The 72,089-nt window shown below is 36.0% G+C and overlaps 1 long non-coding RNA gene across 1 annotated transcript; it reads right to left on the reverse strand.

The window, feature by feature from the left end:
• Positions 1-33,256: 33,256 nt before the first annotated feature.
• On the reverse strand, positions 33,257-36,873 carry LOC118500293. The gene is made up of 2 exons (XR_004902868.1): positions 36,778-36,873; positions 33,257-33,345 (listed from the first exon to the last, which is right to left on the reverse strand). It is a non-coding gene; the product is annotated as an uncharacterized LOC118500293 (long non-coding RNA).
• Positions 36,874-72,089: the final 35,216 nt, after the last annotated feature.

Raw genomic sequence — 72,089 nt, forward strand, 5'->3', positions numbered from 1 at the left:
GCCCCTGCTGGCATAGCTCAGTGGATTGAGTAGCGGGCTGAGAACCAAATCATTGCAGGTTCGATTCCCAGTCAGGACACATGCCTGGGTTGCAGGCCAAGTCCCCAGTGGGGGCCACATGAGAGGCAACCACACATTGATGTTTCTCTCTCTCTCTTTCTCCCTGCCTTCCCCTCTTTAAAAATAAATAAATAAAAATAAAATCTTTAAAAAACATAAAAAATGAATCCACCCAAAATTGTGCAGTTTACTAAATGTGAAGCATTTCCTAACACATACACACATATGTATGCATGTATATATAGATATATATATATAGATATAGATAGATATAGATATAGATATGTATATACACGCACACAAAATTTGGTTAAGAATTGGACAAAATTCAAATAAACTGTGAGGGTAGTTATGAGAAGAAAGATAAAGATAGTGGATGCCTTAAAGTGGTGGCTTTTCTGCTAGTTTATTCAGATTATAAAAAATTTTTGAGCCCTGGCTGGTGTAGCTCAGTGGATTGAGCGTGGGCTGGGAACCAAAGTGTCCCAGGTTCGATTCCCAGCCAGGGTACATGCCTGGGTTGCAGGCCATAACCCCCAGGAACCGCACATTGATGTCTCTCTCTCTCTCTCTCTCTCTCTCTCTCTCTGTCTCTCTCTATCTCCCTCCCTTCCCTCTCTAGAAATAAATAAATAAAATCTTAAAAAAAAAAATTTGACCTCAGATAATGTGGGGAAAGTTATTTCATTAAGATGGATGCTCATGTGTCAATGAAGACATAGCAGCATTAGTGAGCAACAATTAAATCTTTTTAGCTAAGAGGGAAAGGGAGATCTAGCCAGACTGTTGAGCAAATTGAATGCCAAGGAATAATATTGTATTTTATTGTGTGGCTAATCAAAGGACACAAATATTTTTGCACAGATGAGTAAAATGATAGACCTAGTCTTTTGAAAATATAGTATTGATGACAATATATATAGATAAGAGAAGGAATTGCAAGTCTACTGAAATATTCCATCTGGATAAAATGTATAGAGTTGCATTGGGAATAGAAAGGAGAGATCAAATCAAAATCCAAATACCTCTGGGTGTAAATCAGAAAAATAAAGTGTATCTTGCATCTAAACAGCAAAGAAAGAATTATAGGAATAAATATTGATGATTAATTTTCAAGTTGTAGTTGCCCAGGAAGATGCTGTCAACAGAAATAGGAATTTTTTCATCTATGTCTAAATTTATCCCCAGTAGCAAATTTTTTAATTATTTAATTTTAGAGTATAAAATGGTTCATTTTTATCATGCTTAAACACATTAAAACTGTGTCTGGAGTTTTAACTAAGACTAGGTTTGTTTAGTCAATGGCTTTCATAGTCTCCTTATTAGAAAGGAAACATTTAAATGGCACACTCCTCTTTCACTCCAGTCAAATATTTCTGCTGTACCATTTTCTCTTTTTTTCTTTAATCTTTTACTCCATTAAAAATAAAAATATGCCCTAGAAAGTGTCACATAAAAATCCATTACTACTTTAGTGTGAATAAGCATATCAAAAATAAGTTTATGGTTATTTGTAATACCACAGAGTAAGGAAAAAGAAATGAGGTAAATTTCAAAGCAGAAGAGAAAGAATCACTCTGTGTTCCCTGAAGTGGGGAGGCCAGGATAAACTGCCATCATGTGAACATAGGCTCTTACTAAATTTCAATGAAAGAAAGGGAGAATAAGCAGAGGGAAGCAAGAATGTAGGAGAATCATTCTACCTATCATTGTAAGATCAAATGATGCTACAAGGCAAACATCAAAAACTCCACTAGCTGTAGAAGGGGCAAGTACATTCAGTAGTGAACAACTAGAGGAAATCAAATGAGAAATGGACTTTCTGCTTAGAATTATCTGTTCCATTCAGGGACCTGTGAAATAGAGGACACGATATATGTTGTACTCATTGGTATCTTCAGGTTTCTGTTTTTTTCTCTTTGTCAAAATTTGTATTTCTTTGTTATATATTTTTCTTAACTTTTATTGTGAAATAACTATAGAGAACTACAGTAACTTGCAAAAATAGCACATAGACCCCTATGAGCCCTTCACCCTGCCACCCTTAGTGGTGCCATAACATAGAACTTTAGCATGATATCCAAGCCAGGAAGTTGACATTGGTAAAATAGTGTTTTTTTCCAGAAACCTTTTATTTGTTTGTTTGTTTGTTTGTTTATTCTTACTGTTATTTATTATAGCTGTCCCAATTTCCTCCATTGCTTTCCCTTCCCTTGCCTACTCCCTGCTTTCACAGTCAATCCCTGCCCTGTTGTCCATGTCTATAGGTTATCCATATATGTACTTTTACTAGACCCTTCCCCTTCCTTTCCCTCCTTGAATGAAAAATACCATATGGTCTCACCTGTAACAGGAATTTAATGAACAAAACAAACAAAGAAGCAAAATAGAACCAGAAGCATGGATATAAAGATCATACTGACAGTGATCAGTGGGGTGCCTCAGGTTTCTTCTTCCATTGTTCACCATCAAAACTCAGGTAGAGATAAATGACTAACACCTGAAAATGGTGTATCCTTTCTGTATAATATATAGTAGTGTAGAACAATGTCTTTCAACTTCTTGGTCTAAAATAAAACATGTTTTACAACCTCTTCATAAGTACATGTATGTTAAACAGAAACAAACTGATTACCTCTGCTATGTTATGCTATGCTAAGCCATGTCATGTTACTCCACCCCCTTCCATTCCATTCCATTCCATTCCATTCCATTCCAGTTAATCTATTCCATTCCTTTTCATTTTATTGATTTTTAATTTGTTCTACTTTATTTTATTTTAAAAAAATTGGTCTTCCCCAATCTATTAATGTAATGGCTTACTAAAATATCAAAATCAACAGTTTAAAAAGCACAGGCATGTTGTTTCAGTGTTCAGCCTGTGTTTATGCGTGAGAATGTGTGTGTGCCTTAATACTTAAGGTGTAAAATTTCTCCAGATATGCTATAGATTTCACTATCCTCAGTCATGTCAGATTCAAGATCTTTTTTGATAAGGAATATTTTGAAATACCCCCTTACTCTATTGAAATAAAATCAATTGATAATCTACTATTCATATAATGTACATTTATAATGTAAATTTAAATACATTACATAATGTAAATAATTAATATAATGTCCTCATGTAAAACAAAGCATAAATAAATATATATAAATTATTACAGAAGTATATATGTTATGCCCAAGCACACTAGAATGTATTATAACATGGTCCCTTTTATACCTACACCACAGATTCACCATGTAATTGACATAAATTCATATAGTAAATTTAAATGGCTACAGAGGTATTGTATTGGAGACTCACATATTACAGTAGTGATGCCAAAAATGACCCAGTTTTCTAAAATGTGAAACAACTCAATACATTCCTGAACCAAAAAAAAGGCTGCATTCCAGCTAAGTTTAATTTATGGAAACTTTTGAACTGTTAGAAAATTCAGTGCATATTAAAATACTGCAAAAGTTGTTTGAATTTATATTTTAAAAGATTAATTTAGTTTTTAGATTTAGAATATTAGAAAATTGCTTATATTGTGAAGTTGTGTGGGCTTTCTCACTCAATGCAAAATATTTAATATGTTCTGGCCCTAGCTTCAAAATGTATCCCCTATTCATTTGCATGAAAATCAAAGTGGACCTATAATTTCCTAACTACACCACTTGTTTGAAATATAGCTACCAGAGTAAGAATTTGTCAACTCTCTTCCAGTTCACAACTGCTGGTCTTCACCAAGCATAGCATTCTGCAAAAATCCATGTCATAAAATTTGTCTGCAATAACATGGTGAGGGACTGACAAGGAAAATAAAAATATTGCAAAGTACAACAATCTAATTTGCTTTACAATTTTACTTTTTAAAATTATGTATACAATCACATAATAATAACAACATCATTTGAAGTTTGTGGGAAACCAACACCTTAAATTTACATATTTAATGAGTTTATTGAGAGCAGAGGTTAAATATTAAATGATCATATGAAAGAAACAATTATAAATAATTGCTTAAGAGCCATTTTTAAGTACGTTTATGGAAGACTTTAAGTTTTATTTATATACAATCGTGCCAGAAATAAGTGTTTCTTTGTAAGCTAAGTCTTGTTCTATTTGACCTCCAAACTCCTGAGGTTCATATTTGAAAATTGGAAAGGAGATTTCAATAGGCCAAAGATTTTTATAAATATGTAATATTGAATCTGGGCTATTTCTAAATAAAATGTGTTATTTTTGGTTTGTCAGTACATAAGATAACTTATTTTAAAAATCTATTTAAAGACATAAAAACTGAGCTCTTGAGTCATTTGCTAACCTTATGTAAAATTATATAATTACAGAGTGACTTTAAATATTATTGAATTGAACTAATGCTACCAATTAAAGTTGAAAGCATGAGAATTGGTAAATAATTTGGGTCTTATTTTAGTTTCCTTTAAAAAAAAATCCTGGGGCATGTTACCTGTCAATGAAATAAGCATTATTTTATTTATGTGTCTGGTTGACCTTTTGAACTAACAAGAAAGATATTTTATTTCTTAAGTTATTCCTTCCATTTTACAAAATGCATTTCTGTAGTTTAAACAGTAATTGGCCATTTGTCTGAGAAATTCCTAGTTAAAAGTTTTTCCATTTAATTCCAAAGTATAGTTTGATTTCTCAAGAATGATTAAATGAGGATTCAGCTCTAGTTTAGTATCATAGAAGCCCATCTGCACTCCTCTGTTGTATACTCATGGTTTGAGCATGCTGCAGGAAGACTCAGACTTAGATTTTATTGAATCAGGTCCTCCTAGACAAACTGAAAATAACCTCCAACACTGATTTTAAAAATAACATAATGAATAAAATATATTTTTTAAAAAATTGACTCTTGCAGGTGGAAGATGGTGGCAATGTAGGTGACAGCTGAACTCACTTGCTCATACACCCAACTGGGACACCCAGAATATCTGAAGAACAGAGTGAACAGACAATGGAATCCCAGCTTATATGAAACTTGGAAGCCAATGATTGCAGAAGGCATTTAAAAACAGACGGTAAGGGGATTGCATAGGCCAAAGGGAAGGTCCCTGGGATCTGTGTGTGGACCAAAACTGCTGCAGTCTTTGAGCCAGGTGCAAGGGACCACCATAGCTGCTGTAGGAGCTTTGGCGGAGAGTCATATCAGTGACTGTAACTTTGTAGCTCCCTCCCCTCCAACAGTAGGAAACCCAGTCCTGTACCAGAAAGGACCTGGATGCTTGAAGTTTCTGGGGGGATAAAGATGAAGTGGGAGATCCACAAAGGTGGTATTCCCTGATTGAGTCTGTCCTCACTGGCTGGGACAGTACAGAGAAATTGGGGAACCAGGAGACACCTGGAAAAGGGAAAAGAATTGGGCCACAACTGATCCTGACCCAGATAGTCTCAGGACTGGTCAGAGTTGCATTATGTGAAAAGCTGGGCATTTGTTAAGAATTGCTACTGCAACTAAGGGGAATTCACTAAAAAAGAAAGGGTCTTAGCAGCTATGAAAAAAAAAATCTCATGTGCAATGGCCTGGCTAGCAAAAAGAAAGGAGGAGGAGCACAATTTTTTTGAATCAGGGCACCTTACAGACTGATAAAAGTGGGACACCAGGGGCTCAGAGGGCTAGCAGTCTCCAGAAAGACTCAATTTAATAAGGGAACTAAACTTCCCCAAAGGGACTTTGTGCATGCACAGCACCCAGGCCACCAAAGAGAAAGGAGGAATGAGAATTGCTTCCACTGAGTTCATCTCAGGGACTAATCAAAGGGTGGCACCACAAGGTGGATTAAAGGCACTGGCCTGCTACATATGGACAATGGGGACAACGCAGTGCTCTGAGGGCTTCATCTTCAGGCTGGACACATTTGAATATTGTAGCCCAGACCAAGACTCCAACAAAGAACCACAGGAAAGGGAAATAAACAGAGCCCAGCCCTCCTCTGCCTGCAGCATCTAGGAAGACCAGCAGAACCCTCTTTGGCTTGTTTAAAGTCAGCATGAAGCTTTATTTTTTCAAGTTTAAGACAATAAGACCTGGAACTGTGAAAGGACCAAAGTAGATCCAGAGAGAGAGATCAGAAGGCTAACACCAACAAATGAGACAAAATTCACTTTGCTATGATACAAAACCTACATTTTAGTTTTTAGTTTTAATTTAAATTTTTGTTATTAGTATTCTTATTATTCATTTATTTTTTATTTCTATTCTTTCCATTTAGTTTTCTTTGTTTTGTTTATTTTATCTCATTGTTTGACTGGTTTTCTTTTTTCTCCCTTTTATATTTTATTTTAATTTCTCTTCTTTCACATCACTCATATGCTAATAACACAGTGCACTTAGTTTTTTATTTGTTATTCTTTTTATTCAGCTCATATATTTCTTGTCATATTATTGTTGTTCCAATTCCCACATAGCGTCTTTCCTTGGTGTTGATCCACTTCACTATTTTCCTCAATGTTATTACTGTTGAGGTTAACTTTATTGTCTCACACACTATGCCAAGTTTCTTTTTTTTTAAGATTTATTTATTTTAGAGGGAGGAGAAGGGAAAGAGAAAGAGAAGGAGAGAAACATCAAAGTGTGGTTGCCTCTCATGCATCCCCCATTGGGGACCTGGCCCACAACCCAGGCATGTGCCCTGACTGGGAATCGAACCAGCGATCCATTGGTTCACAACCCACACTCAATCCACTGAGCTACATCAGCCAGGCTATGCCAACTTTCTATCCCTTATGGTCACTATATCTCACCATCTAACCTAACATAAGCACTCTGCTTTCTTGAGTCAACTCAAATTCTTTTTACCTTCTAATGAGTCTTATTTCTTTTTTACATTTCTTAAAAAGAGACTAGTTGGGTGAAATATCATGATTATTGCTTCACTTCCCCAAAGGATCTCCTGTCTGTCTGTTTTCTACTTGTTGGTACTTTAAATCACATAATATAATATCTTGCTGTCTTAACCAGTTTTGTCTTCACCCAGGCCCTGATGACATATAAGAGAGGGTGGGTTTGTGAATACCAGTAAACTCACTGGAGGAGAGAAACCACCACCAAAGGAACCACCACCAACAGGTAAAACCCAAGTACAATAAGAGAGCTGACACAAACAGAAGAAAGTACAAACCTAGAGCATCCAGACATGGAGATCAAAGAGACCACACCACTGAATCCCATAGAATTCCTACCCCAGAACTTCAGGTTTTAAATACAGCTGGTGAAGCAGAGCATTGGCAATCTCAGAAAGAAACAAGAAGACTCAGCTAAAACTGGGAGAATAATAAAGAATCTTCAATTGAAAGTAATGGAAGATCCCTCTCTATAAGAACTAAATGACTTGGAGGCAAGCAAGCCATCAGATATAGAATTCAAAAGAATGATTTTAAAGATACTCAAGGAACTCACAGACAACTACAAAAAACTGAGAGCTATAACAGTATGAAAAAGGAAATAGAAACTATGAACAAGAAAAAAAATGAAGAATACAATTTCTAAAATAGAAAAACACATTAGAAGGAATTACAAACCCCTGGATGAAACAGAGGACTGAATTATTGAGCTGGAAGACAAGGTAGAAAGAAATACTCAGGTATTTCTACATGAAAATAAACTAAAAAAAATATAACAATAGTTTAAGGGAACTGGAAGACAGAATGAAATGCAACAACCTCTTAATCATAAGGATATCAGAAAGAGAAGAAAAGGAGCAAGGGATAGAAACCCTGTTTGAAAAAATAATGACAAAAAAAATCCAAATTTGGAGAAAAATGACACAAGTACAGCAAGCACAGTAGTTACCAATCAAGATGAACTCAAATAGGCTTACTCCAAGATACATAATAATTAAAATGGCAAAACTCAAAGACAGAGAGAGAATCTTAAAGGCAAGAAAGGAGAAATAAGAAGCAACATACAAAGGAGCTGTGCTAAGTCTAGCAACTGATTTCTTAACAGAAATACTACAAGCCAGGAGAGAATGGCAAGAAATATTCCAAGTAATGAAAAGCAAAGACCTACCTACAACCAAGACTATGCTATTCAGTGAGGCCCTAATTAAAAATTAAAGGCAAAATAAGGAGTTTCCCAGGCAAAACAAGGCTGAAAGAATACAGCTCCACCAAAACAGCACTGCAAGATGTGGTAAAGAGACTGCTATAAGAGGCAGGAAATGAGTGAGACAGAGGAACACAGGTACAAAAGGGGGGAAAATGAGTAAGTACCTATGAATAATAACCTTAAATGATAATGGATTAAATATTCCATTCAAAAGACATAAGACAGCTGAATGGGTAAGAAAACATGACCTGTACATATGATGCCTACAAGAGACACACCTCAGAAAAAAAGGACTACATGGACTGAAAGAGAAGAGTTGGGAAAAAACATCCCAAGCAAATGAACAGGAAAAAGAAAAGGCTAAGGTAGCAAAACTTATATCAGAGAAAATAGATTTAAAAACAAAAGCTATAAAAAGGGACAATGAAGGACACTTCATAACTCAAGGGAAGAATTCATCAAGTTTATAATAAATTGTAAACATATGCACCCTAAATAGGATCAACCAAATATATAAGGAAAATCTTGGAGGAATTTAAGAAAAACATAGACAGGAACACACTTATACTAGGGGATTTTAACACACAACTGTCAACAAAGAATAGATCATTGAAACAAAATATCAACAAGGATATTACGTCATTGAACAATGCCCTAGATCAAATCAACTTAACATCTTGAACTTCCACCTTTCATCTCAAAGAAGCAAAATATTCATTCTTTTCAAATGCACATGGAATTTTTTCAACAATAGACCACATAATATGACATAAAACAAGCCTCAACAAGTTCAAGAAAATTGAAACCATATCAAGAACCTTCTCAGACCACAAGGGTCTGAAACTAGAAACCAGCCTCAGGGGAAAAATTCAAAAACACTCAAATTTGTGGAGATTGAATAGCACACTATTAAAAATGAATGGGTTAATAATGATATCAAGAAGGAAATAAAAAAGTTTCTGAAAAAACTATGAAAATGAATACACAATCATCCAAACTTATGGAACACAGCAAAGGTGGTCCTGAGAGGGAAGTTTGTAGCAATACAGGTCTACCTAAACAAGATAGAAACATTTCAAATAAGCAAACTAACCCAACATCTACAGAAGTGGAGGAACAACAACAAACACAGCTCAGAGTAAGTAAAATGAAGAAAATGACATCAAAACAGAATTAAATGACATAGAGACTAAAATAATAATCCAAAGGATCAATAAATTCATTTTGAAAAGATAAGCAAAACTGACAAGGCTTTAAACAGATACATGAAGGATAAAAGAGATAGAAGCCAAATAAACAGCAACAATAACAATGAAAGAGTAGCAATTACAGATGATACTACAGAAATAAAATTAAATGTAAGAAATTATTATGAACTACTATATGCCAAGAAATTTGAAAACCAGGGTGAAATGGACAAATTTCTAGAAAAATATAATCTCCCAAAACTGAGTGAAGAAGCAGAAAGGTTGAACAGAGCAATAACAGTTGTTGAAATTGAAACAGTAGTCAAAACCCTCCTGGCACACCAAAGCCCTGGACAGAATGGTTTCACAGGATAGTTTTACAACACATGTAAGGAACAGCTAATGCCTATCCTTATCAAAATATTCCAAAACTCCAAGAAGAAGGAAGACTCTGAAACTCTTTTAATGAAGAGTTATCATCCTAAAGACAAAAACAGAAAAAGACACAACAGAGAAAGAAAACCAGGGCAGGTTGGTGTGGTGAAGTGGAGTCAGCAGTGGCCTATAAACCAAAGGGTTCTGGTTCAATTACCAGTTGGGGCACACGCCTGAGTTGTGGGCCAGTTCCTCAGTGGGGGGTGTGTGAGAGGCAACTATACACTGATGTTTCTCTCCTTCTCTCCCTCCCTTCCCTTCTCTAAAAATCAATCAAGTCTTAAAAAAAAAAAGAAAGCTAGGGTCAATAACATTTTCAACAGAATATTGGCAAACCACATCCAGCAACAGATTAAAAAGATCATATACCATTATCAAGTGGAATTCACTCCAGGGATGCAAAGATGATAAGATATTCTCAAAGCAATAAACATAATAGCTCACATAAACAAAAGAATATAAATTAATCACCTGATCATATAAATAGATGAGTAAAAAACATTTGATAAGGTACAGCGCCCATTTATGATAAAAACTGTAATCTGTCACTTTAAGCTTTTAATGTCATTTATTGTTTCACTCTGATGATTTGCAAATATGTTTTGTCTTAAAGATCTATGAAGAACTCTGACTTATTCTAAAATACAGAATTCTGAGAAGAAATGATCAGATTATTACTTTAAACTCGATAAACATGTATAGAACTCTAAGGAATATCTGCATTTCTGAAATTCTTTTGAATAATCAGGACAAACAAGATTTTACTACATGGGACTAAGTAAACTAAGGACGATTATAATTTTGATAATTTTTTGTTAAAATATTACTTATTGTTTAATCTAATTGTTTTCCAGATTTTTTTAAAAATTCTTGTTTTCCTTAGAGCAGTTAAGTAAACTGTACCTTTGTAAGCAGTAAGTATCAAAACATTTATATTTTTATCCCTACCTGATCTCTCCAAAATTTGTAGACTTTAATAAGTATTATTTTTTTCTTGGCAATATGTTTGTTTGCATAAATGTAATGAGAATCTGTTGTCTTTATAACAGGAAACAACTGAAAACTGGTTTTATTACCAAGGGTTTGGCTACAATGTCATATTTGAAAGAAACATATGTAGACCTTGATATGACCAGAAAGCTTTATGGAATTAAGATGAATCGGAAGCCAAAAGAAGTCCTTTAGAAAAATAGCCTGGTGTCATTTTTACATGGCTTACAGCATCCTTTCATGTAAAGAAAAATGTTGGTTTCTTTAGAGACAACATAGAAAACATCACAACATTTTGGGGGACCTTGGGAACCTCAGAAATTCACACAAATTTAATTAGCCTTGACAGGCTAATTAAAGTCCAATCAGGAGATATCTTATGAAAATTCTAGCAAAACAGATTTAAAGATGCTCATATGAGCAGTTGATATTCTTGCTGTATTTATACAAATAACCAGGCTAAATTTATGAAACTAGATTTATGCAATATCTAAATTATTCTCAATTGGGTTCTCTTTGATAAAATTCAGGGTGATTTCAGAGAATAAAGTCCTGTTTTAAGAGAAATTATAATGGACACTTGTGGATATTAGATTCTAATTCAGTTAATTGTTTTTGAAGTTATTTTTCTACGTGTAAACTAGAGTGGATTATGAATTCTTTAAAAAATATGGCTATAACTCTCCAAACTAACATTCTATTTTTCTCCCATCCTTGACTTGGAACTATAAAAATAAAGGTGCTCTTTTTTCAAGCTTGCAATTAAAAACTGAAGCCAGATGACATGATATAAATTTTAGAGAAATTTACATAAAAGCTCATGCTTAAGCAATCTCAACAACGAATGCTGTGCAAACCTCATGGAAAGTTTACTTGTGTACTCAATGCAAACTAAATCTTGTTGAATTTAACCCTTATATTCAGTCATTGGACTATTCTACTACTCAAGGCTTAGGATGCCAAAAGACCACCTTAAAGTCCTTGGTCTGTGGGTCCTTAGACAATAGATTGCTTTAGATAACTTGTTAGGTGAACAAGGGAGTGTTTGTATAGTGACCAGCTCATTATGGTTTGGGTCATGGGGCATATAAGAAAAGTTACTCTTTATTCTTTGTCTCATATAAAGGTACAGATATGCTGGCCTGCTATTGCTTTTACCATATCTGGGATTTGAAATTATAAATTAAACACCCAGGAAGCCCCATTCTAAGACTCAGAGAACATTGCAGAAGAGGTGGGTGTGTGATATTTAAGAGCCAAGTAAGAAAGGCAAGATAGGAAGACAAACCAGAGTTCATTTTAAAAGCTAACCCTCCCTCTTAATTGAACTTGGACCCAGTTGCCTTATTTCCCCTAAGACTGAGGATTGAACAAAAAAAGGAGAGAATTGTATCAGAGTAAAACGCTCGGTCTCTCTTTGATTCCATCTTGTTCATACCTGCTTTGTTTCTATGGCCTTCAGACTAATAAATCCTGCTTTGCCTTGCATATATGTTACAGAATACAGGGGGCCAAGGGCAGTATACTATAACTGAAAGGACCCCCTACTGGGCTTGTCCACTGCCTTGTAGGAAAGACATCTCTCAATGCCAGAGATTTGTGAAAAGGAAAGGAAATGTTTATTTAATGCTATACAGACTTAAAGTAGTGGCCTAATGTCTTCATTAAAATATCAAAGTTCTTTAGGATACCCACAGCCACACACAGTACTTCCTTCTCCCCTTGCCCTAATTCAGGTACCATATCTCAGGAAAAGAAGCAAACATCTGGGATCCAGGCTCCTGACCCTGTCATCTGTGTGGCTGTCCAGGCAGGATCTCCAATTAATCTAAAGCCATGTGGCACCTTCTCATGGCCTACTGGCAAGAGTTTTGTGGGGGTTTTTTCACCCTTCTTTCAGGCAAAGTCTCTCCTGCTTCCCAAGCCATGTGGTCAAAGGGAGCACCCCAAAGCCACATGGTCCTCTTCTACCAGAGCTGCAGGGTTCCCCGCTCTGGCCAAAACCACATGGTTCTTCTCTCCACCAAAGCTGTAGGAGTCTGCACTCTGGCAAAACCATGTGGATCTCTCTGCAAAGCTGCAGGGAAGTGGGGGCCACCACTTTGCCAAAGCCGAGTGGTGATTTTCTGCTAAAGCCACTAGTGGTTCCCCCTACTAAAGCTTCAAGGGTCCCTACTCTGCCAGAAGCACATGGCTCTCTCTCTCTCTCTCTCACATGGCTGCAGGGGTGGGGGTTTAAATCCCCACACCAATCTTCCTCTGTACCTCCATTTTTGACTCCTTCTACAGTCAGTTACACCTGTCAGCATTCCTGTATTCTGAGTTTACTGGGCTGCCATCGTGAGTCAGGGCAGGGGGCCCCACATCCTGGAGCCAATCTTGTCCAAGCTCTCATGCAGGTGCTGCCACCTGGGGGACCTCTCTCCCAGTTACATCTTGGGTGGAAGTCACTTCCATCCCCCTGGCTCAGAGCATGGCCACAGCTATTTAACATATCTAAGTGATCAGCCAAAGGCTATAGATATGTTAAATGGCCATGCCATGGATTAGCTGCAAAGCTGTTGCTATACAAAACAGCTCTGCATGTTCCTGCTCCATGTGCCCCTTCTCTCAACTCACACCTGAGGGGGAAGGGGTGAGGACATTTTATATGTATTTCTAATATTTCCTAGACACCTTGAGTTCTGGACCCCATTCCAAATCCCCTTTTGGGGCCCCCCTCTTGGATGCACCCTATAACATATAGACATACTAATTTTAGAGGAATTCTGCTTGGGTCTTGTGTTTTACAAAAAATCACCCCCTCCCATTTCCCTTTACCTTTTCATAAAATAAGCCTGAACTTTGTACTTTCTTAAGATGGATTTGAGGTACTCTTAGGATCTCATCTTTTCAGTTGGTGCTTTTTAAAAAAAAAATCTTTCCTTACAAAAAAAGTTTGATTTTTGTGTTTTGGCCTTTTGATATATCTGGCACATAGACTTTGGACAGGTACCATTAAATTTATTAAAATATTTGGTTTTAAAAAATATGTTTTAACTTGATATCTTAAAATAAAAAAATAAACAATACAACATAAGCAAAAATCTTTTGATAAGTCTCAAGGATATAAATAATTGATATTTTTGTATAGCTTAATAAATATAGCAAATCCTCAGTGCTTTTACTGCCTAGCAACCCACTGCTTAAATAAAGCTAGTTTTATATTTTTAAAAAAATGAATGAATCATTTTATTCCAATCACTATATTGTAACATTTGCCAATTTGTATTAAATCCCTGTTGATATTACAGCTAATTTTTTGCATGGTTTAGTTACTTAAATTTTTAAAATTACATTTCAGAGTAGATGATTATTTTATGATCATTCAACAAATAAGAAAGTTTGCTATCTAGAGTAAGTTAGCTAAACTGGTAAATAATGGAACTATGATTAAGACTTGGGTGGTTTAACTCTAGAGTTTATCCTCTTAAATACTGAAATTTGTATATCCCTTAAATAAAATGTTCTGCCCTGATGTCATCACCATGGTGGGGCAGTTCATTTACTGTTGGAAAAAGTATTAGGTCTTCAGAAATTTATATCTTAATTATGAACCCAACTTATCTTGGACAGTATATTGAACCAAAATAAACAAATAAGCCTACATGCCATATTAGAGATGTTTTCTACTTTGAATCCTTTAAAGAAATATAATTTTGAATGTGAGCTGTAGAGACAGTCTACCTCCTTTCATTTTTTCCCCTCTTTTTCTGTCTTTCCGTTCTTCATTCTTCCATTTCTTCATCTTCACACTTTCAATATGTATTTGTTAGGTGTCATCTATCACCAGGGCATGACTTCAGGATATAATTAAAGTACAAAACATCAAAAAAATATATTACATTTAAATTCAAGGAAAGCATTAACTGTTATCTATTATTGTGGTACAGAACTATGAAAAGTAAGTTTAGAAAGCATATAGGTGTGATAAATATATGGGAAGCAAACAAGACAGTGGCTTTCAGTCAATTCTTTTGAGTTGGCAGAGAGCAAGGCCATGAAAGACTGTATTAGGAAGAAACATCCCTGGTAATGCTGGAAAAAAAAGAAAAGGTATTTATCTATAGAAAAGAAAGAACATTCTCAGCAGGGGAAACAAAATAAGCAGAGGTAAAGGACTGAATGGCATAACTACAGAAAGGCAACTGGCTTTGTGAGGCAGAACAGAAAGAGAAACAGCATAGAGAAAAGACACCAGAAAAGTAGGAATGTTACATTTAAAATGGTCTTGATTTTATAAGGATAAGAAGTTTAGACTTTTTCCTTTTGGCAAAAAAATCATTGGAATATTTTAATTAAGACAATACAATAATTAATTTTTTTGTTTTAGAACTCACATAATGGCAGCAGCTTTAGAGATTTTTTGGGAGCAATTCAGGACTGGAGGAAGAAAACAAATAACAGATAATTGCAATGATTAAAGAAGTCAAGTTGAGGGGCTGCAAGCTTATAGCAACTAAGATAGCAAAGAGGCCATGATAGACCAGTTCATGGACTGGATGCGGACAGTAACGAAGTAGTAGAGGTCAATCATTATGACATAAAAAACATTGGGCTTTCCAGTCTTGTCTTTTTGACTTATAAAATAAGAATACTGAAAGTTAATTAAGTTCTTGGTGAAAAGAAGGCCTTTGAGTGTTCATGTAAGATGTTTTAATAAATGTTTACAATGTGTGCCCTCTGATTTGTGCTGAAGATACAAAAAATAAATTAGACATGATTATGGTCATCAAGAGACTCATACTATGTGAAATATGTACAATAAGACTTTGGATATATTTGTGTAGGCCTCAGGACAAGATTTCAGTCTGTGGTACCAGAGTCTGTATAAGTTAAATAGAGGCACTCAGGAGAAAACTGGAGAGTGGGGAAAAAACAGAAACAATAATAACAACTTGTGAAACTAAAATATTCAGTGTCTATATAACAAATGGGAAAAAAGAAACAGAGATCAGCAAGCACAGGAGAGTACAGTCAATATAAACATGGGAAGAAGTATTGGTAAGTAGGTTCCTACACTTAAGAGTGTTCAAGCAAACTGAAATAACCCAAGTCTAGTGATAATGTAGTCGGGATGTCAATCTATGACTTTAAGTAAGAGCAGCTTTAGGGAAATTGTGAAGGGAGATTATTTCATGCACAAGGCCTGAAAGACTAAAATGTTGGGCTCTTGCATATAGATTACTGAACTAATCTTTGCCTGGCATGGGACATACCATGAAATATACTGGAATGGATGCAGTTGCATTTTTTTCTACTGGGGTCACAAACATACAAACAAAAACCTCCACACAAATATATGACCTAAATAATATTTAAGACTAGTATCTGAGAATAAAAATCATTTACCAATACTGTGTAACCTAGCCCTAAATTTATTTCACTATAAAACTATCTTTAATGTTATTCTTAGAGAAGATGAACATGATCAAGAGAATACCACAAATCACAAAAAGATGTATTAAAAAACAAATGTAGGCCCAATATTAATGCAAAACACTATTAATGAAAAATTTTCTGATGAGTAAAATGATGAATAAATTTATATTACTATATAAATAGTATATATTTTAGTGATGTAAATACTCTTATTTGATCAGTAAAAACTCATTAAGACTTCTGGTCAAAATGACAAATTAGGTAATGTTGTGCTCACTTCCTCCCATGACCATATAACAATTACAACAGAATTAAAGAAAAACTACCCTTGAAATTGACCTAAAAACTAGTTCAACAGACTCTTGTAACTAAGGATATGAAGAAGAAACCATATGGAGATTGGTAGGAGGAGCATGGGTACCACACACATCTGTAGTAATTGAGAATCAGAAAGGATACCATGGCTGCAGAGGATTCTTTTTTGATGAGGTGTAAGGACCCCAGCCCCACACTGAGTCCACTGGCCCAAAGCAACAGTGTTGAGAAGAAGATTCCACAAACATATGGTAGCAAAAATCAATGGGGCTTTGCTTCAGACGAGATAAAACTATGCTTGTTTCCCAAGTATCTTCTTGAAACACCTGAGCATAAAATTACAGACTCACTCATTTGGATTTCCAGGACTTGAGCAACTTGAAAAGTACCAGAAACATATAAGAAGGAACTGAGTTGTCTAATTTCAGAGTTCAGGCTGGAGGGGCAATCAGAAGTGCTGAGAGGCATCATTGTTCCTTTGTTGAGCTCTCCCCACACACAGTCCACAGGCACAGGTGGTCAGAATACCTGAGTCACCATCAGCTTGACTAATACTGATCTCCCAACCCTGGTGATTCCTTGACACTCTTCCGCACTCAACCCAGGCACAAACCCAGAACTCTTTCAGTGACTGTTTTTCACAAGTGGCCAGCCTTGGCTCATGTTGCTGATTTCTGTAGAATCTCTGAAAGTTCATTAAACCCCAAATAAGCAGTGTCTGGCCTTGGCATACCCTGTACCTCTTGCTAAGCAGTCCCAGAACTAGTGGTAGTCAGCCTTGATTGAGAGCATAGCCTTTTCCAAATACCTCCGAGTCCAGTACAGTTAGTTACCAACCACTTGCCACTTTGTAGCTTCTACCAGCTGGCCCTAGCACAGGCAGTGGCTAATTGGGCGGCACAGGAATATCACCCAAGGGTTTTCATAACCAACACACCTTCTGGCTAACTTCAGACCACACCAGAGCACCAACTAATGAATTCCACAATCAACACCCCAAAAGTGTGAACTTGGAGGGACCAAAACCCTACTAAAATGAATTGCACTCTGTGGGGTCAGCCCTCACACAATGGCTTGTCTGCTGTAGTCAAAGACAGGCCTCAAAGCCAGTCAGCCTGAGAGCCAATTGAACCCACTGAAATGTTAACAGCAATCAAGGTTCAACTACAACAACAAAGCACATAAAATTCACAAAAGAAACACTGCTGGAGCTACCTGCTCAGATATCCAGGGACACTCTGCTACTCGGCCCATAAAAAATCTACTACATAAGGCCACCCTGCCAAGACAGGAAGCCTTAGTAGATCTACCTAATACAAAAAAAAAATGTCCCAAATGAAGAATTAGGCAAGAATCCAGAAAAAAAAACTGAAAATATGGATGCAAGCAGTCTACCAGGATTCAAAACACTGGTAATAAGAATGCTCAATAAACCTAGGGGAAGAATAGACAAATCCAGTAAGAACTTACACAAAGAAATATAAAGCATAAAATGAACCAGTAAGAAATGAAGAATTCAATTACTGAAATAAAAAATACATTAGATTGAGATTCCAAGATGGCTGTAGAAGAGATGGAAACTCTATCTACATTCTCCCATCCCTGCACCAGACTTGAAGGTTAACTGCAGAGCTATCAACTATAAAAAAGAGTTGAAGTGTATCTGACCTAAATTTTTATAAACAGTAACATGAAGGAAGATGGAAAGTGACAAGGAGAGACTGAGTTCCCTTGGGCAGGTCTTGGATATCCTCGCTGAGTGCAGTCCTATGGAGGTAGAGATTGCAGAAAGGAGTGTAAATATTCAAAGGGCAAGACCCAAGGTATATGCAACTTGTGGACTCTGGAAGCCCCAACTGCCAGTCTACTAGAAGTTTTGTCCTGAAAAGCCTGCTAAGGGCTAAGTGAGAACAGTATCTGACATTGGCCTGCAACAGAGAATCTCTCAGAAAGCCCCAAAGTGTCACAATAGGTGACCAGCTTTATACAGCAATGGAGTGGAAGCAAAGATATTTTCCAGGTAGTGTATCTAGAAGCTTACTTTAGCAGGTATCACAATCTGCTGAGGAAACCCACACATTAAAAATAATAATTGATTTTCTTTTTTCTACATAATTTTCTCTGTTTATCTTTCATATTTATTATTTTTTTCTTTTTTAAGTTTATTTAAATTGTTGTTGCAGTACAATTTTCTATCTCTTACTCCCATTCCAACCCACCCATCCAGCCCACGCCTCCTCCCTCCCATTCCACCCGCTGATAGTTTTTATCCATATGTCCTTTATACTTGTTCCTGCAAACCCTTCCCCTTTTCCCCTGAAATTCCCTCTCCTCTCTGCTCTGAACACTGTCAGACTGTTCCCTATTTCAGTGTCTTTGGTTATATTTTGCTTGTTTCTTTGTTTTGTTCTTTAGGTTCCTGTTAAAGGTGAGATCATATGGTATTTGTCTTTCACTGCCGGGCTTATTTCACTTAGCATAATACTTTCCAGTTGCATCCATGCTGTTGCAAAAAGTAGGAGCTCCTTTCTTTCTTTCTGCTCCATAGAATTCCATTGTGTAAATGTACCATAGTTTTTTGATCCATTCATTTACTGATGGACATCTAGGTTACTTCCAACACTTGGCTATTGTAAATTGTGCTGCTATGAACATTGGGGTGCATAAGTTCATTTGGATTGGTCTTTTAGGGTTCTTAGGATATAATCCTAGCAGTGGAATTGCTGGATCAAAAAGCAGACACATTTTTAGTTTTCTGAGAAAATTCCATACTGTTTTCCATAGTGGTTGTACCAGTCTGCAATCCCACCAACAGTGCACTAGGGTCCCCTTTTCACCACAACCTCTCCAACACTTGTTTGTTGCTTTGTTTATGATGGCCATTCTGCCTGGTGTAAAGTGGTATCTCATTGTGGTTTTAATTTGCATCTCTCTGATAGCTAGCAATATTGAGCATCTTTTCATGTGTATCTGGATCCTCTGTACATCTTCCTCGGAGAAGCGTTTGTTCAAGTCCTTTGCCCATTTTTTAATTGGGTTGCTTGTCTTCTTAGAGTGGAGTCATGTAAGTTCTTTACATATTTTGGAGATTAAACCCTTGTCTGAAGTATCATTGCCAAATATGTTTTCCCATACAGTTGGTTCTCTTTTTATTTTAATACTGTTTTCTTTAGCTGTGCAGAAGCTTTTTATTTTGATGAGATCCTATTTGTTTATTTTTCTTTATGTCCCTTGCTCTGGGGGATGTATCAGTAAAAATGTTGCTGTGTGAAATATCTGAGATTTTCCTGCCTATGTTTTCCTCTAGGACTTTAATAGTGACATGGCTTATATTTGTCTTTTATCCACCTTGAATTTATTTTTGTGTATGGTTTAAGTTGGTGCTCGAGTTTCATTTTTTTGCATATAGCTGTGCAGTTTTCCCAACACTATTTGTTGAAGAGACTGTTTTTACTCCATTTTATGTTGCTGCCCCCTTTGTCAAATATTAATTGACTGTAGAGGGTCGGGCTTATTTCTGGGCTCTCTGTTCTGTTTCACTGGTCCATGTGCCTGTTTTTATGCCAGTACCAGACTGTTTTGATTACAGTGGCCTTGTAATACAGTTTGGTATCAGGTATTGTGATCCCTCCTACTTTGCTTTTCTTTCTCAAAATTGCAGCAGCTATTCAGGGTCATTTATGGTTGCATATAAATTTTTGAAGTGTTTGTTCTATATCTGTGAAATATGCCACTGGTACTTTAATAGGTATTGCATTGAATGTGTAAATTGCTTTGGGTAGTATGGACATTTTGATGATGTTAATTCTTCCAATCCATGAACACGGTATATGTTTCCATTTGTTTGTGCCTTCCTTAATTTCTTTCTTCAGCACTGTGTAGTTTTCTGTACACAGGTCTTTTAGTTCCTAGGTTAGATTTATTCCTAGGTATTTTATTTTTCTTTTTGCTGTGTCAAATGTGATTTTTTTCCCCTGATTTCTGTTTCTATTGTTTCATTGTTGGTATACAAAAATGCCTTTGATTTCTGGATATTGACTTTGTATCCAGCTGTTTTGCCAAATTTGTTTATTATGTCAGGCAGTTCTTTAGCTGAGTCTATAGGATTTTCTAGGTACACTATCATGCCATCTGCAAACAATGACAGTTTTGTTTCCTCCTTTCAGATTTGGATGCCTTTTATTTCCTTTTCTTGTCTGATCACTGTGGTTAAAACTTCCAATACTATGTTAAATAGAAGTGGTAAAAGTGGACAACGTTGTCTTGTTCCTGATCTCAGTGGAAAAGATTTTAGTTTTTGCCAATTGAGTATGATGTTAGCTGTATGTCCCTCATATATGGCCTTTATTATTTTGAGGAATGCTTTGCCTATTTCCACTTTGCTGAGTGTCTTTATCAAAAATGGGTGCTGTACCTTATCAAATGCTTTTCCCATATATATTGATATGATCATGTGATTTTTGTCTTTGCTTTTGTTTATGTGATGTATTACATTTACTGATTTGCGAATATTGAACCATCCTTGCATCCCTGGGATGAATCCTAGTGGGTCATGGTGTATGATCTTTTCAATGTATTGTTGGATGCAGTTTGCCAATATTTTGTTGAGGATTTTAGTGTTTATGTTCATCAGTGATATTGGCCTGAAGTTTCCTTTCTTTGTTGTGTCTTTATCTGGTTTTGGGATCAGGATGATGTTGGCCTCATAAAAAGAGTTTGGGAGTCTCCCATCTTTTTGGATTTTTTGGAATAGTCTGTCAAGGATAGGGATTAGCTCTTCCTTAAATGCTTTGTAGAATTCTCCTGTGAAACCATCTGGACCTGGAATTCTGTGTGTCAAGAGTTTTTTTATTACTGCTTCAATTTCATCTGCTGTTATTGCTCTATCCAGGCTTTCTGCTTCTTTTTTATTGAGTTTTGGAAGATTATATTTTTCTAGAAATTTGTCCATTTCACCTATGTTTTCAAATTTCTTGGCATACACTTCTTCATACTAGTTTCTTACAATCCTTTGTATTTCTGAGATGTTAATTGTAATCTCTCCTCATTCATTTCTGATTGTGTTTATTTGGATCCTTTCCCTTTTTTTCTTGATGACCCTGCTTAAAGGCTTGTTGATTTTGTTTATCTTTTTGAAGAATCAGCTCCTGGATTCATTGATCCTTAGAATTGTGCTGGTAGTCTCTATGTCATTTAATTCTGCTCTGATCTTGGTTATTTCCTTCCTCCTACTCACTCTGGGCTGTTTTTGTTGTTGTTCCTTGAGTTCTTGTAGAGGTAGCATTAGGTTGTTTGTTTGAAATGTTGCTATCTATTTTAGGTAGGCCTGTATCGCTATGAACTTCCCTCTCAGGACTGCCTTGGCTTTATCCCATACATTTTTGGTTGTTGTGAGTTATTTTTTTTTTTTTTGTTTCCAGAAACTTTTTGGTTTCTTCCCTAATCCCATTCTTGACCCATTCATGGTTTAATAGCATGCTATTCAACCTCCATGATTTTGAGTGTTTCGGGTTTCTTCCCTTGGGGTTGGTTTCTAGTTTCAGTCCCTGTGGTTAGAGAAAATGCTTGGTATAATTTCAATTTTCTTAAATTTGTTGAGGCTTGCTTTGTGTCCTATCATGTGGTCTATCTTTGAAAATGTTCCATGTGCATTTGAAAAGAATGTGTGTTTAGCTTCATTGGGATGAAGGTCTCTCTATATATATCAGTTAAGTCCATTTCCTCTAGGGCATTTCCTCTATGCCAGAATATCTTTGTTTGGAATAACTGTCCAATTTTGACAGTGGGGTAATTAAAATCTCCTACTATAATTGTGTTGCTGTCAATGTCCTTCTTAAAGTCCTCTAAGATTTCCTTTATGTATTTAGGTACTCCTATATTGGGTGCATATATATTTACAATGTTTATGTCTTCTTGGTGGATTCTTCCCTTGAGTATTATGAAGTGATCTTCTGGGTCTCTTTTTATGGCCATTTTTTTGGAGTCTATCTTTTTCTGATATGAGTATTGCTACCCCAGCTTTTTTTTTTTCATGTCCATTTGCTTGGAAAATTTGTTTCTAACCCTCACTTTCAGCCTGTGTATATGTTTTGTCCTGAGGTGGGTCTCTTGTAGGCAGCATATGTATGGGTCATGGTTTTCTATCCATTCAGCTATTCCATGTCTTTTGATTGGAACATTTAATCCATTTAGGTTTAAGGTTATTACTGATAGGTCCTTATTCATTGCTATTTTCATACCTGTGTTCCTCTCTCTGTCTGTCGCTTTTCCTTCTTTTCCTTAAAGCAGGCCCTTTAGCACCTCTGGCACTGCTGGTTTGGTGGAGGTGTATTCTTTCATCCTTCTGTTGTCTGGAAAGCTTCTTATTTGGCCTTCTATCTTGATTGAGAGCCTTGCTGGGTAAAGTAGCCTTGGTTGCAGACCTCTGGTTCTCATTACTTGGAATATTTCTTGCCAATCTCTTCTGGCTTGAAGTGTTTCCATTGAGAAGTCAGCTGCTAACCTTATTGGGGCTCCCTTGTATGTTACTTCCTGTTTGTCCCTTGCTGCTTTTAAGATTATCTCTTTGTCTTGGAATTTTGCCATTTTAATTATGATGTGTCTTGATGTGACCCTCTTTGAGTTCCTCTTGAATGTGACTGACTGTGTTTCCTGGATCTGTGTGACGTTTTTTCTCATCAAATTAGGGAAGTTTTCCATCATTACTTTTTCAAATAGGTGTTCTATCCCTTGTTCTTCTTCTTCTCCTTCTGGTATCCCTATTATATGGATATTATTATGTTTCATATTGTCTTGCATCTCCCTTACCACCTCTTTGTTATTTCTGAGCCTCTTTTCCTTTTCTTTTTCTTTCTGAGTGTTTTCTTTTACTTTGTCCTCTAGCTTGCTGACCCGATCTTCTGCTTCATCAGTCCTGCGTTTGATTCCTTCTACTGTGTTCTTCTGTTCAGAAATCATACTCTTCATTTCCTCTTGGACCTTGTTGATAGTTTCTGTTTCCTTTTTCATGTTGATGTAGTTTTCAGTGAGTTCATTGTAGCTTCCCTGTAGTTTCTGGTAGGTCATTGTGAGCTCATTGAGCTTCCTGATAATCATTGCTTTGAACTCAATATCGGATAGTTGAATTGCCTCTATTTTATTTAGCATTCCTTCTGAGGCTTCCTCCTTTCCTTTTATTTGGGGATTGTTTCTTCGTCTTTCCCTTGTTGGTGAGACTCTTCTTGTTAGCCTTAGTTTCTTAAATTAATCTGTTCTGGCTCCCTGAATTTGTGGTGTGAACTTCTGTAGTAGAATAGCAGTGAGTTTCAGTGGTGCAGTTTCCTTGATCTCCCAAGCTCACTGGTCTTGGGCTGTAATTTAAGTAGGATCTGTGTTTGTCTTTGGGTTTTGATTGTTGTTGGGTCTTTCTTTGGTGGTTCCTTCCCACCAGCTGGTTGAATGAGGGTCACTTTGTCCAGAACCTCTTGTATTTTGTTGGGCTGGTGAGGGCAGGTTTTGTTGAAACTGGTGTGTATAAGGTTTTAAGGATTCTCTCTTGCTCTTGTTCAGTTGTTTGTATTGGGTACTGTCTCTACTGTTTAGTTGTATTTCCAGATAGGTCATGGAGTGAGGTTTGTGTGGTTACCACTCCCTCCTTCACCTTCTTCTGTTGTTATCTGTTAGTGGTTCTTTTGCTGTTGGGTTTCCTCTTCCAGTGGGTATCCTGGTGTTCATCGCTTCCACCTACTCTTTTTTTGTGATCAGTTGGAAGGGGAAGGCAAAATGGTTTAAGACAGCAAGAGAGTATTCTATGATACTTACAGTGGCAGCCGGTAGAGAGGAGACAGGAGATCCTTTGGCTATGAATAGTGTTAACTGTGATCTTCTACCCAGCTAGCTGATTTTGAGAAAGGATGGAAAGAAAACTCTTGTTGGGGAAGGAAGGATTGTGAGTTGGATCTAGAAAGCAGCGAGATTGTGGGAGGTCAGATTCTGAGATAAGGTGAAAGTCAAGGATAGTAAGTAGGTGTAATGTGTGAGAGAACTGAGTTAACCACTACAGTAATAGAGTTCAGGAAACTTTGAAATGGGCTAAGATCTGGGAGGGGTGTTGTGAAGTAATTACAATTTCATGGAACAGCAATTCTTTACAATAATATTAGGGCAACAATCATATGACAGAATCTATGAGATCTAGGTAACAAGAATAGGGAGTACAGAACCTCGAGTAGTGTGCTAATGGGACGCAGGTGAGTTAAAGAACAGTAGATTAGGAATACACTATGAAAGAGATATCAGGGGAAAGCTTTCAGGTCATACAATATAACCAGCCTAGCCAAGCAGACTATACAAAAAGAAGAGGGATACAAAAATACTATTAAAAAAAGATGTAAGAATACTGGAAAAATAATAATACAAATATGCAATAACTTGTAGGTTCTCTGTAATAGCAGAGTGAAATTTGTCTCACTGTTCCAACTGTTGTGATGCCCCTTCTTTGGGTTCAACTTTGGTCTTTTCGCAGATCCAGGATTTTGTCTCACTTGTAGGTATTTAAAAAATAAAAATAAAAAAGGCAGATGAAGGAAGGAAAAAGAGATAAAATTGGAGGAAAGAAAGGAGGAAGGAATAATACAAGAAGCCAGGAAATAGAGGAAAAAGAAATTAAAAGAGAATAAAAATAATAAAAATTAAAAAAAATTAAGAATTGTTGAAAAAATATAATAAAATTAAAAAGTGCCTTGGTTTTTAAAATTAAAATTAAAAAAACTAAATTTAAAATTAAAAAGTGGCCAAACAGGTTTTTCTTCTCTTGCTGGCTGTAGCAAGCTGAGAGGTGATTGGTATGGCTTTTCTTCCTCAGTCAGCGGAGTGCACTGTCTAGGAAGCTATTGTGGCTCCTCAGCCCTGAGCCCTGGGTGTGGGAATCAGGCCTTTCCCCAGAGTTACTGTCATGGACTGGGGTGTGGAGATGCTTTCCCCACACGTGTGCCCTTGGCTTGGTTGCAGGGAGGCTAGAGCGATTGATCACTTTAGGAGAATTCCCCAAACAGTGTCTCTTTTTTCACTCCTTCCTCTTGAGAAATTCCTTCTATTCAAGTCTGCTGCTCCACACAATGGCCTGGCTTCTCCTGCCTCCCAACTCTCCAGCCAGACCAGTGACTGTGGGGATCAGGGCCCCTGCGCAACCCAACCCCGCCAATGTCCACAGCTTCCAAGAGTGCTCACAGCCCTTGTGTGTTTGCTAGCAACTGGGTTTCTCCCAGTGTCACTCAGACCTTGTTTGGCTGGGGAGGGAGCAGTTGTCCAGGCTCTCTCCCAAGGACTCTGTGGCAAACCTAGCAGCAGACACTGGGCCTGGGGCTGCAGGCCCCAGACCCTGGGCTGGTCCCTGGAACCCTATCGTGTTGCAGCATTCCTCTTAGGGTCAGGTTTTTTGGTTCCACCACAATCCTTGGTCCCCTATTTTCACATATGGTGAAGTATGTTGGTTGCTTGCCCCTCCAATCCATAGATTGGCCAGGATTGTCTCCCGTGTGCAGAGGGAAGCCGAATCTGCTCCTTTCTACTCTGACGCCATCTTAGAATCCTCTGATTTTTCTTTTTTTATTCTTACTTTACTTTTTCTTTTTTCTGTTTTAATTATATTTTTCTATTCTTTATATTATTTCTTCATAATTTTTCTATCTACATATTTTATTATAATGATAATTATTTTTCTCTTCTTTTCTTTCGTATTCTCTTTCCATTTCCTTTTGCATTCTATAAATCGTTTTCTTTCTTGCTTTTTTATTTATTTTATTATTATTACATTTCTATTACTTTGTGTATTTTCTGATTTTTTGTTTTTGTTTTTGTTGTTGAGTTGTTTTTGGTTTTATTTTGCCTTGTCTTGTTCAGTTCTATCAGCACCTACACAAATTTTTGCATGACGTGGATGGGGTTGAGTCTCACAATCAACCAGCCTAAGGGTTGAGCCTACACACAAACAGTAAAATAGCAAACAAGGCCAAATTACAAGAGGACCTGTATAATACACAGAAAGTTCATTTCTAAAGCACTCAGTTCAGGAGATCAAGAAGACTACACCACTGCATCCCACAAGACACCTACTACAGAAAGCCACCCCACCAAGACTGAGAGTCACAGCATTCCTATTTAATACATAGAAACAAATGCAAAAAGACCATCAAAATGGGGAGACAAAGAAACAAGGCCCAAATAAATTTACATAAGGAATCTTGGGAAAAGGAGATAAATGAAATGGAGTTAAGCAATTTATCAGAATCAGAATTCAAAGTAATGGTCATAAAGATGATCAAACACGTGAAAAAACCATAGACACCATGGATAATAACTAGGCAAAATGAAGAATAATGTATGTGAAATGAAGAATACACTGGAAGGAAAAAACAGAAGATTGGATAAAACAAAGGAATGAATCAGTAAATTAAATGACAAAGTAGAAAAAAAAATCACTCAACCAGAGCATACAAAGGAAAACAAAATTAAAAAGCAGGATAGTTTAGGAAGTTTGGGGGACAGTATGAAACATAATAATCATATCATAGGGGTACCAGAAAGAAAAGAGGGCAAGGGATACAGAAGCTGTTTGAAGAAATAATGACTGAAAACCTTCTTAACCTGGTGAAGGAAAAGGTCCTGCAAGTTCAGGAAGCAAAGAGGGTCCCAATCAAGATGAACCTGAAGAAATCTACCAAGACACATCATAATTAAAGTGGCAAAAGTTAAAGAGAAAGGTAATTTTAAAGGCAACAAGAGAGGTATAGTTAGTTACCTACAAGAGATTTACCATAAGACTGTCAGTGGATTTTTCAACAGAAACTCTATAGGCCAGGAAGGAATGGCATGAGGCATCCAAAGTAATGAAAAGTAAGGATCTAAAATAAAGGCCACTCTATTCATCAAGACTATTATTTAAAAACTGAAGATGAAATTAAGAACATCTCAGGTGAAAAGGAAAAAAAAGAACTAAAGAAGTTTATTACCACCTATCATTGCAAAAAAATGTTTAAAAGCCTGCTTAAGAAGAAGAAATACAGAGAGAAAGGAACATAGGCATAAATTATGAAAATGGCAATAAAGGGGTACCAATCAATAGTAACATTAAATGTAAATGGATTAAATGCTCCAATTAGAAGATGTAAGGTAGCTGGAGAGATAAGAAAACATGACTCATATATGCTCTGTCTACAAGAGATGTAAGGTAGCTGGAGAGATAAGAAAACATGACTCATATATGTTCTGTCTACAAAAGACCCACCTCAGAACAAAAGACCACACAAGTAAAGGCATAGAAAAGATATCACATGCAAGTGAAAACAAACAAACAAACAAACAAACAAGCTGGTGTATGGATATTTACATCTGACAAAAACAGATCTCAAAATAAAGGTCATAACATGAGACAAAAAGGTCATTACATAATACTAAAGGATCTTATTCACAAGAGGGTATAATCCAGGTAAACATATATGCACTCAGTATGTGAGCAACTAAATGTATATTTAAAAAAACTCCTGGTGTACCGTAAGGGGGAGATCAAAAGAAATACAGCTATAGTAGAGGACTTTAATACCCACTGACATCAATGGATAGATTTTCTAGGCAAGAAATGACAAGGATAAAATTATTTTAAACAGCACAGCAGATCAGATGGATTTAGTTTTTATTTACAAAACCTTTTTTTCCAAAGCAACAGAATATGCATTTTTCTCAACTGCACATGAAACATTTTCAAAGATTTATCATATGCTGGGACACAAAATAAGCCAACAAATTCTACTAAATTGAAAATGATATCAAGTATTTTATTTTATTTTTTTTTAAAGATTTTATTTATTTATTTATTTTTTAGAGAGGGAAGGGAGGGAGATAGAGAGAGAGAGAAACATCAATGTATGGTTGCTGGGGCTTATGGCCTGCAACCCAGGAATGTACCCTGGCTGGGAATCGAACCTGGGACACTTTGGTTCCCAGTCCATGCTCAATCCACTGAGCTACGCCAGCCAGGGCTATATCAAGTATTTTATCAGGTCACAAAAGCATAACTAGTAGTCAATTACAAAAAAAATAAATAAATAAAAACCCTAAAAAACATTTAAATGCATAGAGGGCAATTAATGTTTTTAAACAAAAAATGAGTTGCCAATAAATTTTTTAAAAAATTTAAAAACTACCTGAAACAAATAAAAGTGAACACACAACAACACAAAAATTTATGGGACACAGCAAAAGCATCCTGAGAGGAAAATTCAGAGTATCATACACTTAACTCAATAATCAAGAACAATCTAAATAAACAACTTAACCCTATACCTCAAAGAATGTGAAAAGAATAAGAAGCATCCAGAGTAAGTAGAAGGCAGGAAATAACAAATATCAGAGGAGAAATAAATGACATAAAGACTAAAAAACATAATACAAAATTCAATGAAACTAAGAGCTGATTCTTTGATAAATCTTTACCAAGACTCAAGAAAAAACAAGGGCCCAAAAAAATAAAATAAAAAGTGAAGGAGGTAAAGTAACAATGGACATCACAGAAATAAAGAATTCTAAGAAAATATATGAACAACTATATGTCAACACATTGGACTATCGAGGCAAAATGGTCAAACTTCTAGAAACATAAAATCTTCCAAAACTCAAACAGGAAGAATAAGAAAAGAAGCATAGACCAATAACCACTTATAATATTGAAGCAGTAATCAAAACAATCTCTGTAAAAAAAATGGTCTGGACCAAATGTCATCACAGGAGAATTTTACCAAGCATGCAAAGAAGTAACACCTCTTCTTTTGAAACTATTCCAAAAAAATTCAAGAGGAGGGAACAGTTCCAAGCTCATTTTCCAAGGCCAGATAAATCAGATGAAGACAAAAAAAAAAAAAAAGAAAGAAAATTATAGGCAATGTCCTTGATAAACATAGAGTCTAAGATCCTCAACAAAATATTAGCAAATCAGATCCATAAATACTTAAAAAGATCACACAACATGACCAAGTGGGCTTTACTCTGGGGGTGAAAGATTGGTACAATATTTGCAAATTGATAAATGTGATATACCACATAAACAAAATGAAGGGTAAACACCACACAGTCATATCAATAGACACCCACAAAAACATTTAATAAAATCCAGCATCAAATTATGATAAAAAATCTCTCAGTAGAGTATGAGTAGAGAGATTACATATCAACCCAATAAAGGCAATATATGAAAAACCTGCAGCCAATATCATACTCAATGGTTAATAGTGTCCCTTAAGATCTGGAACAAGACAGGGATGTTCACTTTTACCGCTCTTTGTCAACATAGTACTGAAAATCCTAGCTATCACAATAAGAAAAGATGAAATAAAAAAGGCTTCCAAATCAGAAAGGAAGAAGGAAAACTAGCATTATTCATAGATTAAATGGTATTATACAAGAAAACCCTAAAAGCTCTACCAAAAAACTACTATATCTAATAATGAACTTGACAAAGTAGCAGGATATAAAATTTATATTCAGAAGTCAGTGGCATTTTTAAACACAAATAATGATCTCTCAGAGAAAGTAAGAAAACAATTCAATTTACTATTGCAACAACAACAACAACAAAAAGAGGTACCTAGGAATAAACTTAAGCTAGGAAGTAAAAGTCCTCTACTCAGAAAACTATGGGACATTGAAAGAAGAAATAGAAGATTTAAAAAAGTGGAAGCATAACCATGTTCATGGATTGGAAGAATTAACATCTTTAAAATGTCCATATTGTTAACCAAAGACACTGAAATAGGGGATAGTCTGACAGTGGCCAGAGGGGAGAGAAGAGGGAATTTCAGGGGGGAATGGGTAGGGATTACAGGAACAAATTTGGAGGACACATGGACAAAAACTAGGGGTGGGGGGTAATGGGGGGAAGGGGGGAGGGTTGGGTGGAGGGGCTGGAACGGGAGTAGGGGGAAGAAAATTGTACTTGAACAATGATTGAAATTAAAAAAAAAGAAATTAAAAAAATGTCCACATTGTACAAAGCAATCTCTAGATATGAAGCAATTCCTATTTAGATACCAATGGTATATTTCACATATCTAGAATAAATATTCAAAAAATTTATATGGGACCTAAAGGACCCCAAATAGCCTCAGCAACCTTGAGAAAGAAAAAAAAAATTGGAAGAATCACAATACCATATATCAAACTACACTACAAAACCATTATAATTAAAATGGTCTTGTATTGGCACAAGAACAGGCATATAGATCAATGGAAAAGGAAAGAGAGCCTAGAAATCAACTCCTGTCTTTATGGTTAACTAATAGTTGACAAAGGAGGCAAGAGCATATGAAAGAATAGAAACAGTCACTAAATGATTTTGAGGAAATTGGACTGTAACATGTAAAAATATAGACCTCCAACTTATACAATACATAAGAATAAAATCCAAATAGATGATAGACTTAAATGTAAGTCATAAACTGTAAATATCCTATAAGACATAGCAAATTCCCAGATATCTCACATAGCAATATTTCTGTCAATATATTTCCTAGGGAACAACGGAAACAAAGAAAAAAGTGGGATTATTCAAACTAAAAAGCTTCTGCACAGTAAAAGAAACCATCAACAAAATAAAAAAGGAACCCACTATATGAAGTAACACTTTGCCAATGATACATCTGATAAGGGTTTAATGTCCAAAATATGTAAATAGCTTATACCACTCAACAAAAGGAAGACAATCAAACCAACTAAAAATGGGCAAAAGACCTGAATACACACTTCTCTCAAGAAGACAAATAGCCTACAAGTGTAAGAAAAAATACTCAATGTCACTAATCAAAAGAGATAAGAAAATTAAAACCACAATGACGTATCACCTCACACTTGTCAGAATGGCTATCATTAATAAATCAACAAACAAGCGCTGGTGATGATGTAGAGAAAAAGGTACACTAGTTGCACTGCTAGTGGGAATTCAGACTGATGCAGTCACTGTGGAAAATATCATGGACTTTCCTCAGAAAAAGTAAAAGTTTAGTTGTCATTTGACCCAGTGAGCCCACTGCTTGTAATATATACTAGGGATTCCAAAACACCAATTAGAAAGAATGCATGTTCATAGATGTGTTACTTAAATAGCCAAGAAAACAAACAAACAAACAAACAAACAAATAAAGAGCCAAGATACAGAAACAGCCCAAGAGCCCACTAGTAGACGAGTATATAAAATAGATGTGGTGCCTTGTCACATTGGGATACTACACAGCTATAAAAAAGGGGAAATCACACCATTTATGACAGCATGAATAGGTCTGGAGAATATTATTCTAAGTGAAATAAACCAATCAGACAAAGATAAATATTGTATGATCTCACTTATATGTGGAATCTAATGAACAAAATAAACCTCAGCTGAAAACACAAGGCCCATGGCCTGAATCCAGCCCTCCACCTTGTTTTATCTGGCCCAGTACCTTGTTTCTACCTAGCAGCTAGATCAAGCTCTCGCTTAATTGTTAAGGAGTAGTTACATTTATACAGTTCTAAAATTACATCAGGCCCTTTGAAGGTAACTGTGAGGCTGATGTGGCCCCTGGTGAAAATGAGTTTGACAACCCTGAAATAAACTGATGAACAAAATAAAACCAGAGGCTGAGATACATGTAACTGACAATTCATTGAGGGGTTGGGAGTGTAGGGGACTGGAATAAAATAGCCAAAGAACATATATGAATATATACATAACCATGGGCACAGATAGCAATGTGTTGAAGACTAGGGTGATGTGGGCTGGATGGAGGAACTAAGTAGGATAAAATTGGGAACATCTCTAATAGTGTCAACAATAAAAAGAGAAAAAAATGCATTAGATGGGATCAAAAGCAGAACAGGTAAAACAGAAAATCAAAGCAATGATTCAAATAAAAATCAGCAGAAAACAATCTGAACAGTAAAAGTAAAAAAAAAATGATTTTTTAAAATTTTTATTTTATTTTATTTTTTTATTTTGATTTTAATTGCTGTTCAAATACAGTTTTATGCCTTTTACTCCCATCCCAGCCCACCCTCCCAGTGCTCCCCACCTCCCTCCCATTTCCACCCCTCCTTGTCATTGTCCATGTGTCCTTTATACTTGTTCCTTCAAACCCTTCCCCTTTTCCCCTGAAATTCCCTCCCCTCTCCCCTCTGGTCACCTTCAGCCTGTTCTCACTTTCAGTGTTTTTGGTTATATTTTGCTTGTTTGTTTGTTTTGTTGATTAGGTTCCCGTTAAAGATGAGATAATATAGTATTTGTCTTTTATCACCTGGCTTATTTCGCTTAGCATAATGCCTTCCAGTTCCATCCATGCTGTTGCCAAGGGTAGGAATAGAATTCCACTGTGTAAATGTACCATTATTTTTGATCCATTAATTTAATGGGAACCTAGGTTGTTTCTAGCACTTGGCTATTGTAAATTGTGTTGCTATGAACATTGGGGTGCATAGGTTGTTTTAGGTTGGTGTTTCAGGGTTCTTAGGATATAATCCTAGCAGTGGAATTGCTGGGTCAAAAGACAGATCCATTTTTAGTTTTCTGAGAAAATTCCATACTGTTTTCCATACTGGTTGTACCAGTCTTCAATCTTTCCTTTATGTCCCTTGCTCCAGGGGACATATCAGTGAAAATATCTGAGATTTTCATGCTTATGTTCTCCTCTAGGACTTTAATGGTGTCACAGCTTATATTTAAATTCTTTATCCAACTTGAATTTATTTTTGTGTATGGTGCAAGTTGGTGTTTGAGTTTCATTTTTTTTTTTTTTTTGCATGTAGCTGTCTAGCTCTCCCAATACCACTTGTTGTAGAGGATATTTTTACTCCATTTTATGTTGCTGCCCCTTTGTCAAATATTAATTGATCATAGAGACTTTGGTTTATTTCTGGACTCTCTGTTACACTGGTCTGTCTGTCTGTTTTTGTACCAGTGCCAGGCTGTTTTTACTACAATGGCCTTGTAATACAGTTTGATATTAGGTGTTGTGATCCCTCCTACTTTGCTCTTCTTTCTCAAAATTGCAGCAGGTATTCTGGGTCATTTATCATTCCATATAAGTTTTTGAAGTGTTTGTTCTATGTCTGTGAAATATGCCACTGATACTTTAATAGATTTTGCATTGAATCTGAAAATTGCTTTGGGTGGTATGGACAGTTTGATGATGTTAATCCTCCCAACCCATGAACACAGTGTATGTTTCCACGGTACATGTTTTCATTTGTTTGTGGAATGATTTATTTCTTCAGTGTTGTGTAGTTTTCTGAGTAGAGGTCTATTACCTCCTTGGTTAGGTTTATTATAAGGTATTTTATTTTCCTTGTTGCTATATCAAATGGGATTTTTTTCTTGATTTCTGCTTCTGATGTTTCATTGTTGGTATACAAAAATGCCTTCGATTTCTGGATATTGACTTTGTGTCCCTCTGCTTTGCTAAGCTTGTTTATTAGGTATAGCGGTTTTTTGGTGCAGTCTATTGGATTTTCTATGTATACTATCATGTCATCTGCAAACAATGACAGTTTTGTTTCCTCCTTTCTGATTTGGATGCCTTTTATTTCCTTTTCTTGTCTGATTGCTGTGGCTAAAGCTTCCAATACTGTGTTGAGTAGAAGTGGTGAAAGTGGACAACCTTGCCTTGTTTCTGACCTTAGTGGAAAAGATTTTACTTTTTGCACATTGAGTGTGATGTTGGCTGTAGGTGTTTCATATATGGCCTCTATTAATTGAGGAATGCTTCCTCTATTCCCACTTTGCTGACTGTTTTTATCATAAATGGGTGCTGTGCCTTATCAAATGCTTTTTCAACATCTACTGATATGATCATGTGATTTTTGTCTTTGCTTTTGTTTATGTGATATATTACATTTATTTATTTGCAAATATTGTAACATCTTTGTATCTCTGGGATGAATCTCACTTGGTTATGGTGTATGATCTTTTTAATGTATTGTTGGATGCAGTTTGCCAATATTTTGTGGAGAATTTCAGCATCTATGTTCATTAGGGATATTATCCTGAAGTTTTCTTTCTTTGCTTTGTTTTCATCTGTTTTGGGATTAGGATGATGCTAGCTTCATAAACAGAGTTTGGGTGTCTTCCATAATTTTGGATTTTTTGGAATAGTCTGTGAATGATAGGGGTTATCTCTTCCTTAAATGCTTTGTAGAATTCTCCTGTGAAACCATCAGGTCCATGGCTTTTGTGTGTCAGAAGTTTTTTCATAATTGTTTCAATTTTGTCTGCCGTTATTGATGTGTTCAGGCTTTCTGCCTATTCTTTATTGAGTTTTGGGAGGTTATATTTTTCTAGAAATTTGTCCATTTCACACTGGTTTTCAAAATTCTTGGCGTACAGTTCTGTGTAATAATTTCTTACAATACTATGTATTTTTGTAGTGTGAATTGTAGTCTCTCCTCTTTCATTTCTGATTTTTTTATGGGCCCTCTCTTTTTCTTGATGAGCCTGCTTAAATGCTTGTTGATTTTTTTTTTTTATGTTTTCAAAGAACCAGTTTCTGGATTCACTGATCCTTAGAATTGTGCTTTTAGTCTCTATGTCATTTAATTCTGCCCTGATCTTGGTTGTTTCCTTCCTTCCACTTGCTCTGGGCTGTCTTTGCTGTTGTTCCTTGAGTTCTTGTACGCATAGGGTGAGGTAGTTTGTTTGAAATGTTTCTATCTTTTTTAGGTAGGCCTGTATTGCTATGAACTTCCCTCTCAGGATTGCCTTGGCTGTGACCCATAAATTTTGGGTTGTTGTGAGTTGATTTTTGTTTGTTTCCAGAAACTTTTTGATTTCTTCCCTAATCTCATTCTTGACCCATTCATTGTTTAATAGCATGGCATTCTATCTCCATGATTTTGAGTGTTTTGGGTGTTTTGGGTGTTTTTCCTTTGGGGCTGGTTTCTAGTTTCAGTCCCTTGTGGTCAGAGGAAATGCTGAGTATGGTTTCAATTTTCTTGAATTTGTTGAGGTTTGTTTTGTGTCTTATCATGTAGTCTATCTTTTAAATGTTCCATGTGCATTTGAAAAGAATGTGTATTTAGCTTCTTTGGGATGAAACACTCTCTCTCTCTCTCTCTCTCTCTCTCTATATATATATATATATATATATATGTGTGTGTGTGTGTGTGTGTGTGTGTATGCAAACAGAAAGAAAAATGTTTTTTAATTCGATATATTTGGTTATATTTTGTTTGTTTGTTTGTTTTGTTGATTAGGTTTAAGTTATAGGTGAGATCATATGGTATCTCTCTTTCACCACCTGGTTAATTTCACTTAGCATAATGCTTTCTAGTTCCACCCGTTCTATTGTGAAGGGTAGGAACTTCTTCTTTAATTTTGCTGCATACTATTGTATTGTGCATATGCACCAGTTTTTGATCCACTTGTTTAGCAATCAGCACTTAGGTTGCTTCCTGCAATTAACTAATGTAGATTGTACTGCTATAAACATTGGGATACATTGGTTATTTTGAATTTCTGTTTCAGGATCCTTAAGATATAATCCCAACAGTGGTATTGCTGGATCAAAAGGTAGTTCTATTTTTAGTTTTCTGAGGAAATTCCATCCTGTTTTCCACAGTGGGTGCACCAGTCTGCAGTCCCATGAACAGTGCACTGGGGGTCCATTTTCTCCATATCCTTTCCAACACTTGTTTGTTGATTTGTTTATGATTGCCATTTTCATCAGTGTGAAATGGTATCTAATTGTTGTTTTAATTGGCATCTCTCTGACAATTAGTGATGCTCAGCATGTTTTCATATGTCTCTGAGCTCTCTGTATGTCCTCCTTGGATAAGTGTCTGTTCAGATCCTAGCTTATTTTTTAATTGAATTGTTTGTCTTCCTGGAGTGGAGTCATGTGAGTTCTTTATATATTTTGGAGATCAACCCTTCTCTGAGGTATGATTAAAAATATCTTCCCTCATATGGTTGCTTCTCTTTTCATTTGAGTGTTGTTTTCTTTATCTGTGTAGAAGATTTTTATTTTGATGAGATCCCATTTGTTTATTATTTTCTTTATGTCCTTACCCTAGGTTACATATTGGTGAAAATATTGCTGCATGGGATATCTGAGATTTTCATGCCTATGTTCTCCTTCAGGACTTTTATGGAGTCATGGCTTATATTTAAATCTTTTATCCGACTTGAATTTATTTTTGTGTATGGTGGAAGTTGGTGATCAAATTTCATTTTCTTGCATGTAGCCTTCCACCTCTCCCAACACCATTTGTTGAAGAGGCTATTTTTACTCCATTTTATGCTTCTGCACTCTTTGTTGAATATTAATTAACCAAAGAGTCTGGGGTTTATTTCTGGCCTCCCTGATCTGTTCCATTGTTCTATGTGTCTGTTCTTATGGCAATACCAGATTATAGTGGCCTTGTAAAATAGTTTTACATCAGGTATTGTGATCTGTTCTACTTTGCCTTTTTCCTCAAAATTACCATGATTATTCAAGGTCATTTACAGTTACATATAAAGTTTTGAAATGTTTGTTCTATGTCTGTAAAATATGTCTTTGGTGTTCTAATAATGATCACATTCAATCTATTAAATGCTTTTGATAATATGAACATTTTGATGGTGTTGATTCTTCTAATCCATCAGCGCTGTGCGTGTTTCCATTTATTTATATTTTCCTTTATTACTTTCTTCACTTTGTGTAATTTTTTGAGTACAGGCCTTTCACCTACTTGGTAAAGTATATTCCTAGGTACTTTATTTTTCTTGGTGCTATAGCAAATGGGACTTTTTCCTGATTTCTGCTTCTGAACTTTCATTGTTAGTGTATAAAAATGCCTTTGATATCTGGATATTGACTATGAATTCTGATGTTTTGAAATATTCACTTATTAGGTGGAGTAGTTTTTTGGTGGAATCTATGGGGTTTTCTATGTATACAATCATATCATCCTCAACGAGTGATAATTTTACTTCTTCCTTTCCAATTTAGGTGCTTCTTATTTTTTTTTGTCTGATTGCTTTGGGTAGGACTTCCAATACTTTATTAAATAGAAGTGGTGAAAGTAGAGATCTTTGTCTTTTTCTTGATCTTGATGGGTAAGCTTTTAGCTTTTGCTCAGTGAGTGTGATGTTGGCTGTAGGTTTCTTGTTTATGGCCTTTATTATGTTGAGGTATACTCCCTCTATTTCCACATTGCTGAGTGTTGTTTTTATCATGCATGGATGCTGTACCTTATCAAATGCTTTTTCCACATCTATTGTTATGATTGCAATTTTTGTGTTTTGTTTTGTTCCTTTGTTGTATTACATTTATTGATTTGAGAATATTGTGTCATCCTTCCATACCTGGGTTGAATCTCACTTGATTATGGCATATGATGTTTTTAATTTATTGCTGGATTTATTTTGCCAATATTTTTTTTTTAGCATCTAAGTTCATCAGTGATAATGGCCTGTAGTTTTCTTTATTTGTTGTGTCTTTTCTTTAAGGTTTTAATTTATTTTTAGAAAGAAGGGAAGGGAGGGAGTAAGGGAGGCAGAGAAACACCAATGTGTGTTTCCCTCTCATGTGACTCCCCTGGGGACCTTGCCCACAGCTCAGGAATGTGCCCTGACTCTAGACTCAAACTGGCAACCCTTTGTTTTGCAGTCCCTGCTCAACCCACTGAGCTGTACCAGCCAGGGACTTTGTTGCATCTTTATCTGTTTTTGGATTTATGATTATGCTGGCTTCGTAAAAAGAGTTTGGGAGTTTTCCCACTTCTTTAATTTTTTGGAATAGTCTGAGAAGTATGGGCATCAGCTCTTCATTAAAAGTTTTGTAAAATTCTCCTCTTAAACCACCAATTAAGGGATTTTGGTGTGCTGGGAAACTTTTGATTACTGCTTCCATTTTGTCAGCTGTTATTGGTCTGTCCAGGCTTCCTCCTTCTTCATTCAGTTCTGGGAAATTATATTTTTCTAAAAATTTTTCATTTCATCCCGACTTTCAAATTTCTTGGCATATAGTTTTTTGTAGTAATTTCTTACAATCCTTTGTATCTCTGTGGTACCAGTTGTAATCTCTCCTCTTTTTATTTTGTTTATTTGGGTCTTCTCTCTTTTTTCTTAATGAGTCTGCTTAAAGGCCTGTCCATTTTGTTTATTTTTTCAAAGAACCAGCTCCTGGATTTATTAATCCTCTGGAATGCTCTTTTTGTTCTTTAATTCTGTTCTGATTTTATTTCCCTCCTTCTACTTGATCTGGGCTTTGTGTTGTCTCTCTAATTCTTGTAGATGTAGTGTTAGGTTGTTTACTTCAAATGTTTCTATCTTTTTAGGGTAGGTCATATCACTATGAATGTCCCTCTCAGGACTACCTTTGTTGTATCCCCTACATTTTAGACTGTTTTGTGTTCATTTTCATTTGTTTCCAGAATCTTTTTGACTTCTTTTATATCATTCTTTACTCATTCATCGTTTAATAACAAGCTATTAAATCTCCATGAATTTTAGTGTTTTTGAGCTTTTTTTCCTTGACGTTGGTTTCTACTTTCTGGCCTTTGTGGTCTGAGAAAACACTTAACATGCTTTCAATTTTTTTTTTCAATTTGTCCAGGTTGATTTTGTTTCCAATTATGATATGTGGTCTATCTTTGAGAAGGTCCCATATACATTTGACAAGAATGTTTACTTTGCCTCTTTGGGATGAGAGGAGACCATATATATATAATTTGTTAAGTCTATTTGATCTATGGCATTGTCGAATGCCACAATATTGTTGTTGATATTTTGCTTGGAAGGTTGATCCATTTTTGACAGTGGGGTGTTAATATTTCCTATTATAATTGCATTGCTGTCTATATATTTTTTTTGAATTTGTGCAAAATTTTCCTTACATATTTGGTGCTCCTATCTTGGGTGCATATACGTTTACAATGTTTATGTCCTCTTGATGGATTCTTCCTTTGAGTATTATTAAATGTCCTCCAGTGTCTCTTTTTATGGCTTTTGTTTTGAAGTATATTTGTCTAAGTTTCACTACTCCAGGTTTTTATTTCCTGTCTATTCATTTGGAATATTTTTTGCAGCCCTTCACTTTCAGTATGTGTAGGTCTTTTTTTTTCTGAGATGGGTCTCTTGTAGTCAGCACATGTTCAGGTCATGTTTTCTTATCCATTCAGCTACCCTGTGTCTTTTGATTGGGGCATTTAAACTTGTATTTTTAAAGTTATTATTTATAGGTACTTATTCATTGTCATTTTACCCCCTTTGTAGCTGTGTTCATCTCTCTTATTCTTACTTCCTCCTTTTATAGCTTTCCCTTTAACATATCTTGTAGCACTGGTATGGTTGAGGTGTATTTTTTGAGACTTCTTTTGTCTAGGACACTCCATATTTCCCTTCCATCTTAATTGACAGCTTCACTGGGCAGAGTAGTCTTGTTTGCAGGCCACCGCTTTTCATTACTTGGAATATTCCTTGAAATTAAAATTTATTGAAATTAAACTAGGAACTTAACACTATTTTTGAAAGCAATATTTGCTTTAATCATGGGATTTCTCTGCTTACCTCACAAGGCTGACATCTTACAAGGCATCATGCACATGAATATTCTATTTAAATTACTTAAAGCCATGTAATTATAAATATCCAGTTTAAACATATTTACTGCTCATGAAACATTCTCTTGAATAGCTGTAGAATATCAGGAGTGTCAGACTAGCTAACTCAGTATCTATGTGTTTGACAATGGGCCCAGGGAATATTACATAAGCGTATATTATAGTTGTTCTCTGTGCGATTAAACTCATAAGTGTGAGAATGTTCATAACCTACTTTGCTCATACTTATCATCTCTGAAATAAATAAAGCAGGCCATTTCCTTTTGCTTTAAATAATGATAAAAGTTATTTTTAGAACAGTCTAATTTACAGGTTTAGTGTGCTGTTTTGATAGTCAATTTATCCTCCTCATAGAATTAAAAATAAAGAATATATTTGATTTCAAACACTTTATATGACTAATACACTCACTTTAGTTCACTGACACAAAACCACAGAATTTTATTGTATGAATCATAACTAGTGGCATGAACTTCTATGGAGCTATTGTAATCCATCTTGTCAATGGCAGCTTTCAAAAATGTCTCTCAAACAACCATAGAGAACCATGGATTTATTCTGATTTTTTTTTAAATTTCATTGAGATCATCAGAAACTTCTAAAAGTCAACTCATCCTATTAAAATTTTATAGCCCATAATAAGTATGCACTTAAAGCAGCTCTGTTTAAAACTTTTCCTTAAATACACATAACAAAACTAAATAAAAGATAGCTATTGTATAACATTTAAATATTTAATTTTGGAAACTCTATTCTTGAGGTGAAAGAACAATGACGATAGCAACAAAAATAATCCAGTGTTTCTTAATTCATGTTATTAAATATAAAATAATGTGTATGTTTTCATATAAATAATTTTCACCTAATTTGGAAAATTTATACCAGTGGTTCACCAGAGAAGCAACAGCAGCATCTGAACACTTCTTAAAGTTCAAATTCTTGTCTCTGGATGATATGGCTCAGTGGATTGTGTGCTAACCTGTGAACCAAAGGGTCATTGGTTCAATTCCCAGTTAGGGCCCATGTTTGCATTGCAGGCCAGGTTTGGCAGGTAGGGGGTGCATGAGATGCAACCACACATTGATGTTCCTCTGCCTCTCTTTCTTCTTTCCTTACCTTATAAAAATAAATAAATAAAATATTTTTAAAATTCTTGGACCCCATCCTAAAGCTTATTAAATTATAATCCATGATTGTGGGGCACATCAATAAGGTTTTTTATCTTTAATGAGGTGATATTAGTTAATAAAATTATATAAATTTAAGATGTATGATTCTATAATACATTATTTGTATATTGTACTGTGTGTTCACCACCCAAGTCAAGTCTCCTTCCATCACCATTTATCTCCCCCTTATTCTCTTCTATCTCATCACACCCTATTTTCTCTCTGGTAATCACCATACTGTTGTCTATGTCTATGAGATTGTTTTTAGTTGGTTTGGTTTGGTTTGGTTTGGCTTGGTTTGGCTTTTTTTTTTTTTTTTGCTTAATTTCTTTTTCACCCAAACCTCCAATCCCCTGCCCTCTGACAGCTTTCACTCTGTTCTCTACAATTATGAGTCTGTTTCTGTTTTGTTTGTTATCAATCTGTTTTAACAAAGCATTTAAGTTGCCTTCTGAACCCCACTCCATTCACATGCAGTTCAAGTTTAGATTTTTATGAACCTGAAGTCTCTGCTAAAATAGTTATATCTTTAATGTAAAGATGTGATTGAAAACATTCCTCAGTAATTTCATTGCCAATCTTTAGATTCTAGTCATAAAATGAATTTATTAATTGATTACTTAAATTAGGAAATAAAATCTTCTTTTTTTTTTCTTTTTTTCCACTGGCAAATTTGATCTTTAGTGTCAACTCACCTCTTTTATCACACAATAATTATCACATACTACTCTTCCTGGTTCTAACTGGATGTGTAGTTTGTTAGTTTCTCATACTTCGACCTCTAGTAGAAACAGCACTGTGAGAATACTGTGTAAAATTATGTAGTAAAATATTTTTCCTCAGTATATCTTCAGCTCCTATCTGTGGCCACTGTACTCACTTCATGTAAGCTACTAACTTTCTAGGCTTTCCAATTATGAAATTCTGCTAAAATTTATTTCTTTTATTATCATACATGTTTTGAAATATTTCATTTTCACTAACTCAAATTAGTGGTGTCATATTTCCTCTGCATCCCAAAAAGAGATAAGCTACTTCCAACTAATGCTAATGGCTGGTAAGCTTCAATGCATTTATTCTAAGCAATAGCATCTATATTTTCTCATTTGCCATTACCTCAAATCAGTACAATTATGAAAATTACAAATATTGTGAAGATCTTTGAGTGAGATATAATAAGTCTATTAATATGCATATCATCATAAAACCTAAGAGACTAATATGTTTTTATTTTCTCAATAAATATATATTCTATGTATCATTTTAGTCTTTCAAATTAAAAGATTCTTGGGCCCAAAGTACTTAATAGTTATATAAAGGAAATAAAATGGCATCTCCTTGTGATCAGACAATGGTGGTACTAAATATGTTCTAAATATAAAATGACATTTCAATACATGTGAAAATCTATGTCAGCCACACTAAGAAGATTCCATTAACTTTAAAAAGAACCTTTAGAAGGGGATAGAAAAACAATTCCTGAGTCACCCAGTACTCAAAATACCATCACAAGACTTGCCTAAATTATAGCTTATTGATTACCTGTACATTCGATGAGATTTGGCTCATGCGCATTGTGGTGCCACTGATGAAAAGACCACCTCCCATTTCACAGTCAGTGCTGAGTTTAGTTTCTATAAAATAATGTCAATTTCAGCAAAAACACCTTTTTAACTAATGACCAAAAATCAGTTAATGAATAAAACTTGGAAGGCAGTAAATCTTGTCTTTGATATTATTTAAATAATAAAAAGTTAATATTAATTCTGACAAACTTTTTAACTTAAATGTATTGGGGTGACATTAGTTATAAGATTATATGGGTTTAGAGTGCACAATTCTATGATACATCACCTCTAAATGGCATTATATGCTAACCACCTGAAGTCAAATTTTCTTCAATCCCATATATTTAATCCCCTTTACCCTTTACTTCCACCCACACTCCTTCCCTCTGGTAATCAATATTCTGTTGTCTGTGTGTATAATTTTTAAAAAGATTTCATTTCTTAATTTTTAGAGAGAGGGGAAAGGGGGGAGAAAGAGCGGGATAGAAACATGAATGTGTGTTTTCCTCTTGTGCACCCTCTACAGGGGACCCGACAAGCAACCCAGGCATGTGCCCTGACTGGGAATCAAACTGGTGAACTTTTGATTCACAGGATGGTGCTCAATCCACTAAGCCACACCAACCAGGGCTATAATATTTTTCGTTTGCTTTTCTTGTGTCTTCACTTGATGCAACAAATAATAAATTTTAAATCAGTTGTATAAATTTGATGATTAGATTTTTCTAGTAGTTATTGAAAATATCAGAGAAAAAACAATATGTAATAAGAAAGTTCAGAGTAACATTGCCTCATTTTTCAATAGATTTAAATTTAACTATCTTAATATAATATTGATTGAATATTACAATGGCAGTTTGTAATGTTTTCAGCAATACAGAAGGAATAATATTAGTGAAAAATAATGATTAATAATAGTCATTCAGCCAAAAATATTGTAACAGGAGCATTTCAGGGGAATACATCCAACAATTCATGGTCAGCATTCAAGCAAGGACATAACATTTTAAAGACTCTTATTTTTTATTTATTTTTAGAGAGGGAAGGTAGGGAGAAAGAGAGAGAGAGAAACATTAATGTGTGGTTGCTGGGGGCCCTGGCCTGCAACCCAGGCATGTGCCCTTACTGGGGATCGAACCTGTGATACTTTGGTTCTCAGCCCCCACTCAATCCACTGAGCTACACCAGCCAGGGCAAGGACATAACATCTTAATGAAGACAAGACTTGTCAAACAATCAACAAAGTAGCTGTGGATTTTGTAAGGGAGGATTAAATAGCTTTTATGAGATTGGAGGTATACACAACCCTTTGTTGTTACAGTGTTCTCATTATTGACCACAAACAATACAGAGCCATTTATGTACTCAGTCAGTCAATATTTAGCTTATTTGTCTAAAGCCACAATACTATTAAGAGCCATACCTTCAAGATTACTGATTTTCTGAAGTACAGTGATGAGAACAGTACTACTCAGTTTAGAAGATACTACTCAATTTAGATATTTTTCTTCTGAAACTCTATTATCTTTAATTATAATGTTTAGAGGCTGAAATAATCTGTATAATTAATTATTTCATTTTATATCAGTAAAGATATACTTTAATGATTTAAATTTTATGGTTCTCTAAATACCATATGATCTCACCTTTAACTGGAAGCTAATCAACAAAACAAACAAGCCAGCAAAATATAACCAGAGACACTGAAATTAAGAACAAACTGACAGTAATCAGAGGGGAGATGGGAGGGGATAATGCGGGGAGGGAAGGGTGAAAGGTTTACAGGAACAGCTATAAAGGACACATGCACAAAATCAAGGTGGGGGGTGGAAACAGGGGAGGAAGGTATAGATGGCTGGGTTGGAGTAAAAGGCAGAAAAATGTACTTGAACAACAGTAAAATTCAAAGGTATTTAATAAAAAAAGAGAACTATAAATAAATAAATAAATAAACAATTTTATGGTCTCCTGGGTAAAAAAAAAAGGATCATTGAATGTTGTTTATATTATTACAATCTCATTTGATTAAAATGCTTTATTTGTATAACTAGGTATACTAACAAGGGAATATAGTTTGAACATGTGAAGTGAAGGTGAAAGATAATAAGTTTTCACCACATATTCAGGTGATTCTATGATGAAGCCTCCTTTATAGAAAGTTTTTAGTGATAAGACTGTTTCTCACCAATGGACTGTAAGTGAAAGTGAAGGGATTAAGAAGTACAAATTGGTAGTTACAGAATAGCTACAGGATTGCCAAGTACAGTATAGGAAATGGAGTAGCCAAAGAACTTATAGGCATGACCCATGAACACAAACAAATGTATGAGGACTGCCTGAGAGAGTGGAGGTGCTGGGTGGAAGAGGAAAAAGGTAGAAAATTGGAGTAACTGTAATGTCATAATAAAATATGTTTTTTAAAAAACACTTACATGCTAAACTGCAGAGGTATGTTCTTTTTCTACACAGTATACCTAAAAAGCATAGATGGGATTTTACCTTCATGATATATCAACATATTTTGTTGTTTAAACTGAACATGCACTTTTGCCAATTGTATCTCCTCTTTATTTTTGAGGTTAAGTATTTTCATCACCTCACTGAATTTTAAAATATTACAGTACCTAAGTGGTCTTTAAAAAAGAAATTTCACGTCAAATTAAAATACCATTAAGAAAATTTTGCTTTCACAAACTGCATCATTATTATTTGAAATGCAGATAAAGTAAACTCGTAAAATAAAGTAATCATTCTATGGCTGTCTTTCAGAAGGTCTGGAAGGTGAGGAAAGGACTCGATTTCTTTCAAAGACATTCCTCTCTCTTTAGACTAATTTTCAACCTCTTTTTCTGATGAGGAGAATTGTGTATCTCCAAAGAGCCAGCTTTTGAAGTAGAAGTAGTAGAACAATGAGGCTTTCTGTTATCTTATCTGGGGGGAAAAAATGAGAGTGTCTCATGTATGGGGAATGGTTAAATTGATATTTTATAAAAAGAACAGACTTTTCTAGAGACTAATAGTGGAGCTGCAAACCCGTTTCTTATTCTTTTTTTTTTTTTTAAGATTTTATTTATTTATTTTTAGAGAGGGAAGGGAGGGAGGGAGAGGGAGACGGAGAGAGAGAAACATCAATGTGCGGTTGCTGGGGGTTATGGCCTGCAACCCAGGCATGTACCCTGGCTGGGAATCGAACCTGGGACACTTTGGTTCCCAGCCTGTGCTCAATCCACTGAGCTACACCAGCCAGGGCTCATTTCTTATTCTTGAGTAAAACTAAAATGCATTGAAGCCCCTTTTCTGTTTCACTATAATTGAATTATTTTTTATTGTTGTTCAAGTACTGTTGTCTCCATTTTTATGCACCATGCCCCCTCGCCCCTCCCATCCCCACCTCCCACCCTGGAACCTACACCCTTTGGCATTGTCCATGTGTCCTTTATAGATGTCCCTTGATGGGCCTTCCCCAGTTACCCCCTATTATTCCTCTCTCCCCTACTATCTGGTTACTGTCAGTTTGATCTTTATTTCAAGTGTTCGGTGTGACTGTGTGACTGAGTTCTAGACATTTTGAAGCAAATAAAACTAATATCACTTTCTTATTTTTATTTTGATAGATTTTATTATTAAATAATTTACTGATAAAAAACAAGCAAGTAATAAAAATGATGGCAAATATACACCACACAATGTATGAAACAGAAAATTATGGAAACCGTTGAAGCATATTATGTCCCTTCTAAAGAGAGTAATACTGTCTTTAATTACATTTTATAGTTCCCTTCCTTCCCTTTTTATTTATAATGGTATGTCTATGTCAAAACAACTGTTGTGTAGCTTTGCATGTTTTAATTTTTTAAAAAATTTAAGTAGGTATAATTACACTTTTTGTGGAATGTGTCCTTTGTTTCAAGTAAGTTGTACAAGATTCTTTCATATTACACACTTATTTTTATGCTGCAGGACATTTTATTACCATTTATTTATTTTTCTGTCAATGTGTATTTGAGCTTTTCCCAATCTTTTTTTTTTTTCTGCTAGGTATAATTGTTCTCTATTTTATAAGAGTAAAATCACCATTACATGTTCCTCACTACTATTTTTTCTCCTTCAGGCAGGTATTATTTATTTTCACTATTATTACTTTTAAATATTTTATTGTTGACATGATTACAGATATCCACCATTCCATCCCCCCACCCACTTCCACCAAGTCCCCCACCCCTACTTATCCTGGCCTTCATTACATTATTGTATATGTCCAAGGGCAATACACTCATATTCTTTTTTTTTAATATTTTATTTCTTTATTTTTAGAGAGGGAGGGGAGGGAGTTGGAGAGAGATAGAGAAACATCAATGTGTGGTTGCTGGGGGTTATGGCCTGCAACCCAGGAATGTACCCTGGCTGGGAATCGAACCTGGGACACTTTGGTTCCCAGCCCGCGCTCAATCCACTGAGCTACGCCAGCCAGGGCTAATACACTCATATTCTTTAGTTAACACCTTCACCTTTTATTTAATCACCCTCACCCCCTGAACTCCTATGACACTTGTCAGACTGTTCCATGTACCCACGCTTCTGGTTCTTTTTTATTTGTTAGTTTATTTTGTTCACTAGATTCCACATATAAGTGAAATCATATGGTATTTGTCTTTGTCTGACAGGCTAATTTCACTTAGCATAATACTCTCCAGGTCCACCCATGCTCTAGCAATGGGTAAGAGATTCTTCTTTTTGCAGCTGTGTAGCATCCCATCATATAAATGTACAACAGCTTTTTATCCACCCATCTATTGATGGACACGTCGGCTGTTACCAGATCTTGGCTTTTGTAAATAATGCTGCTGTGAATGTGTGTGTGTGTGTGTATGTGTGTGTGTGTGTGTGTGTGTGTGTGTGTATCCTTTTGGTGTTTTGCAATTCTTAATATAAATCCCTACAGTGGGATTGGTGGGTCAAAAGGCAGTTTCATTTATTTAATATATTTTATTGATTATGCTATTACAGTTATCCCATTATTTTCTCCCCTTTATTCCCCACTGCTCTGTATCCCCCTCCCATCATCATTCCCCTACCTTAGTTCATTTCCATAGGTCATACATATAAGTCATTTGCCTTCTCTATTCCCCCTCCTATTCTTAACCTCCTCTGTCTATTTTGAACCTACCATTTATGCTTCTTATTCCCTGTACCTTTACCCCCATTCTCTCCCTTCCTCTTCCCCCTCCCCATTGATAACCCTCCATGTGATCTCTATTTTTGTTAATCTGTCCCTGTTTCATTGTTTGCTTAGCTCATTTTTTGTTTTTAGGTTCAGTTGATAGTTGCAAGTTTGTTGTCATTTTATTGTTAATATTTTTGATCTTCTAATTCTTACATAATTCCCTTTAACATTTTATATAATAAGGTCTTGGTAAAGATGAACTCCTTTAACTTGACCTTATCTTGATCTTTATCTACCCTTCCATTATAAATGATAGCTTTGTGGGATAGAGTAATCTTGGATGTAGGTCCTTGCCTTTCCTGACTTCAAATATTTCTTTCCACGTCCTTCTTGCCTGGCAAGTTTTCTTTGAGAAATCAACTAATAGTCTTATGGGAACTCCTTTATAGGTAACTGTCTCCTTTTCCCTTGCTTCTGTTAAGATTCTCTCATTATCATTAACTGTGGGTAATGTAATTATGATGTATCTTGGTGTGTGCTTCCTTGAGTCTAACTTCTTTGGGACTCTCTGAGCTTCCTGAACTTCCTGGAAATTTATTTCCTTTGACAAATTAGGTAAATTCTCCTTGATTATGTTTTCAATTTCTTGCTCTTCCTTTGCTCCTTCTGGCACCCCTAAGATTCAGATGTTGGAACATTTAAAGTTGTCCTGGAGGCACCTAAGCCTCTCCTTTTTTAATTATTTTTGTTTCTTCATTTTGTTCTGTTTGAATGTTTCTTTCTTCTTTCTGCACCAAACCATTGATTTGAGTACCAGTTTCCTTCCCTTCACTGTTGGTTCTCTCTACATTTTCCTTTATTTCACTTTTCATAGCCTTCACTTTTTCCTCTATTTTGTGACCATACTCACAGAAATAGTTGAGCACCCTGATTACCAATGTTTTGAACTGTGCATCTGATAGGTTGGCTATCTCTTCATCACTTGCTTGTCTTTTTTCTGAAATTTTAATCAGTTCTTTCATTTGGGTCATTTTGTCTCAGCACACCTGTTATGTAGTTAGGGGCCAAGCCTTAGGTTTTCACGAGGGCTGGGCAACTCACATTGCTCCGTTGTGGTATTTTATGTAGTGGGAGGGATCTGAGAGGGAACAATGCTGCTTTTTCACCTCTTGGTCAGCTTTTGGTCACTTCCTCCACTACCTACAAGCAAATTGGGCCCCTCTGCTGCTGATTCCTGGGTGTGTGCATACATATGGACACAGAGTTCATATGTATTCTAGGACTCTGTGGGTGTCCCCAAAGGACTCTCCTGTGAGACTGGCAGTTTCTCCCATTGCTGCAACCCACACAGGTTTTACAATTAGAGGTTTTGCAGCTTTCTTTTCCAGTGATGGGACCCTAGGTTGTGTGGTCTATCTCTCTCCACAGTTGTTCCTCTTGGTTTATCCACAGGTGAATTTGACACCCCCCAGTCTGACAGCTACTGCCTCGATCACCCCAGTTCTCCAGCTGCCATCTTTTCAGGAGTCCTCTCCAACCTGGCTGCCCATCTCTTCCTCTCCTATCAGTCTGGTTCAATGTGTCTTCTTTAACTCCTTGGTTTTCAAACTTTCATACAGTTTGATATTCTGGCAGTTCTGGTTATTTTTTGCTTTTAAATTTGTTGTTATCCTTCTTTTGGTTTTGCAAGGAGGCAAAGTGTATCTACTTATGCCTCCATCTTGGCTGGAAGTGGCAGTTTCCATTTTAATTTTTTGAGAAACGTTCACAGTTTTTTCACAGTAGCTGCACCAATCTGCATTCTCTCCAATAGTGCACTAGGGTTCCCTTTTCTCCACATTCTTGGCAACACATTGTTTGTTGATTTATTGATAGCAGCCAACCTGAAAGATATGAAGTGATACCTCATTGTAGTTTTAATTCGCATCTCTTTGATGATTAGAAATGTCGAGTATTTCTTCATAAGTCTATTGGCCATCTATATGTTCTCTTTGGAGAAATGCCTATTCAGGTCTTTTGCATATTTTTTAATTTGATCATCTTCCTGATGTTGAGTTATATAAGTCCCTTATGTATTTTGGAGATTAACCCCTTATCATATGTATCATTGGTAATATATTTACCCATATGGTGGGTCCCCTTTTCATTTTGATGATAGTTTCTTTTGGTGTGTAGAAGCTTTTTAGTTTGATGTAGTCCCATTGGTTTATTTTTTCATGTATTTTCCATGACCTAGGAGACACATCAACAAAAACATTGCTCCAACAAATGTCTAAGAATTTAGTGCCTATGTTTTCTTCTAAAATTTGTTATTGTTTTATGACTCATGTTTCAGTCTTTTATTTATTTTAATCTTTGTGTATGGTATAAATTGGTGGTCTAGTTGTACTCTTTGGTAAATAACTGTCCAGTTTTTCCCAACACCATATATTCAAGTGATTTTTTTTTTTTACTCCATTGCATGTTTTTATCTCTTTTGTCAAATATTAAGTGACCATAAACACATGACTTGATTTCAGGACTCTGTTCTGTTCCACAGATCTATGGTGCTTGTTTTTGTGCCAGTTTCAGGTTGTTTTGATTACAATGGATTTGTGCTATAGTTTGATATCTTGTGTTGTGATCCCTCCAATTTTACTCTTCTTTCTCTTGATTGCTGAGGCTATTCAGGGTCTTTTTGTTTTTATATAAATTATTGAAATATTTGTTTTAAAACTGTGAAATATGCTTTTGATATTTTAATAGGAATTGTGTTGAATCTATAGATTGCTTTAGATAGTATTGACATTTTAATGATGTTCATTCTTCCAATTTATGAGTATGACATATGCTTCCAATTGTTTTTAACTTCCTCTATTTATTTTTTATCTTATTTTTCTCTTTCCTTTTTTTTTTATTGTTGTTCCAGAACTGTTGTCTCCATTTTCTCCTCACCATTTTCTCTATTTCTTTCTGTATTTTCCTACAGATTTCTGAATACTGCTGTATTACCACCTTGGTTAAATTTATTCTTTTCTTTTTAGATTTTATTTATTTTTAGAGAAGGGAAGAGGAGGGAGAAAGATAAGGAAAGAAACATCAATATGTGGTTGCCTCTCAAGTGCCCCCTACTGAGGACTTGAACTGCAACCCAGGCATGTGCACTGACTGGGGATTGAACCAATAACCATTTGGTTCACTCCAGCACTTTATCCACTGAGCCACATCAGCCAGGACCTGTTTATTCTTATGTACCTTTTTTTGTTGCAATAGTAAATGGGCTTTCCCTTAGGTTCTCTTTCTGAAAGATTTTGCTGTATAAAAATGTTACTGATTTCCAGATATTATTTTTTTTATCATGGCTTACTCCAAGAAACACCATAATTAAAATGCCAAGTTTTAAAGACAAAGAGAGAATCTCAAAAGCGCAAAGAGAGAAACAAGAAGTGACATGCATGAGCTCCAGTAAGGCTATGGCTGATTTCTCAACTGAAACACTGTAAGCCAGAAGGCAATGGCAAGAAATATTCCAAGACATGAAAAGCAAAAGCCTCCAACGAAGACTACTATACCCAGTGAGGCTCTTAATTAAAATGTAAGTCAAATTAAGGAGTTTTGCAGACAAAAGAAGGCTGAAAGAATACTGCTCCACCAAACCAGCTTTGCAAGGTATGCTAAAGGGACTGCTATTAGAAGACAATGAAAGAGAGAGGAACACAGGTAAAAAGGGGGGAAACAAATAAGTACCTATCAATAATAACCTTAAATGTAAATGGATTAAATGCTCCAATCAAAAGATATAGGGTAACTGAATGGATAAGAAAACATGAACCACATATATGCTGCCTACAGCAGACCCAGCTCAGAAAACAAGATCTACACAGGTTGTAAGTGAAGGGTTGGAAGAAAATATTCCAAGTAATTTGACAGGAATGAAAAGCTGTAGTAGGAGTATTTGTATCAGACAAAACAGACTTCAAACAAAGACCATAAAAAGAGATATTGAAATATGCTTCAGAATCCATCAAGAAGACAAAAATATCATAAACACCCTATGGTCCTATGGACCCAACAGAGGAGCACCCAAATATATAAGGAAAATCTTGGAGGTCAAGAAAGATTTAGACGGCAACACTGTTGCTGTAAAAATACTAGGGGATTTTAACAACCCACTGTCAAAAATGGATAGATCTTCCAAACAAAATATTGACAAGGATATTTTGGCATTGAGCAATGCCCTAGACCAAATGAATCGAATCTTTAACTGAAGATTATATGTAATCTCCTTTCATTCCAAAGAAGAAAAATACACATTGTTTTCAAATGCACATGGAACATTTTCAAAAGTAGACCACATGATAGGACACAAAACAAGCCTCAGTGAATTCAAAGATATTGAAATATATCGAATATTTTCTCAGACCACAAGGGACTGAAACTGGAAACCAACCTGAAGGAAAAAACTCAGAAACACTCAAATTCATGAAGATTGAATAGCATGCTCCTAACCGGTGAATAGGTTAATAGTGAGATCAAGGAACAAATAAAAAAGTTTCTGGGAACAAATGAAAATGAACTCACAAATTCCAAAACTTATGGGACACAGTGAAAGCTGTCCTTAGAGGAAATTTCATAGAGATACAGGCCTACCTGAAAAAGAAAGAACTATTTCAAATAAACAACCTAACTGTACATCTAGAAGAACTGGAAGAACAACAAACAAAGCCCAGAGCAAGTAAAGGAAGGAAATAACCAAGATAGGATCAGGATTAAATGACATCGAGACTAAAAGAACAATTCAAAACATCAACAAATCTGGGGGCTTGTTCTTTGAAAAGACAAACAAAATCGACAAGCTTTTAAAATGACTCATCACAAACAGAGAGGACCAAAATAAATAAAATCAGAAATGAAAAAAGAGATTACAACTGATAGCACAGAAATACAAAGGATTGTAAGAAATTACTACAAGCAACATGTTAAGAAATTTGGAAACCTAGGTGAAATGGACAAATTTCTACAAAACAATATAATCTTCTAAAAGTGAATGAAGAAGCAGAAACCTTGAACTGACCTATAGCAGCTGTGAAATCAAAGCAAAATTAAAACAAACAAACAAACAAACAACACCTCTTAGCACTCAAAGTCCCTGTACTGGATGGTTTCACAGGAGAAGTTTACAAAACATTTGAGGAAGACCTAAACTCTATCCTTCTCAGACTATTCCAAATAATCCAAGAAGAGGCAAGACTCCTGAACTTTTTTATGAAGCCAGCATCATCCTAATCCCAAAACCAGATAAAGACACGACAAAGAAAGAAAACTTCAGGCCAATATCACTGATGAACTTAGACACTAAAATCCTCAACAAAATATTGGCAACCTTCATCCAGCAATAAGTTAAAAGGATCGTACACCATGATCATGTGGGATTCATCCCAGAGATGCAAGTATGGTACAACATTTGAAAAATCAATAAATGCAATACCTCACATAAACAAAAGGAGAGGCAAAAATCACATGGTCAACCCTGGCTGGTGTAGCTCAGTGGATTGAGTGCAGGCCTGTGAACCAAAGGATTGCTGGTTTGATTTCCAGTCAGGGCACATGCCTGCTTTGCAGGCCAGGTCCCCAGTTGGGGACACCATACATTGATGTTTCTCTCCCTCTCTTCCTTTTCCCCTTCCCTTCTAAGTAAATAAATTTTAAAAAAATCACATGATCATATCAATAGATATGGGGAAAGCACTTGTTAGGGTAGAGCATCCATTTATGATAAAACCACTCAACAAAGTGGGAGTAGAGGAAGCATTCCTCAACATGATAAAGGCCATGTATGATTAACCTACAGCCAACATCATATTCAATCAGCAAAAACTAAAAGCTTTCCCGTTAAGATCAGGAGCAAGGCAAGGATGTCCACCTTCACCACTTCTGTTCAATACAGTACTGTAAGTACTAACCACAGTGATCAGACAAGAAAGACAAATAAAAGGCATCCAAACTGGAAAAAAGGAAGTAAAACTGTCACTGCTTGCAGATGATATGATAGTGTACATAGAAAACCCTATGGACTCTACCAAAAAACTACTTGACCTAATAAGTTGAAATATTTCAAACTTCAGGGTTCCTAGTCAATATCCAGAAATCAAAGGCATGTTTATACACCAACAATGAAAGGTCAGAATCAGAAATCAGGGAAAAAATATTTTTTCTATGGCAACAAGAATGATAAAGTACCTAGGAATTAACCTTACCAAGGAGGTGAAAGACCTGTACTCAGAAAACTACACAACAGTGAAGAAAGAAATTAACGAAGACACAAATAAATGGTAGCACATATCATGCTCATGGATTGCAAGAATTAACATCACCAAAATCTGTCTTAATGGAGAGTGGTTATGGAGACTGGCAGAACTTGGCTCCAAAGTCCTGAGGACCTGTAGTGTAATTCACCAAGCGTGGTCTGCCAAATGTTATAAACACCATCCACCCTGCCATTGACACTTCAGGCATCATTGGATGTGCCAAATCACATGGCTGAATTGGAAGAGCAGCTTGAGTGACAGTCTGGACCTGTAGTACGTCTTTCTCTTATCCTGGGCTCCATTAAAAAATGAACAGTTTGGAGGTGACTTGGGCCAGGTTATCACATCTGAAAGAGAAATGCATTGTCTTAAAAATGCAAAGAAATTCACTAAGTGTTGTGCCCTTATTCTCCTTTTAGAAGTGGCTAGATGTACAATGTGTCCTTCATCTTAGAAGGGGTTTCTCAACATACCCCATACCACTGGATCCCTAAAAATGTCATTTAGGTGAAAGGCCCCTGAAATTTTGTCAGATTTATTTCCCACCTCCTGATATAATGTCTTTTCAATAGGTCTGGAGTACTTGCTACTTCTTGATTACTAAGTCCAACAAGCATAATGCCATCAGTGTAGGAACAGTGCAATGTCTTATGGAAGAAAATGTGCTCAAGGTTCCTGTGAGGTAAATTATAATGCGAGGCTGGAAATTCAGTATACAGAGAGTAAAGTAAAGGTATACCTCTGGCCTTAATAGCTGAATGCAGGTCTCCATTTTGTGTATTCATTTTCTGATCTTTATTAATTATTTCCTTTTACTCACTTGGGTTGTGTGGTTGTTATCTTCCATGTTTTGTAAGTGTAAAGTTACATTGTGTGTTTCAGATTTTTTTGTTTCTTGATATAAGCAGTAGTCCTATACATTTTCCTCTTAGGGCTAATTTTTAGCTGTCCCATAGATTTTCAGATGTTGAGTTCTCATTTTTATTTATTTCAAGTTATCTTTGGAATTTTTGTTGGTCTCTTTAACATTGTTTGTCAATGTTACTTGTTTAATAATATGCTATTATCCTCCAAGTTGTGTGTTTTTCAGTTTTGTGTGTGTATGTATGTGTGTGTGTGTAATATTTATTTCTATTTTCATACCATTATAGTCAGACAGCATGGTTGATATATCAATCTTACTAAATTTATTAAGATTTATTTTGTATCCTATGATGTGTTCTATCCTAGAAAATGTTACATGTTATCTTTAAAAGAATGTATATTCTACTGTTTGGGTCGAAATGCTCTGAGGTATCACTTGAGTCTATATGATCTAGTGTGTCATTTAAGGCCATATTTTCCTTGTTTATTTTCTTTCTGGAAATGTATTTGTGGATGTTAATGGGATGTTAAAGTTCCATACTATGACTGTATTACTGTCAAACTTTCTCTTTACATTACAAATATTTGCTTTACAAATTTAGGTGCTCCTAGGTTGACTGCATAAATTTTTTAAGGGTTATATATTGTTGCTGGATTTCTCCCTTTATTATTATGTAGTGTCCTTCTTTTTTGGTTACTATAGCCTCTATTTTGTCAGATATAAGTATTGTTACGTCAATTCTTTTTTTTTTTATTTTCATTTCCATAAAATACTTTTATTATCCTTTTATTTTTTGTCTGAGTGCATCTTCAATTCTGAAGTAGTTTTTTTTATAGATAACATATATATGGTTTTTGTGTTCTTATCCATTCAGCTAGCCTATGTGTTTGATTGACTAGAGGTATTAAAATTACATTTAAAGTAATTGTATAATGGTACAAATTTATTTCCATTTTACTCTTTTAACTATGTTTCTCCTCTTTTCTCTTCTCTTTTTCCATCCCCTCCTCCCACTCCCCTTCTCCTCCTCCGCATCCTCCTTCTTCTTCTCCTTGTCCTTGTCCTTCTCCTTCCTCCTCCTTCTCCATATACTCTTTAACATTTATGTAATACTGATTTGGTGGTAACAAACTCCTTTTGGTTTTTCTTACCTGGGGAGAATTTTTTCCCTGTTAATTTTAAATGATGGCTTTACTGGGCAAAGTAGTCTTGGGTTAAAGTAAGTTTAGTTTTTCATCATTTTTAATGTTTCATGCAATAGCATCTGGCCTGAAATATTTCTATTTAGCAATCAGCTGACAGTATTTTGGTACAGTCCCTTGAAGGTAACTAACTGTAATTTTCTGGTAGTTTTTAAAGATTGTTTCTTTTTTCTTTCTTTCTTTTATTCTTTTGCTTTTCAGGTTTTATATATTTTCTAGAGAGAGGAGAAAGGAAGAAGAAAGGGAGAGAAACATAAATGTGTGGTTGTCTCGTGTGTTCCCCCTACTGGGGACTTAGCCTTCAACCCAGGCTTGTGCCTGATGGGGCATTGAACTAGTATCATGATGCAGACAGTGGTCCGCAGTGTCCACATCATTATGGATGAAATTGTTGTGGAAAATCCACCCACACTCAGAGAGATAACGAAGCACAAACTTTATTATCTGGGGGCCCAGAGGGGGTTAACATCCAAATCCTCTGAGCACTGATCCTTACTCTCCTGGGGTTTAAATGGTCCCAGGCTTCCTGCCTACATGGCGAAGCAAGGTTACAGAAGCTGAATGCGGAAGTTAGGTCTAGCTACCTTATATGGGAGACAAAAGAGAAAAACGCAGGAGGAAATTTACAGAAGCTACAGAGCACAGGAGCTTATCATGGGAGTTATTGTATGACCTTGAGTAACTGGCCGTTGCCTTAGTGATGACTGGTCAGCTTCTACAGTCCTGTGTGAAATTTTGCAAGTGTTACAGTTACAGAGCATAAGAAAGTTTTGGAGTTTCTCTTTTCCTGCCACAAAATGACACATTCACATGGATTACCGAGTTCCGTGGAGGAAAAAGAACAGCATGGCTTTTCTCTCAAGGGGAGCAAAAGCCTTGGACCTTGCCATGACTGGCCTTTATTGGGTTTCTTGGCATATTACATGATGGTCCTCATTTACTATGCACAGGTTCACTTTAGGTGGTTACCTTTTACAGAAAACAAAGGAGACAATGCTGCTAATCACATCACATCACAGAAGAGGGATATTTGCAAATGAAAAGGCAAAAGTGGTTAAACCAGTTACACTCATCCTTGGAAGGTTTAGCATGGATTTTAGGAAGTTATTTTGCAGTAAATGTCCTCAATTCAGGGTGAGGGAGATTTTAGCAAGAGCAAGACTCAAAGCAGCCTAGGCACATTGCAGGCCTGATTCCCCACGGGAGAACCTATCCATGGGCATGGGTCCTGTGCATCTCTGAGTGGGAGCTGGGCCCACGCCATGCAGAACGGTCTCCTACAGCAACACTTTGGTTCAGAGGCATGCATTCAATCCACTGAGCCATGCCAGCAAGGACTTGTTGTTGTTGTTGTTGTTGCTTCTTTCTTTTTCTTACCATTTTAATTCAATGTGCCTTGGTGTAGCCCTTTTTGGATCCATCTTGTCTGTGCCTCTCTGAACTTCCAGGACATGTGTGTTTTTATTCTTCACCATATTAGAGAAATTTTCAGTCATTATTTTTTCACATAGGTTCTAAATCTCTTGTTCTCTTTCATCTTCTTCTGTTACTTCTATGATGTGGATGTTGTCATGCTTCATGTTGTCCAAAAAGTACTTCAAGTACCCTCATTTATTTTTTTTTTATTCCTGTGATTGGGTGTTTCTTCTATCTTATGTTCCAAATTGCTGATCTAATCCTTTGCTTCACCCAACATACTGTTTATTTCTTTTAGTGTATTTTTCATTTCAGATATGGTACTCCACATTTTTACCTGTCATTTTTATGATTTCTATGTCCTTTTTCATGCTGTTGAGCATCATATAACCATTACTTTAAATGTTATGTCTGATAAATTGTTTGCTTCCATTTTATTTAGCTCATTTTTGGAGACTTTTTTCTGTCCTTATATTTGGACCCTGTTTCTTTATCTCCTCCTTTTGGCCATATTTATTTTTATTAGATAGATATGCTATGACTCCCAGTCTTTTTTGGGCGGCCTTATGTATTAAGTTTCCTGTGTGGTTCAGTGGTGCAGTCTCCTTGATCACCTGACCTGGGAGTGCCCTAGGAATGTCCCTTGTTTCAATTATGTGGGTCTTTTTTTGTACTTGAGTCCTGATTACTATTGGCTATATTTCTGGTCAATCCTCAGGCCCTCAGGCTGGATGACTGTGACTCAACCCTAACCATGGTGTGGGAGCTGCTGTGGAGATGCTTACTACATGAAGCAGAATTTGCTTGACCAGGGTCTTGTGCCTAATGAGATATCCCTCTGGTTATACCACTTGTAAAGCTTATTTGATCATGGTCTAATGTTGTTGGAAGCTGGTCGCTAGGTATGTGTTTTCTGGGCCTCTTGGGAGGGACTCTGATTCAATTCAATATCAGTGACTGGACCTGCACTGCCTTTTTGTAATTTAAAGTGATCCATGATTTATGGTTGCTTTTGTTGTGCTTGGGTGCATGTGGAAAGGATCAAGCAGTGTATCAAGGCTGGTTTCTCCCAGAAGGAGGCCTGGGGTCATGTCAACAGATAGTTCAAAGTACCCCAAGTTCTGCCTCCACCTGTCTTTTCCTGCCAGCTCCCTTTTAAACTAAGTCAGTAAAAAGTCTCTGGCTGTTCCCTTCAGCAAGGCATAAGCTTCACAGGTGTGGCAAGAGGGAGTTTAGTTGGTGGGGCGCTTGCTTTCTCCCAAACTAGTGTGACATAGAAGGAAGTGCTATACTCATAAAGAGGTCATCTGTGTTATAGGAGAGTGACTTGGCACAGAGATCCTAGCCATTATCCCTTCAGCTCCCTCCCCAGAGCCAAAAAACACAGAATCTCTTCATAACAATATAATCCACTCTTTTCTCACTCTGCAGGAGCCCAGGATGAGTGACTGTGAATGAAACTGCATGCTTGGTGATTTAAGAAGTTGTCTGTGTCTTTAGTGGATCCCTGTCTTCCCTGGCCAACACAAACCCCACTGCTTTTCACAGTCAGTTGTTATGAAGGTACCCCTTCCTGGTACTGGTGCTATGGGCTGGAAATATTGGCTTGGGGTTGAGATTCCATGCTTCTCTGGGGAATCTCATCATAGCTTAGATATCCCTGGAGAACAGGTTAGTGGGGCTAGCTCTTTTCATGTCTCCACCCTTCCTATCAGTCTCAATGTGACTGCCTTTGTAAGTTCTTTGTTGTAAGACTTATCTTCAGCTAGCCTTCAATTTGTTATTCAGGATGATTGTTCTATAATATAGATATAATTCCAGTTTGGTCCTGGAAAGAAGTGAGTGTATTTTCCACCTATTCCACCACCATCTTGCCCACTTACATGTGCATTCATTTTTAACTGCTACATTCATAATATACTCAGATCATGTATTATAGTATTTAACATATAATCATATACATTTTAAAATATTCTACATATCCATTTTAATTTTGATTGATAATTCTTGAATGCCTTTATGTCAAACATTTCAATTATTTTAACTGGACTATTTGAATTTGATTATAAAACATTTCATGATAAGTGGATTCTGTCTTTAAGATAAGTGAGGAAATTATTTTTCCAGCTAATTCCAATTTTAAAAAAATCTTTTAAAATTTTTTCATCATGGAAATCACAGAAAGAAAACTGATTTGTGCTATTCCCTTAATGAAGATACCTGATCTTACTCATGCATGAAGTCAAAACTTATCAAGTACTACTAGACTACAGAAAACAGTACAAAACCTACTTAGGATTCTAAAAATTACAAGGCTCAATCACCTACTTACAGATTTTAAACATAAATTTTTGTTGTGGTTGTTAGTGCCTGTTTCTTAAACAAAGGAAAGTGAACTGTGGCTTTTGAGGTACTGAAATATGATAAAATAAATCACAGTGGAAGGCTACTTAATCATTTAAATTTTCAGCAATTTTACCTAGTTTTACTTCTTTCCAACTATCATGAAAGAAATTCTCACAGTAAGGAGATACTTTATTTTTGTGGTTGTAGAAAGAAACCAAATCTAGAAATATGACAAATTCCAAAAGGATAAACCAACATTTTAAACTTGGAATTTGGTTTACATTAAACACATATTATTTTATCTCACTGTATTCATGAGTGCTGAAAAGATACAAAAAAATGCTTATTGTGTAAATGTACCAGTTTTATGATCCACTCATTTACTGATGGGCACTTTGGTAAATAAAGGGCTCCACCCTTCCCAACAGCATGGTTGGAACTGAGAACATTATGCTAAGTGAAATAACTCAGGTGGTGAAAAAACAAATATTATATGATCTCACCTATAAGAAGAACATAATCAACCAAACAAACAAACAAGCAAAATATAACCAGAGACATTGAAATAAAGAACAAACTGATAGTAACTGGAGGGGTGAAGGGGGTAACAGGGGAAGAAAGGTAAGAGTAATCAATGAACACGTATAAAGGTTCCATGGACAAACCAAAGGGGGCTAGGATTCAGGGTGGGAAGTGGGGGTCAATGGGGTGGGGGAAAATGGAAAGAGCTGTACTTGAACAACAATAAAAAATATTTAGGGACTTGGAAGGTGGCAGCATGGTAGCAGGGAGCAGATTCCTCTTCTCCTTACACATGGGAGAAAAACTGACCAATCTACGGAGAAACAGAGCAAAAGGTCAACAATATCACAACATTTATGAAAACTGGAGATCAAAAATTATAGCGGATATTGAAAAACCAGATGGTAAGGAGACTGCTTCAGGATAATAAGGGCCCAGAGATCATTGCGGGGACCAGGGAGGTTGCAGCCCCTGGACCCGGTGCTCCCAGGTCTGCCTTAGGGCACTCGGGAGAGACCTGGGTCAACTGCTCCCTCCCCTGCCAAACAAGGATTGAGCAACACAGGGGAGGCCTCCTTGCTTGAAGGCACGCAGAGGGGAGTGAGGACTGAGGGACAATCACACAGGGGCTGTGAGCACCCACGCATAGCACTGGGAAGAGTGTGCCCCCCATCCTGTGTGACCAAGGATGGCCTGGTTGTGTGCCTGCGCCCTCGACCCAGAGATAGTGTGGTTTTGTGGAATACCTAGACTCCACAGCCCTGAACACAGAAAAGGCACAGGTGCTCCACAGGATCCCCAATGCTCAGGCTGTGACCTCGGGGGAAGTATGTGCCCCTCAGGATCCCCTGAGCTCAAACAGTAAACCTGGAAAAGGGGCAGGGGCTCCGGGAATCCTGGAGACCATGGCGGTAAACTTAGGGGAAGTGTGCACCCCATAGGAATCCCTGGGGCTCAGGCCGAGACCTCGTGACCTCGGGGGAAATGTGTGTCCCTCACGATCCCCAGAGCTCACATTGTGAATCCGGAAGAGGTGCAAGTGCTCTGCAGGATACCAGAGCCCAAGGCAGTGAGCGCTGGAGAGCTTGCTTAGGAGCGCCCAGACCCACACACAGGGCCCTTCAAGAGACACCAGGCTGGCTTTGGGGAGACCGCAGGGCTAGCCCTGGGGACAGTATGCAAGAGACTGACTGAGTTCAGACTGAGAAGGCAGAAAAGCCACTCCAATAGCCCCTCAGCCTGCTGAAGACAAGAAAAACTGGTTTGGCCAGTTAGAAACCAAAAAGAGGTTATGTTTTGTTTGCTTGTTTATTTGTTTGTTTTGTTTAGATTGTTTGATTTTATCTTTTTTAAGTAACATTTTATTTTGTAATTCTTATTACTTTTATATCCCTCAATTTCTTATGCTTCCCTTTCTTCACTCTAGTGTTATTCCTTTCTTTCCCAAATTTATCTCTTCTTCATTCCATCTTCTGCCTTTTTCCTTTTTTTTTTTTTTTTGAACCTGGAAGTTATTGCATATTTGTATTACCTTTTTTTCATTATTCTTACATTTTTTATTTTAATAGTATTTTGGTATTCTTCTTTTCTGTATACTCTTCTTTGCTTGTCTGGTTATATTGTATCACTTGATAGGTTTCCCCTGTTATCTCATTCATAATGTATTGCTAATTTACTATCCTTCATTTGTGTTCCATTAGTACACTACTCAAGGTTCTATACTCCCTATTCTTGTTATCTAGATCTCATAGATTCTGTCATAGTATTGTTGCTCTAATATTACTGTAAATAAGACCTATTCCATACAATTGTAAATATTACACAACACCCCTCCCAGATCTCAGACCACTTTGTGGTTTCCCGAACTCTATTACTGTAGTGGTTAACTCAATTCTCTCACACACTACACCTATCTACTATTCTTTATTCTCACTCTACCTCAGAATCTGACATCCCACAGACTCACTGCTTTCTAGAATCCAACTTACAATCCTTTCCTCCCCAGCAAGAGTCTATATCTTCTTTCCATCCTTTCTAAAAAATGGCTAGTGGAAGATCACAGTTAACACAACCATATCCAAAGGATCTCCTATCTCTTCTCTACTGGCTGCTACTATAAATATCATAGAATACTCTCTTGCTATCCTAAAACCATTTTGCCTCCCCCCTCCAGCGATCACAGAAAAGAGTAGGGGGAAGCTGTGAACACCAGGATACCCAAAGAGACTGTACCATTGAATCTCACAGGTATTCTACCACAGAAGTTCACACCATAAACCCAGGGAACTAGAACAGATCAATTAAGAAATAGTGGCTAACAAGAAGTGTCTCAGGAACAATGACAAGACAAAGAAACCATACCCAAATGAAAGGAAAGGAGGAAGCCTCAGAAAGAACGCTAAATAAAATAGAGGCAACTCAACAATCAGATACTGAGTTCAAATAAATGAATATCAGGAAGCTCATGAACTCACAATGAGCTATAATAAATTACAAGGAAACTACAATGAACTCACTGCAAACTATATGAACATGAAAAAGGAAATAGAGACTATCAACAAGGGCCAAGAGGAAATGAAGAATACATTTTCTGAACTGAAGATCACAGTACAAGGAATCAAAAGCAGGATCAATGAACCAGAAGATCAGATGAATGAACTGGAGGACAAGTGGAAAAAAATACCCAGAAAGAGCAAGAAAAGGAAAAGAGGCTCAGAAAGAATGAAGATGGATTAAGAGAAAGGCAAGACAATATGAAATGTAATAATATCTGTATAATAGGGATACCAGAAGGAGAGGAAGAAGAGCAAGGGATAGAACACCTATTTGAAAAAGTAATGATGGAAAACTTCCCTAATTTGATGAGAGAAAAAATCACACAAATCCAGGAAACACAGAAAGTTCCAATCAAGAGGAACCCAAAGAGGCCCACTTCAAGACATATCATAATTAAAATGGCAAAATTTTAAGACAAAGAGAGAATTTTAAAAACAGCAAGGTAGAAACAAGAAGTAACATACAACAGAACACCAATAAGGCTAGCGGCTGAATTCTCAATAGAAACACTCCAAGCCAGAAGAGATTGGCAAGAAATATTGACGTAATGAGAACCAGAGGTCTGCAACCATGGCTACTTTACCCAGAAAGGCTCTAAATCAAGATAGAAGGCCAAATAAGAAGCTTTCCAGACAAAGAAGTCTAAAAGAATACACCTTCACCAAACCTAGCACTACAAGAGATGCTAAAGGGCCTGCTTTAAGGAAAAGAAGGAAAAGAGAGAGACAGAGAGAGGACACAGGTATGAAATGGCAATAAATAAGTACCTATCAGTAATAACCTTAAATGTAAAGGGATTAATGTTCCAATCAAAAGACATACAATAGCTGAATGGATAAAAAAAGCATGACCCACACATATGCTGCCTGCAAGAGACCCACCTCAGGATAAAGACCTACACATGCTGAAAGTGAAGGGCTAGAAAACAAATTTTCCAAGTAAATGGACAGGATAAAAAAGCCAGGGTAGCAATACTCATATCAGAAAAAATAGACCTCGGAAAAAAGGGCACATAAAGAGAGACCCAGAAGGCACTTCATAATGCTCAAGGGAAGAATCCACCAAGAGACATAAACATTGTAAACATATATGCACCCAACACAGGAACACCCAAATACAGAGAGAAAATCTTAGAGGACTTCAGGAAAGATATTGACAGCAACACAATTATAGTGGGGGATTTTAACAACCCCACTGTCAAAAATGGACAGATCCTCCAAACAAATATCAACCAAGAGTGGCATTGAATAATGCCCTAGATGAAATGGACCTTAACTGATATATATAGAGCCCTCCATCCCAATTAAGCTAAATACACATCTTTTCAAGTGCACATGGAACATTTTCAAAGACAGACCACATGGTAGGATACAAAACAAGCCTCAACAAATTTAAGAAAATTGAAATCATACCCAAACATTTTCTTGTATCACAAGGGGCTGAAACCAGAAACAAACTCGAAGGGAAAAAAAATCCAAAACACTCAAAAATCATGGAGATTAAATAGCATGCTATTAAACAATGAATGAAATTAGAGAAGGAATCAAAAAGTTACTGGACAAAAAGAAACTAAATTCACAAGCCTCAAACTTATAGGGACACAGCAAAGACATTCCTGAGAAGGAAGTCCACAGTGATACAGGCCTATCTAAAAAACATGGAAACATTTCAAACAAACTACTCACCCTACATCTACAAGACTCCAGGAACAACAACCAAAGACATCCCAGAGCAAGTGGAAGAAGGAAATAACCAAAATTAGAGCGGGAATTGAGTGACAAAGAGGGCTAAAGCACAATTCTAAGGATTAATGAATCCAGGAGCTGGTTCTTTGAAAAGATAAACAAAACCAACAAGCCCTTAGCAGACTTATCAAAAAAAAGAGAGAAGACCCAAATAAACACAATCAGAAATGGAAGAGGAGAGATTACAACGGATACCACAGAAATACAAAGAATTGTAAGAAACTAGTATGAAGAAGTGTATGCCAAGAAATTTGAAAACCTAGGTGAAATGGACAAATTTCTATAAAAATATAATCTTCCAAAACTCAATGAAAAAGAAGCAGAAAGACTGAACAGACCAATAACAGCAAATGAAATTGAAGCAGTAATCAAAAAACTCCCGACACACACATGCCATGGACCAGATGGTTCACAGGAGAATTCTACAAAGCATTTAAGGAAGATCTAACCCCTATCCTTCACAGATTGTTCCAAAAAATCCAAAATGATGGAAGACTCCCAAACTCTTTTAATGAGTCCTACATAATCCTAATCCAAAAACCAGATAAAGACACAACAAAGAAAGAAAATCTTAGGCCAATATTGCTGATGAACATAGATGCGAAAATCCTGAACAAAATATTGGCAAACTGCATCCAACAATACATTAAAAATATCATACACCATGATCAAGTATGATTCATTCCAGGGATGCAAGAATGATACAATATTTGTAAATCAGTAAATGTAATACACCACATAAACAAAAGCAAAAACAGAAAGCACATGATCATATCAATAGATGCAGAAAAAGCATTTGATAAGGTGTAGCACCGATTTTTGATAAAGACACTCAGCAAAGTGGGAATAGAGGAAGCATTCCTCAAAATAATAAAGGCCATCTATGAGAGACATACAGCCAACATCATACTCAAAGGGCAAAAATTAAAATCTTTTCCACTAAGATCAGGAACAAGACAAGGCTGTCCACTTTCACCACTTCTATTCAATGTAGTACTGGAAGTTTTAGCCACAGTGATTAGAGAACAAGAATAAAAGGCATCCAATCAGAAAGGAGGAAACAAAATTGTCACTGTTTGCAGACGACATGACAGTGTACATAGAAAATTCTGTAGACTTGGCCAAAAAAACTGCTTGACCTAATAAGTGAATTTGAAAAAACAGCTGGATACAAAGTCAATATCCAGAAATCAAAAGCATTTCTGTACACCAACAATGAAACTGCAGAAGCAGAAATCAAGAAAAGAAACCCATTTGATATAGCAAAAAGAAAAATAAAATACCTAGGAATAAACCTAACCAATGAGGTAAAAGACCCGTATTCAGAAAACTAAATAGCACTGAAGAAATAATTAAGAAAGACACAAGCAAATGGAAACATATACCATGTTCATGGATTGGAAGAATTAACATCATCAAAATGTCCATACTACCCAAAGCAATTTACAAATTCAATGTAATACATATTAAAGTACCAATGGCATGATTCACAGACATAGAACAAATACTTCAAAACTTATATGGAATGATAAATGACCCCCAAATACCTGCTGCAATTTTGAGAAGAAGAGTAAAGTAGGAGGGATCACAATACCTGGTACTAAACTATATTGAAAGGCCAGTACTGGCATACAAACAGGCACATGAACGAATGGAACATAACAGAGAGCCCAGAAGTAAACCCAAGTCTCTATGGTCAATTAATATTTGACAAAGGGGGCAGCAACATAAAATGGAATAAAAGTAGCCTCTTCAACAAATGATGTTGGGATAACTGGACAGCTATATGCAAAAAAATGAAACTGCAGCACCAACTTACACCTTACACAAAATAAATTCAAGGTGAATAAAAGACTTAAATATAAAGCGTGACACCATTAAAGTCCTAGAGGAGAACATAAGCAAGAATATCTCAGATATTACACGCAGAAACATTTTTACTGACATGTCTCCTAGAGCAAGGGACATAAAGGAAAGAATGAACAAATGGGATCTCATAAAAATAAAAATCTTCTTCACGGCTAAAAAAAACAATATTAAAACAAAAAGAGAACCAATTGTATAGGAAAACATATTTGGCAATGATACCTCAGACAAGGGTTTAATATCTAAAACATGTAAAGAACTTACATAACTACACTCTAAGAAGACAAGTAATCCAATTAAAAAATGGGCAAGGGACTTGAACAAACAATTTTCCAAGAAGGACATACAGAGGATCCAGAGACACATGAAAAGATGTTCGGTATCACTAGCTGTATTTGCATCACCAGAGAGATGGAAATTAAAACCACAATGAGATATCACTTTACACCCCTCAGAATGGCCATCATAAACAAAGCAAAAAACAACAAGTGTTGGAGAGGTTGTGGAGAAAATGGGACCCTAGTGCACTGTTGGTGGGATTGCAGACTGGTACAACCACTATAGAAAACAGTATGGAACTTCCTCAGAAAACTAAAAATGGACCTGCCTTTTGACCTAGCAATTCCACTGCTGGGATTATATCCTAAGAACCCTGAAACACCAGTCCAGAAGAACCTATGTACCCCAATGTTCATAGCAACACAATTTACAATAGCTAAGTGATGCAAGCAACCTTGGTGCCCATCAGTAAATGAATGGATGGAAAAACTATGATACATTTACACAGTGGAATTCTATGCAGCAGAAAGAAGGAGCTCCTACCCTTTGCAACAACATGGATGGAGCTGGAAAACATTATGCTAAGTGAAATAAGCCAGGGAGTGAAAGACAAATGTCATATGATCTCACCTTTAACAGGAACCTAACCAACAAAACAAAGAAACAAGCAAAATATACTCAAAGACTCTCAAATAGAGGACAGGCTGACAGTGACTAGAGGGGGAGGGGAGGGAATTTCAGAGGAGAATTGGAAGGGTTTATAGAAACAAATATAAAGGAAACATGGACAAAAACTAGTGGGGGGTGGAAATGGGAGGTAGGTGGAACCCAGGGGTGGGTGGGTGGGTGGAACTGGAGTAAAGGACAGAAAAATGTACTTGAACAATGATTAAAATAAAATTTAAAAATAAAAGAAAAAAATAGCCCTGGTTGGAGTAGCTCAGTGGATTGAGCTCAGGCTGTGAAACAAAGCATCGCAGGTTCGATTCCCAGTCAGGGCACATACCTGGGTTGCAGGCCATGGCCCCCAGCAACCACACATTGATGTCTCTCTCTCTCTTTCTCTTTCTCCCTCCCTTCCCTCTCTAAAAATAAATAAATAAAATCTTTAAAAATTAAAAGAAAAAATAAAAGTTATACAGACTTAAATAAAGAAAATTTAATTCTTATGTTCCCAGACATAGTTCAGCATATTCCTTTCACCCTCTTCCATCTTATACTTGTGTAATTTACTGCTACAGCATGCAGTAGGCAAAGTATTTTGCTTTTACTAAAAATGACATGTGTTTTCTCCCTCATTGTCCAAAATTAAAATTTAGACTTTAAAATAAAAATAAGAGTCTTCTCATTAATGAAAGATGATTGCTTGACACTTATCTTTCATATCCTTTCACAATGGTGGATCATTTTACCTAATGTTACAATCTTACTCTGTTCACACAATTTCCATTTTTTTCTTAAAAAACAAATTGATTCAATGATACATAAAAATTTCCTATACTATGTGCCTAGAGAATAGAAGAAGTATCTTGTTTCATTAGCCAACTTTGTTCTTTTTTCTCAGGATCACTGATGCTATGCAAAGCCTTATATGGTATTTTATTACTTTTGGAAAAATTGTGAATGGGATTGTTTTCTTAATTCAGTTTCCGATAGTTCATTATTTGCATATAAAATTGCAACTGATGGCCATTCTCAGCGGTATGAAGTTATATCTCATTGTGGTTTTAACTTGTATCTCTCTAATGGCGAGAGATGCTGAACATCTTTTCATATGTCTCTGGGCCTGTTGTATATCCTCCTTGGAGAAATGTCTTTTCAAGTGCTTTGTCCACTTTTTAATTGGGTTGTTTGTCTTCCTGGAGTGGAGTTGTGTGGCTTCTTTATATATTTTGGAGATTAAACCCTTGTCCAAGGTATCATTGGCAATATGTTCTCCCATATGTTTGGTTCTCTTTTCTTTTTAATGCTATTTTCTTTAGCTGTTCAAAAGCTTTTTATTTTGATGAGATCTCACTTGTTTATTTTTTCCTTTATGTCTCTTGCTATAGGGGACATATCAGTGAAAATATTGCTGTGTGAAAAGAAATATCTGAGATTTTCTTGCCTATGTTTTCCTCTAGGACTTTTGTGGTGCCACGACTTATATTTAAGTGTGTTTTTTTTATATATATAAACAAATCAACAAGTGTTGGAGAGGTTATGGAAAAGGGAACCCTAGTACACTGTTGGTGGGAATGCAGACTGGTGCAGCCACTGTGGAAAAGAGTATGGACTTTTCTCAGAAAACTAAAAGTGAAACTGTTTTTTGACTCAGTAATACTACTGTTCAGATTCTAAGGATCCTGAAACACCAATTTAAAAGAACATATGCACCCCAATGTTCATAGCCTCACAATTTACAATAGCCAAGTGGTGGAAGCAACCTAAGTGCCCATCAGTAAATTGATGGATTGAAAAACTGGTACATTTACACAATAGAATACTACACAGCATAAAGAAAGGAGTTCTTACCCTTTGCAACAACATGGATGGATCTGGAAAGCATTATGCTAAGTGGAATAAGCCAGATGGTAAAAGAAAAATACCATATGATCTTACCTATAAGTGGAACCTAATCAACAAAACTAACAAGCAAGTAAGATATAACCAGAGACATTGAAATAAATAAGAAACTAACAGTTACAAGAGAAGAGGGTGGAGAGGGATAATTGGGGATGAGCCATAAATGAATATGTATAAATGGACAAAGCCAAAGGTGGCAAGTTGGAGAGCAGAAGGTGGGGATGTGTAGGGCAGGGGTGCATGGTGGTATGAAAATGGAGACAACTGTACTTGAACAACAATATAAATTAAAAATAAATAATAAAAAACAAAAAATGTAAAACACTTAAAAATTGCAACTGGTTTTTGGATATTTATGTTGTCCCCTAGTGCTTTACTAAATTCATTTTTCAGTTTTAGAAGTTTCTTGGTGGAACATTTAGGGTTCTCTATGTACAGTATTATGTCATCTACAAATAAGGACACTTTTACATCTTCCCTTCCAATTTAGATACTTTTGTTTCTCCTTTTGTTTGATTGCTATTGTTAGGACTTCCAGTACTATGTTGAATAAGAGAAGTGTAAGTGTCACCCTGTTTTTTCCTGATCTTAAGGGAAACACTTCTAGTTTTGCTCATTGCGTATTATGCTGCCAATGAATTTCTCATAAATGGCCTTTATTGTGTTTAGATATGTTCCCTCTATTTCCACTTTGCTGTGGGGTTTTATCATAAATGAGTGCTGGGGTTTATCAAATTCTCTTTTTTGCATTTATTGATATGATAATGTGTTTTATCTCAATTTTTATGTGATGCATCACATTTATTACTTTGAGAATTTTGTACATATCTTGCATTCCTGGAACAAATCCCACTTTTTAATGTTGTATGATCATTTCGATGTATTGCTGTATTTGATTTGCTAGTATTTTGATGAGAATTTTAGCATCTCTATTCATCAGAGGTATTGGCTTATTATTTTCTTTTCTGTAATGCCTTTATTTGTTTTTGGAATTAGAATAATGCTGCCTATAAAATGAGCTTGAGAGTATTCCTTCCTCTGGTATTTTTTTTTTTTTGCAATAGTTTGAAAAGAAGGGGTGTTAGTTTTTTTCAGAATGTTTGGTATAAACTACTTATGAAGCTAACCAATCCATGGATTTGGGGGGAAGGAGGATTTTTTTTAAATTATTGCTTCAGTTTCACCAGTTATAGTCTGTTTATTCAGGTTCTCTGATTCTTGCTGATTTAGTTTTGGAACATTATATGTTTCTAGGAATTTATCCATTTCTCCCAGAGTACCAGATTTATTGGCATATAGTTTTTTTGTAATATTTTCTTACAATACATTGTATTACTTTGGTGTCAGTTATTTATCTGCTTTCATGTCTGATATTATTTATTTGGATCCTCCTTTTTTTCTTGATGAGTCTAGTTATAGACTTTTTAGTTTTGTTTATCTTTTCAACTAATCAGCTCTTGGATTTATTGATCTTTTGACTTATTTAGTGTCTGTATCATTTAATTCTCCTGTGATCTTTATTATTTCCTTCTATTCACTTTGAACATTGTTGGTTTTGTTTCCTTTTTCAACTTTCTTTGATGTAACATAGTTGTTTATTTGAGAGTTTTTTTTTTTTCTTTTGTTTCCTTCCTTGAGATAGGGCTGTAATGGTATGAATTTCCCTTTTAGGATTGCTTTTCTGCTGTCCTACAAATTTTGGATTGCTGTGTTCCTATTTTCATTTGTTTCAAAGTATCATTTGATTTCTTTCTTGATCTCATTATTGACCCATTCATTTTTTAATAACATGTTATTTAGCTTCCATGTCTTTGTGTACTTTTTAGTTTTGTTCTCTTGATTGATTTCTCATTTCAAAGCATTGAGTTCAGAGAAGATGCTTGATATAATTTCAATTTTCTTTTTTCACATTTTATTTCTGTTCAAGTACACTTGTCCCCATTTCCCCCCACAAGTCCCACCCAACCCATCCATACCCACCTCCCACCCTCGATCCCACCTGCTTTTGGTTTTGTCCATAATTTCAATTTTCTTAAGTTTACTGAGGCTAGTTTTGTGTCCTAACAAGTAGTCGTACTAGAAAAACTTGTACATTCTTCTCTTTTGAAGTGAAATTCTCTGAAGATATGAATTAAATCTATGTGATCTACTGTGTCATTTAAGGTCACTATCTCTTTGTTGATTTTATGCCTGGAAGATCTATCCATTAAAGTCAATAAGGTGTTAAAATTACCTACTATGACTGCATTCCTGCCAATGTAACCCTTTATGTCCCTCAAGATTTGCTTTACATATTTAGTTTCTCTTGTACTAGGTGCATAAATATTTTCTAAGGTTATATCCTTTTGTCTGAATGTTCCTTTCATCATTATGTAGTGTCTTTTTTTGTTTCTTACTATAACCTTTGTTTTTAAGTCTATTTTGTGAGGTGTAAGGATTACTACCCCAGCTTTTTTTTTCCTTT

Source organism: Phyllostomus discolor, chromosome 1 (genome assembly GCF_004126475.2).
Source record: "Phyllostomus discolor isolate MPI-MPIP mPhyDis1 chromosome 1, mPhyDis1.pri.v3, whole genome shotgun sequence".
NCBI lineage: Eukaryota > Metazoa > Chordata > Mammalia > Chiroptera > Phyllostomidae > Phyllostomus > Phyllostomus discolor.